This window comes from Mustela nigripes, chromosome 17, assembly GCF_022355385.1.
Source record: "Mustela nigripes isolate SB6536 chromosome 17, MUSNIG.SB6536, whole genome shotgun sequence".
Lineage (NCBI taxonomy): Eukaryota > Metazoa > Chordata > Mammalia > Carnivora > Mustelidae > Mustela > Mustela nigripes.
Window position 1 is genome coordinate 13,671,392 of NC_081573.1, and position 66,304 is coordinate 13,737,695.

A 66,304-nucleotide genomic window follows, 5' to 3' on the forward strand; every position below is an offset into this window, starting at 1 on the left:
AGTAGCTTCCTGTGCCACCTGGGTGGCTCAGTCGTTCAGCAGCTGCTTTCAGCTCAGGTCATGATCTCTGCGTCCGAGCCCCGCATCAGGCTCCATGATCAGTGGGGAGCCTGCTTTTCCCTTCCCTCTACTGCTCCTCCTGCTAGTGGTCTCTTTTTCTCTCTCTGTCAAATAAATAAAATATTTTTAAGAAGTAAAATAATAATAATAATAATAAAGTAGCTTCTTTAGGGAGCACGTGGCTGGCTCCATCAGTAGAGTGTGCAACTCTGATCTCAGGATGGTAAGTTGGGCCCAGAACCTACTTCAAATAAATCAATAAAAATTTGGGGCGCCTAGGTGGTTCAGTGGGGTAAAGCCTCTGCCTTCAGTTAACGTCATGATCCCAGGGTCCTGGGATGGAGCCCCACATCAAGCTCTCTGCTTGGCAGGAAGCCTGCTTCCTCCTCTTTCTCTGCCTGCCTCTCTGCCTACTTGAGATCTCTATCTGTCAAATAAACAAATAAAATCTTTTAAAAATTTTTTTAAGAATTTAAAGTCATTTCCTTTGGCTGAGGGGAGTTAAAGGTAGGAGGATAGGCTGGCACAAGCCAATTTCACTATCAATTTACAGCTTTTGCATTTGGAAGCAAGTGAGTGTATTACTTGTTCAGAGTAAGTTAACAAACCTGGGCAGAGGTTTTGTATCTTTCCAAATGAAGGAAGGAGAAATGATTGGGCCAGCAGCCCAAGAAAACCTGGGTTGGTTGGGGGGACAGTAGGGGGGCCCCTTAGTGGAGTTCACATAGTCACAAGCAATGGTCATAGGGTTCCGATCGTCTTTAGGTTCTGTTTGAAGGGCTTCACATTCAGTGACTCACTTAATCCTCTCAACAATCCTTTGAAGCAGATACAACTATTATATCCCTCTTACAGATAATTAAACAACCTCCCAGCTAACCCGAGTCATTTGCCCAAGAGAGAATAGAGAGCAAGAGGCAGACCTGGGATTTGAGCCCAGACAGCTTGATCTCAGAGCTATGCCCTTAACTACGTTGTTAGGCCTTCTCTCTTGACAGGCAACATAAATATACAATCCCAAAAATGAGCTTCTAGGGTTATGGCTCTTCTGCTTCGTGTCACATGTTCAGAGGTGGTTCCAAAGTCCTGATGAGTGAAGATGAAGGCTCTTCTGCTTCTGTCTGGCACTCTGCCTGGACCAGTTCTTTTTCCATCAACATGGATGCAAGGTGACCTACTACAGGTCCTCCTGCCCTTAAAGAGTCCCGCTGGGGTCCTTGGAGTCTTTTTATGGCATCAGACTTAAACCAGACACATCCTGATCTATAAGAGGGGTTCTAAGAAAAATGAGCTTCAGGACACGTGGATGGCTCAGTCGGTTAAGCGTCTGTCTTTGGCTCAAGTCATGATCCTGGGGGTCCTGGGATGGAGCGCTGTGTCAGTCTTGCTCAGCAGGGAGCCTGCTTCTCCCCCTGCTTGTGTGCACTTGCGCTCTCTCTCTCTCTGACAAATGAATAAAATCTTTTCTAAAAAGATAGAAAGAAAGAAAATGAGCTTCAAAAGGGGAAAGGTTAGAATGTCCTTGCAGATCCCTTGATCCCTGGGCAAATTTATCTCATCCTAACCCACAGACCAGCTCTCCACCGAAGAAGAGATCTGCAGAGACACATTTTTATCCCTTATCAACATCCCTTCCTTTGAGAACTATGCCTATCCAATTGCACTGGAAACTTGCTCAAGTTCCTGTGTGGTCAGGGTTGGAGAACAGGGGGGTGGGATCATGGTGCAGGTGTGACTAATCACAGTCTTCCACTCCCTGCCACCACCAAGATTTCCTAAGAGATGGTCACCTGACCACTCGGATTTCTTCCTGAAACTTTTGCTTGAGCTTCTGGGAAAAGAGTTGCCCCTTCTCTAAAAACTAGAGCCATAAATACAACATATTTAGTCAGCTTAGACTAAGTTAGACAACACCGATAATTCAACAAGGGTACAGCACTCACACAAAGTCATGCTTGGTGCTAATTAGCTATAGATTTCCTTCATGTCCTCTTTGTTCGCTGGACCAACTGAAGAGGGAACATCTACCCCGGACAGGCCAGTACCATGTGAGGGAAGAAAAGTAGCAAAGCAATGAGATGATCCTTAACATTTACGCTTACCAACTCATTTTCACTCACAATTTACTCCCCAAAGCAAGTTAAGTGGGCAAACCTGAAGTAGAAGGGCGAGAAATAGAATTTGCCCATTGGGTAAGGGCCAGTAGGGAAGGAATATAATCTGACAAAGACAAGGTAGGCCCAAGACTGTATAAGACCATCCTACAAGTTCTTGGGGAAGCCCTAAAAGAGAACGAAGTCACACATAGATCAGTAGATTCAAAAGATTCAGTCATGGGAGCGTCCAGAAAACTCATCTCTCAGAGCACCTGAATCCAGACTCGGGGTGAGTTAACAAATCACCATTTTTGCTAAGGTTGGTCTGAAGGGAGTCTCTACCACTTGCAGCCAAAGAGTCCGGACCCAGGGCTTCTGGGGAGGTTTTTGTTTATCCCTGTCCTACACCTCTCCCGGAGATGAGGGATAATTCAACTCCAACTGAAATCTGTTCTAACATGAACAGGTATGACCACGAAGACACCTAGATACAAACAACTTCTCTTCCTCCCTAACGAGCCACAACTTGATACACAGAACCAGAGCTATGGAGTAAGAACCTGCAAATCACCAGCTCTTTAAACCTTAGCATCACTCATATCTAGAGACACCATCAGAAGTTCCCCTAGAATGGCAGATCTCTCTCTGAAGAAGTTGGTATTTCTTCACAACGCCCGTCAAAAATCCTTCCCACCACTTCTTATGATGAAGGAGGTGGCTATCTTCAGCCTGATTCTGTAAACGCCGGGGCTTATTCCAAGAGAAGGACATGTGATTGGCTGATTAGTTGGCAGGCAGGAGAGGATGGATGGGAAGAGGGAGGAACAATTAATCCTATAATATCAGAGCTAACAGAGAAAGCAGTTGTGACCAGATTTCAGCAGAGGTGCTGGGCTGAATCATCTCAGAGACAGCTATGCCCCCTGCTCATCTTTGACCTAACTGTCACCGTGCCCAGCTCCAGAAAGTTGAACGGTGACTCCCCTTTTAGTGAAAATCTCAATTCACGACATTAGCTGGAAGGTTCAGAGCTACCTCAAGGTGGGGGAGGAAGAAGTGCTGGCTTCTAGCCCAGGACTGGTCACCACACCCTATACTCTCCTAACTGCCACAGTTGGCCACTGTTTCCCCTTCTGTGAAATGGGGATGAACCTCTGCCTCCTCACTCAGATGTCTCGCTTTTAGGTCAAAATGGAAACCAGATGGTTAAGGGCTTGGAAAACTGCCCATGACTACATGGTTAAGAGCAATTAACACATACTGAGTGCCTCCCATCAAGAGCTGCCTTTTCAGTGTGTTTAATCCTTATGATGTCAAAACGGAGATGTGGTGATTACCTTCATTGTACAATAACATGAATAACATGAAGCAGGAGGCATCTGGGTGTCTCAGTCGGCTTGAGCATCTGCCTTCAGCTCAGGTCATGATCCCAGGATCCTGAGATCGAGTCTCGCATTGGCCTCTCTGCTCAGCGGGGAGCCTGCTTCTTCCCCTCTTCCCCTAATTCCTGCCCATGCACTCTCTCTCTCTGCCTTAAATAAATAAAATCTTAAAAAAAAGAAAATCTTGAAAACATTAAGAAAATAATAACATGAAGCAAAAAAGGGCTTGAGTCACACAGGGCAGTCTGGCTTCAGGCTCCTTGCCCTTGTACATTGCACTATCTCAGGGATTCAGGCTCAACACCAGTTATCTGTTGGGTCAAACATGTCTCAGCATCCCAGGTTCCTTCCTCCAGAGCCCTTTGACCTGAGACTCAAATATCATCTATACATGTGCTAAAAAATAGCAATCAGATAATAATAATCCCCAATTGTTGTGTGACTGTTTTGTCTTACCCATATAATACTAAAGATAAGGGTTAACGTTTATTGAGCATGTCAGCAGACATGATAACCATTTTTCTTGCATGGTGTCCCACAGTTCATCTTTACAACAAGTTCGGAAGGAAGGGACAGTATCAGCGGGCTTTCCGCAGGTGGGGTGGGGCGGGATGTTCTGACTTCTAGCTGATTTCAAGCTATCAACTCAATATCAAGTCACCAGCCAGTGGAATTGTGAAGAGAGGCACAGTGGCTCCCATGAGCTGGTACTGGCCCATTCCAGCACACCATGAGTTCACGTTCATTCTATAAAGAGAAAAGATAAGACTTCAGCAAGTGAAATGATTTGCTTAAACTTGCAGAACAAGTAAATAGTGAATTGTGTATTTGAACCAAAGCCATCTAGATGCAAAGCCAAGACTCTTTATCACTGCCCTGTACTGTCTCTCTAGACTGGGTTCTTCCTTGGACCAGAGATAATCCATAAAGATTATCCACCAGGAGGAATAAGCAGATTTATTCCCTGGAGAAACAATTGCTCACTTGCTAGTGACCCCTAGCAGAGACTGAAGACCTGATGATGGAGTGTTAGCAGAAAATTATAACAACTGCAAAAACCAATCAAGCTATTGAAGATTTAGATAATCCAGATACAAAGTTTTGGGTCCCATCACCCGTAAATGACCTAAACCAGCTAAGGTCCTCGTTGAGAGAAAAAGCACCATGAAATCTGGTCATGGTAGAAAGAAATATATATATGAGGGCTGGGAGGAAATTGTGGCAAGGTTTCCATGCAGGGAGGAAGGGTTGAATTTTACCAAATTTGGGTGGGATGTTTCTGAGATCGCAGGAGTGCCATACTGGGGAGACCTAGTTGGGATAGCAAAATATATGATGGTGGGACAGGAAATTGATGACTTTAGAGCCCTTGATTCCTAATAACTATTATTCTCATTTCGCTGGTGAGGAAATGGAGTCTGAAGGCATTGAACGACATAGCCACAATGACACAGCTAAAAAGTAACCATACCCAGACTTGAATCAGATCTTTCTGATGCTTTCTTGCCCTTTCTCATTCTACACACAGGCAAAAGAAAAGTCAAGTATGATGTAACCTAACCTCCAGAGCCCATGTGTTTCACAATACACCCTAGTTATCCAGTTCCAAACATTTTCAGATTTGTGTGAACAGCTTAGGTTCCATTTTCAGATGCTTTCCATGGGGGAGGGATGGGCGGGTAATGAGGAAACCCCAGATGCATGGTGTCTTGTTTCATAACAAGCACACTAATAACAATGCCTCTTCAGACTATAACCATCCACGTGCACCGTCTCTTGGGAAGAAGCTGGGAAACCTGTGACTCACACAATCTTCGAGGTACAGCACAAAGATCCATGAGACCTGGGAACCACGATCTCAGTACCAGAGACTTGAAAAACTATAATCACTGTACACAGAATCATAGTCCCTTAAACATAAAAACGTTCTAAGACGAACTTTCAGTAATTTCTCTTCGGGCACCTGAGTGGCTCAGTGGGTTAAGCCTCTGCCTTTGGCTCAGCTCATGATCTCAGTGTCCTGGGATCGATTCCCAAATTGGGCTCTCCACTCAGCGTGTAGCCTGCTTCCCCCTCTCTCTCTGCCTTCCTCTCTGCCTGCTTGTGATCTCTGTCAAATAAATAAAATCTTTAAAAAAAATAATTTCTCTTAACTACTGTGATCAGAGATTCCAAGATGGGAAACAAATACATTCACACACACCCTTTATTCAATTTTTTATTCAATTTATTATTCCAGATACCTGCCTATTATTAACTAGAATTTTGGTATCCTTATCTGGAGAATCCTTAATAGCCTCCAAGACAGGCATCCAAACATTACAGATTAGGAATTTGTCTAAAAAGCAACCCTCATTCTCATCCTCTGCTAATGGAGCCGTGGATTGGTTCAACCATTCAGCATGATTTAACAGTATCATCCAAAATTATAAATATGCATTATCTGACTCAGCAATTCCTCATCTAATATTTATCCTACAAATAGGATAAATGTGTGCAAAATGACCTATAGGCAAGTTTATGTGTTGCCGCTTTGGGTCACAGTGAAAGATTGGAAATAACTGTGGCCTGATGACGGACCACACAAACTATGGAGCAACCATGCAATGGAGAGCTGTGTTGGGACCCCAGCAGGAAAGGTGAGTCACACACAAATGGGATCATTTCGAGTTTAATGAAAGGACTATTTCCAAAACTGAGGGAGAGCCAGCCCAGCGATAGAATACCTGTAAACTAGCTTCAGCGAGGCTGACCTTTCATCCTTGCAGGTACAAAGGGAGGGGGCGGTTGCTGGAGCCCAACAAGACCTGTAGGAGCAAAGAGGGTCAAAAGAGGGGTGCCTGGGTGGCTCAGTGGGTTAAAGCCTCTGCCTTCAGCTCAGGTCATGATCTCAAGATCCTGGAATCGAGTCCCGAGTTGGGCTCTCTGCTCAGCAGGGATCCTGCTTCCCCCTCTCCCTCTGTCTGCCTCTCTGCCTACGTGTGATCTCTGCCTGTCAAATAAATAAATAAAACATTAAAAAAAAAAAAAAGAGGGCCAACAGGAGGCATGGCCAAAGCGAGTTACATGACCAAGCGTGCCAGTGGGGACAGGAATGTATAATCTCCTAAGGAAAGAACCAGTGGGAGGGAAGAAGTCATTTCAAAAATAGAGCAATCCACAAAGTAAGCCTCAGACTTCCAGTAGCTCTCCTCCCATCACTGGGATAATGCCTGTCAGACAGTAAAGTCAGAGAGAGGAAGGGTACCTGGGTGATGAGTTCAAGCCCCACACTGGGCTCCCTGCTGGGTGTGGAGCCTACTTAATAAAAGTAATTTGATAGATAGACAGATGGACAGGGAGACCAAGGAGTGCAAAGAGATTAAGAAAATCAGAGTCCTTCGAGACATCACATAAAGCCTGAATCCAGCCTATCTGCCTCTTCTTGGCTTGCCCCATAGCTCCCCAAAATAGATGCCCATTTTTGTTTAAACTAGTTTGAGTTAGATTTCTGCCACTTGTAACAGAAGCCCGAATCCCGGATCTTTGGGGGGAAAGATTTTGTCAAGCAGCTATATCCTTCCAGCAGTCTTGAGTGCCGACTCAACTACCCCTTGAAAATCTCAGTTGATGAGGGACACCTGGATAGTTCAGTCAGTTAAGTGTTTACCTTCAGCTCAGGTCCTCCCAGGGTCCCGGGATTGAGTCCCACATCTGTCTCCTTGCTCAGTAGGGAGTCTCCTTCTCTCTCTGCCTGCCGGCCCCCTGCTGTACATTCTCTGTCTCTCTCTCTCTGATAAATAAACAAAATCTTAAAAAGAGAGAGAGAGAGAGAAATCTCAACTCTTCCAAGGGAATCAGCTGTCTCCACTGAGAGACAGAAGTGAATGGCATCGTATTCTCCTAACATTTTCTTATGGTAGTTTGGAGATATACAGAAAGGTTGAAAGAATCATACAGTGAACCACTACCTAGATGCTATAGTCAGCATTATTCCACTTGCTTTATTACTCCACCTATCCGTCTGTACATTCTCTGATCTTTCCTCCGATTCATCTGGCTTTTGATACATTTCAAAATAGGTGGCGGACATCAATGCACTTCCACTCATGAACTGTCATCATTTTGTAATTCTTCAAGATGAGACTTCCTTTGACACTTAGAAACAAATTTTAGTACTAGAATAAGCACCTGAGAATCGGACTCCCCAAATCTTAGCATCAGAGACACCCAAAATTCTAGATTCCAAGATTCTTCTTCATTCATCTTTACAGAGGACACCCATAGCTTCTCCTTGGTAGCAAGTCTCTTTTAAGAAAACGAGATTTCTTGGGTGCCTGGGTGGCTCAGTGGTTTAAAGCCTCTGCCTTCGGCTCAGGTCATGATCTCAGGGTCCTGGGATCAAGCCCCGCATCGGGCTCTCTGCTCAGCGGGGAGCCTGCTTCCTCCTCTCTCTCTGCCTGCCTCTCTGCCTACTTGTGATCTCTGACTGTCAAATAAATAAATAAAATCTTTAAAAAAAAAAAAAAAAAAAAAAACGAGATTTCTTTCCAACAGTCATCAGAAATCCTTCCTACTCACCGCTTGTGAGGAAGGGGATGCTTGGAACCAGCTTGGTTTGCTAATGCAGAGCTCTTGCAGAAGGGTTTGAGGCTGGCTGACTGCCACACATAGGGAGAGACAACAGAGAAGAAGGAATGAAGTTTAATCCCCTAAATCCCAAAGCTAACAGAGAACATGGGTGTGACTACAAATAGTACCAGAGCAATGACCTCCATCCACCAACTTTCCAGACCTTTCTTGTCTGAACCCAGCCCATCCCTGCTGCACACTTTGGAAGGGCCACTCCCCACATAGCAGCTAAACCCAGCTTAGCTCTCCACTGAAATCCCAGGCATCTCTGGGGTTTAGGGGAGGGAAGAGTCAGGGAAGGTGGAAATTGTAGGGCTCTTTCCTAGGCTTTGCCATAAGTCCCTGTGTAATCTTGGTATGATGATGGCCATCGTTCCCTCCTTTGAAAGTCTTCCATAAAAACCAAAGCGTAACCAGATGGCCAAGAGCTTGGAAACCGTCAATGGCTCCAGTAATCCTTAAGCATGTGCTCAGTGTTCCCTACATGGTAAGCACTGTTCTAACTTCTTTTAAATTTTCAGTTGATTGAATCCTTACAACAACCCCAAGTTAGCTGCTGCTATTTTCATTGTACAGATGAGTAAACAGAGGCACAGAAAAATTCAATAACTCCCCCAAGGCAGCCTGGCTCTAGAGCCCACACTCTCATTCACCACACTGTCCTGGGATAATACTGAGCCAAAGAAATCAGGTATAAGATACATTCTGCACGAACCTCTTTATAGAAAGAGTAAAAGTGGTGCCTGGGAGGCTCAGTTGGTTAAGCATCTGACACTTGATTTGAGATCAGGTCGTGATCTCAGGATCCTGAGGTTGAACCCCAGGGCAGGCTCCGTGCTCAGCAGGGAGTAAACTTGAGAGTATCTCTCTCCTTCTGCCCCTCCCCCTGCTTACATTCTAAATAAATAAATAAATAAAATCTTTAAAATAAATAAAAGCTAGTGTCTTTTAAAAAATAAAAAAATAAGGGGCGCCTGGGTGGCTCAGTGGGTTAAGCTGCTGCCTTCGGCTCAGGTCATGATCTCAGGGTCCTGGGATCGAGTCCCACATCAGGCTCTCTGCTCAGCAGGGAGCCTGCTTCCCTTCCTCTCTCTCTGCCTGCCTCTCCGTCTACTTGTGATTTCTCTCTGTCAAATAAATAAATAAAAATCTTTAAAAAAAAAAAAAAAAAGAATGGGAAAAGACAGACCAGCTTAACATCCCCTGAAAGAAAGAAACGAGGCTATGCTTCCACAGTCTAAAGTTGACATTATGGCAAAAGGAAATGTCAGAAGTGCAGAGATAAAAGAAGTAAAACCAATGAATTGTTTAAGTAGCAGTTAGTAGAAATTTATTGTGCACACACCATAAAGAGTTTGCAAACCAAGAGCATCCAAGCCAGAACATAGAATGAGGCTCAGGGGTGTTATTGCTTCTATAAACCAGCTTATATAGTAAGAAAGCAGTGACTGTTTATTCTTCATGGTGATTGGTTATAATATTGGAGATTTCTTAGATGACTGAAAATTTTCTCTTTTTTTAAGATTTTACTTATTTAGGGGCACCTGGGGGGCTCAGTGGGTTAAGCCTCTGCCTTCGGCTCAGGTCATGATCTCAGGGCCCGGATCAAGCCCCAAGTTGGGCTCTCTGTTCAGTGGGGAGCCTGCTTCCCTTCTTCTATCTCTGCCTGCCTCTGTGCCTACTTGTGATCACTGTCAAATTAGTAAATAAAATCTTTTTTAAAAAATATTTTATTTATTTATTTGAGTGAGAAAGAGCACAAGTTGGGGGAGGGACAGAGGGGGAGAGAAAAGCAGAAACCACATCTCCCACCCTGACTCCCCGAGCAGGGAGCCCGATGTAGGGCTCGATCCCAGGATACTGAGCTGAAGTCAGATGCTCAACTGACCGAACCACCCAGATGCCCATAAAGATTTTCTTACCTTATATCAACCTCAGGAAACAGGTCAAGTTTTGCACATCATTTCTAGAAGCATAAGCAAGAAATGACCCAGGTCAAGTTACTCTTCCAAAATAAGCTACATGATGCTTAGTTTTTAATAACTGCATTGGTTTTGTCTGGTCAGGGTGTTTTCAAGGCTGGTCTCTGTTTGTTTTTTATTTTAACAAAATTATTAGGAAAAACAGGAACATTGTGATAAAGGGAACAAGTCACCAAGAAAATACACAAATCCTGACACGTGACAATATAGCTCTAAATTACAAGATTTTAACTTACCCCAGCAGTAAGTTTGATAAGTCAAACAGATTAAAAATTAATAAAGATATAGAATATTTGAAAAAGATGATTATGTTGATCGAATTAACAACTGAGGATCCCTAAACTCCTCTTCATTTGTGAATCCTCATTCCTTTCAATCCCACATGAGGTTTTATAAATATTAGCCACAAACCAGGCCAAGACATAAATGTTGATAAATGTTGAGGAAATAATATCATAGACAATACAGCCATTCACAATGCAGAAAGAAAGAGAATGAGAGAGAGAAAGAAATCATCAACAATAAAGAGAAGATCAGGGGTGCCTGGGTGGCTCAGTGGGTTAAAGCCTCTGCCTCAGCTCAGGTCATGATCCCAGGGTCCTGGGATCGAGCCCTGAATCGGGCTCTCTGCTCAGAAGGGATCCTGCTTCCCACCCTTCTCTCTCTGCCTACTTGTCTGTCAAATAAATAAATAAAATATTTTTTAAAAAATCAACAGCTCTAATACTGACAATCACCCACTAGGTTCTGGCACAGTTGTACTTACTATCAAAGGCTGCTCATCAGTGCCCATGCCAAGCAAAACTTGGCAAAAACTTTTCCTACTGAAACTTTTGGTCCTGTTTTTTACCCCTCCTCTTTATGCCCTTCAGTTTCCTTTCTCTCCAGTTCATGACTTTGCAGAGTTCACAAGTAGGCAGAAAGGCAGGCAGAGAGAGAGGAGGAGCCCGCTGAGCAGGGCTCCATCCCAGGACCCTGAGATCAAGACCTGAGCCGAAGGCAGAGGCTAAACCCACTGAGCCACCCAGACGCCCCCAGAACAATGTGTTCTAAAAGGGAAAGGGAAAGAAATAATAAACATAATAATAGCAATGAATGAAGCATTGAAACAACAAGAACTGTAGAGAGAATCTGTGAAATCAAACGCTACCCCTTTAAGAAGAAAAAAATGGTTTAACTTCTTGGAATAAGTATGGTAAGCAGAATTCTAAAAATTCTGGACCAACACCTTCATATAATCTCCTTCCCTTGAGTGTGGGTGGGACGTGTGAATAGGATAGAATGTCACTCCCATGACTATGTTACATTATATGACAAAAGGGATTTTCCAGATGTAATTAGAGTACCAAATCCATTGATCTTGAGGTTAATCATAAAGTAAGATCATCCCAGGAGGGCCTAACACAGCCAGGGGCTGAGACCTCCAAAGGGGCTGGGGCCTTGCAACCAAGAATTAGGGATCAGACTAAACAAACTCTTATAAACCAATTAAAAAAAAAAAAATCAGAGACTGTCCTCAGTGCAGGAAACTGAATGGCCAACACACGCTCAACTCAGCATCCAGCTAATTAGAGAAAAGTAAATGAAAGCGAGATAGAATTTCATACTCATTGGATTAGCAAAATGTTGTAACTCACGGGATCGAGGATTGAATGACAACACAGGGATCTTTCTTTATATACTGTCGGTGAGAGTATAGCTAGTTCAATTTCGCAGTGCCAAGTCCAAGCCAACAACCCCAGCTCTAGCCATCGACCCTAGAGAAAGACAGTAGTGCGCGGGAGGTAACCCAACCAAAATGCTAACTCCGTGAGAGTAGGGCGTGTTCATCTGCTTTATTCTTTGCTCTATCTTCAGTGCCTAAGCTTGTTGGTGTTCAATTAATATTTGTTGATTCAGTTAATGAATGAACTAAAGACCTGGTGATACTGAGAAAGCTCGCTCTGGCTCCACAGAGAAGGCGAGGACAGATTAGAGGCAGGATGTACAGTAATACAGGTGGAAAGTGACACTGTAATCTATCATGGAGACCAGTTCAGGAGGAGTGAGTCCCAGTGGTACCACTCAGTTCTTACCTGGTAAGCTCATCTCCTTCCTCCTCTGATCACGGACAGTCTGAGGGCCTCTGCCTCAGCCCTCACCTAGGAGATCCTTAAGCTCCTCTTTAGTAAACCGAGTGAACCACTGTGTGCAGTGGGACTCATCACTCAGCAACCGTGTTCCAGGACTTAGGAAACAAAGCCCAAGCTCCTCAGCCTGGCATTCAATGCCCTTTAATATGTACCGTCCCCTACACTCAAATACCGACCACCCCCAGGCACCAGCAAGAGATTTGGGCTGGGGGGGGCTGGGGGCTGAGAGCAGGTGCCCCATCCCAGCTGGTTGACAGCCACCAACAGCCCAGCAGACAATAGGACAGTCCTCCCGACCTGCTCTGACTCTCTGTGACTCTCTCCTCTGAGATTTCCACCCCTGGGTGTACGTGTTCACCTGCCCCCCGCACCCCATGCCATGTGAGAACTCCCCTCCCGGTGCCTTCCAGCTGTGCCTCTCTGACTCTTGCCCCTTGTTCCCAGCCAGCTCGTCTCCAGAATTCTGGGGCTTGCAGCTTCTCGGTGTCTTCTCCTTATAAAGCCAGGCCCCTCCTCGAAGTCCTTCAAGTGTTTCCCCCGTGTTAGCTATCCCCTGAAATATCTGTGGTGGTTTGATTCTGCCCGTAACCTTCTTCCACATGCTTCTCCTTGGCTTTTTCTCCCCTAATTGCTCTTTCTAGGGGAACTGGTTAGTGCTGTGTTCTCGTCTGCATTGATGTGCTTTCGGGAGGACAGAGGGTTCACCCCCTTCTGCTCCACTCAAATCCGCAGTTCCCTAAGTCTGTCTTTACTTCCTCAGCTCCCCCATCTCTGCTTCAAACCCCAGGTCAATTCTCCAGGTCCAGGACTGAATAAGGAAGCCACGTTCCCACTGCCTTTTACCCTTTGCTTGCCAGAGGGATGCTGAAGGGATAATGAAGGGCAGTGTCTGTGAGTCCCCAGGGTTGGAATGCAGAAGGCTCTGGATGGATGTGACGGTTCTTTTCTGCAGGGAACTCCTTGTGCCCAGGAACAGAGGAGGGGGAGAGGGTACCACCAAGCATTCCACCATGCAGATGGATAGGAAATAGTCAAATGAAGGATTTGGGGGAAGTAGGAGCAATTTCCTCTTTTTCTGCAGGAATCCAGATACTCATGTTAATAGAGAGGGCTTGGGATTCTCAGGTTCTAGAATGCAAAGATGCAAACCCCTTCTTAACCTCTCCTGGGATGGCAGTGGGCTCTCAGAGCTGGATTGACCCTTGGTAGAACAGGAGGTTGCATTTTGCTCCATTGTTGCCCCTGCCCTGCCCTGCCACAAACTCAGGGAAGGGTCAGGACCGGGGCACAACCCAGATGTAAGCTGACACTGCTGCAAACCACCCCAACCTCTTGTTTGGGATTCTCCCCCCACTTCCTTCCATCAGCGCCCCACCTGGGAAGAAGATACCTGTGCACCTTTACCTGGGCTTTGGGAGGTCCAGGAGGGACATTAAGAACAGTTCTCAGATACCAGGTTTTTATACCGTCAGGGGCTCTGCCAAGTATGTGACAAGCTTGAGTTCACAGAGCTCTCTCAACACCCCAATGGTGCAGAGAGACCCATACCCTCACTTGTTAGAGGAGGTCACTGGGGCTCACGGACCCAGGATACACAAAAGGGACAAGGCAGAGCCGGGATTCATGCCCAGGTCTGTCTGATTCCAGAGTCCATGCCTCTATAACGTCTGTTGGTTCACTAAACATTCCTTGAGCACCTACAATGAGCCAAGCTCCATGGACCCAGCAGCAAGCTGACAGCTCAGGTCCTGCCCTCTTGTTACTTTCCAAGAGGGCAGAGGCTGTATACAAGTAAACACACATATATCCTGACATCAGGGAGCAGTGGGCACCTCAAGAAGATATAGCAATTCATGGCCGCAGAGGGATGGAGGTGCCTGTTTTCCATAAGGTGATCAGAAAGGCTTCTGTGAGGAGGAGAATTTGATGAGCGATCTGAACGAAGGAGTGAGCCATGCAGATGAGTTTGAAGAAGGGAGATGACAGTCTGTGGAGCTAAACCCAGCATGCAGATTATTGGGTTTTGGTTTTTTTCAGATTATTGTTTTTAATGGAAATATAGTTGGCACACAATGTGACATTAGTTCAGGGGTACCACAGAGTGGTGAACACAGCATGTTTTTATGCTATTGTGACTCTACTGCCCCTGCTGTACCTTTCATCCTCATGACTTATACCTGGAAGGCTGTACCTCCAACTCCCCTTCACCCATTAACCCTTCCCCCTCCCTGCTCTGGGAACAATCCCTTCCCTGTGTTTATGGGTCTGTTTTTGCTTTTGTTTTGTTTCGTGTTTTATTTATTTAAGTAATCTCTACACCCAACATGGGGCTCGAACTCAAGACCTTGAGAGGAAGAGTCACATGTTCTTCCAAACGAGCCAGTCTGGCCCTCCTCGTTGTGGTTTTGATTTGCATTTCCCTGATGATAAGTGATGTTGAGCCATCTTCTTTTCATGGGTCTGTTGGCCACCTGGATGTCTCCCTTGGAGATATGTCTGTTCTGGTCCTCTGTCCATTTTTTATCAGATTATTGGCTTTTTTGGTGTTCAGTTGTAAAAGTACTTTATATGCTTTGGATATTAACCCCTTATCAGATATATAATTTGCAAATATCTTTTTCTATACAGTAGGTTGCCTTTTTGCTTTGTTGATTTTCTTTGTTGTTTTGTTGGTTTTCTTCACTGTGCAAAAGCTTTTTATTTTGGTATAATCTCAATAGTTTATTTTAGCTTTTGTTGTCTTTGTCTTAGGAGATATACCTAGAAAAATATTGCTAAAGCAGATATCAAAGAGATTACTGCCTATGTTTCCTTCTAGGAGTTTTATGAGGAGTCTCAAGTTGGGGTCCTATCCATTTTGAGTTTATTTTTGTGTATGGTTTTGGAAAGTGGCCCAGTTTCATTCTTTTGCATGTAGCTGTCCAGTATTCCCAACACCACTTATGGAAAGAGACTGTCTTTTCACCATTGTATATTCTTAGAATGTAAGTTTTTAAAAATCTTGTTTCACCTGATATTAGACAAGTCTTATCTCATAACCATATCCTCCCACCTTCTGATTCCTGTGAAAATCCAGAGCTGTGTCCTTTGGTGTCCCCCATCCTCACTCCCCCCAAAATGGCATGCAGTATGGCTTCTGTGCAGAGCAGCCCACCGGATTTCCAACACTGTCCAGGTAAGAGGTTCTGGAAAAAAGTCTCATTGACCATCCAGAGGAGCTTGGGGCCTGTAAGGAGTTCCTTTCCACCATAGGATGATGAAGCCTGTGCCAGGACATCTCTCCCCAAACTCTCTCTATTCCTTAACCTCCAAGCTAAAGATACTTAGAAAGCATTTCATTCGTTTAACCAATCAGCAGCTCTAGGGATGCCTGGGTGGCTCAGTCTGTTAAGTGTCTGCCTTCAATTCCGGTCATGATCCCAGGATCCTGGGATCAAGCCCCACATTGGGCTCCCTGCTCAGCAGGGAATCTGCTTCTCCCTCTCCCTCTGCCGTTCCCCCGCTTGTTCTCTCTCTCTCTCTCTCTCTCTCTCTCTCTAAAATAAATAAATAAATAAAACCTGTTTTTAAAAATCAGAAGCTCTGGGACACCTAGGTGACTCAGTGGATTAAAACCTCTGCCTTCAGCTCAGGTCATGATCCCGGGATCCTGGGATCAAGCCCCCCATCGGGCTCTCTGCTCAGCAGGAAGCCTGCTTCCTCCTCTCTCTCTCTCTCTCTTTCTGCCTGCCTGTCTTCCTACTTGTCTGTCAAATAAATAAATAAAATCTTTTTTTTTTTTTAAATCAGCAGCTCTAACACTTAGCAATCACCCACTAGGTTCTGGCACAGTTGTACTTACTATCAAAGGCTGCTGATCAGCGCCCATGCCAAGCAGTTGCAAAAACTTTTCCTACTGAAACTTTTAGTCCTGTTTTTAACCCCTCCTCTGTCTGCCCTTCAGTCTCCTTTTCCTCCAGTTCATGACTTTGTAGATTTGAGGCTGCCCAACATCTCCCCCAGCTCTTCCTGAAAGAACAGGTGGCACGTTCAGCAAATTAATTGACTGGCACATTTTTAAAGTTTCAGGGTTCATGAAAAGTTGAGGAATTGACATGAATACCATCCAATATGTCATCCATACTGAAGGCTGTGTGTTACGGAGTGGGGTTGGAGGACCCCCAAAGGACACAGTTCTGGATTTTCAAAGGAAGTTGGGAGGATTTGGTTATAAGATAAACACTTGGTTGACTCAAATTTCTCTTCTAAAACCATGCAAAACAAAAATTTCAACAGGGGCTTGAACCCACAACCTTGAGATCAAGACCTGGGCTGAGATCAAGAGTTGGACGATTAACGGAAGGAGCCACCCAGGCACCCCAGAATAAAAATTTTTTTAATCTGCATTCTAAAACTTTTCTGTCTGGCTCAGTCAGGGGAGGGGAGTTGTAGCCTGTGACTCTTGATCTCTGGGTCATAAGTACAAGAGACCCACATGGGGTATAGAGATTACTTAAATAAATAGATTTTTTTTAATCCATTCTCGGGGTGCCTGGGTGGCTCAGTGGGTTAAGCCTCTGCCTTTGGCTCAGGTCATGATCTCAGGGTCCTGGGATGGAGCCCTGCATTGGGCTTTCTGCTCGCAGGGAGCCTGCTTCCCCCTCTCTCTCTGCCTGCCTCTCTGCCTGCTTGTGATCTCTGCCTGTCAAATAAATAAATAAAATCTTTTAAAAATTAAAATATCCATTCTAGGGACGCCTGGGTGGCTCAGTGGGTTAAAGCCTCTGCCTTCGGCTTGGGTCATAATCTCAGGGTCCTGGGATTGAGCCAAGCCCCATATCGGGCTCTCTGCACTGTGGGAGCCTGCTTCCCCATCCCCTTTCTGCCTGCCTCTGCCTACTTGTGATCTCTGTGTAAATAAATAAATAAAATCTTTTAAAAATATATCCATTCTAAGAATACACAGTGGGGAATTTATAAATAATCATAATTTGAAGGAGCCTCAGAAGACACAAATACTAAACACAACTGAGATTCTAGATGGCATCTTGGAATAGAAAAAGGACATTCATGGAAGAACGGATATACCTAAATGAAGTCTCCAGCCCATAGTGTTGTACCAATGCTGATTTCTTAGTTGGGCTCATTGTCCCATGATTTTGCAAGATGTTCTCATGTGAGAAACTAGGTGAAGGGTAAGCAACTTCTCTGAACTTCAGAACGTATTTCAAAATCTGTAATTTTTTAAAAGACTCTTCAGCTAACCTGCCATTTTTAATCTTCCTTGGTATCTTTCCACCACAGGAGAGCTTTTAGTCAGATAATAAAAGGGGCTTCTGAAACTCTTTAACATCATTTCCCTCATTAATTATCCTAAACCACAGCTCTTTGATGTTGTAATTATGGACCACTCCTTTGTAACCTTGCCCTGAGACCCCTTCATGGTAGAATGGCTTATAGGCAAAAAGCGAGGCCACTCCTGGATCCTCTAAGAACCATCTAGCTTGCATCTAGGTCAACCTCTAATTTCAGTTTAGGCATCAGAAAGAGGGGTAGAGACCAGACATATGACTAAACATCCTACCATGCACAGGATAGCCCCCCACACACACACAAAGAATTACCCAGCCCAAACGTCAATAGTACCAAAGTTGAGAAACCCTACAACACAGCCCTCTCTACCCCATATTTTCTCTCTAGCAAGAGAGCAAGTCGGACTACAAGAAAAACTCAAAGCCCCTTAAAACCACTTCTCATGCGACGCCTGGGTGGCTTAGGGGGTTAAAGCCTCTGCCTTGGCTCAGATCATGATCTCAGGGTCCTGGAATGGAGCCCCACATTGGGCTCTCTCTCTGCCTGCCTCTCTGCCTACCTGTGGTCTCTGTCTGTCAAATAAATAAATAAAATATTTTTTTAAAAATCAAAAAAACAGCTTCTCATGAATGCCAGTTTCCCAGTGAGGCAGTCCCCTCAGGACCCTCTCAACCCAGTTCTATGGTCAGGGAAAAGTAACTTACAGGCTTCAGATGGGTTCAGTCCTACCCCTCCCCCAGAAGTAGGAGTAGACGCCAAGGGAAACTGGAGCTATCTAATCCCATAATCAAGCTTTCACCCCTCTTCCAGGTCCCACCCTAACCAGTCTCTCTGGGACTTAAACAAGAGCTTGGGCCCCACCTCCATCCTACCACGTGCCTGGGACCTGGAGTGTCAAGTTCCCCTGGACCTTCAAGCACTTCCTCCCTCACCTCCATGGGAAAGATGGACACGATGTATACCCACGGACCTGTGGGGGCACCCACGCTTCCACCTAGCCTCCCAGACCCTTTTGACCTCAGGGGCTCGCTCCCCTACCCTAACTCCTAGGACTGACGTCCTAGCCTATATCCAGACTTTTTCAACCTATCCTTCTGACCTGGCCAGTGTCTGGGGCAGGAACTCAGAGCAGATACAGCTGGTGGGTGTGAGCAAAGCAGAGGTAAGTCTGTGTAGGCAGAAGGCAGCAGGGGAGTCATTCATATCTGAGGTCCAGGGGTGCTGGCTGGTTTGATCAGGAAAGCATGAGACTCTTGACTTCGGGGTTATGAGCTCAAGTCCCACATTGAGCATAGAGATTACTTAAAAATAAAGTCTTTTGGGGCATCTGGGTGGCTCAGTCACAAAAGCATCGGACTCTTGATTTTGGCTCAGATCATGATCTCAGGGTCGTGAGATCGAGCCCCACATCAGGCTCCACAGTGAGTGTGGAGCCTGCTTGGGATTCTTTTTCTCCCTTTCCCTCTGCCCCTCCCTGCCCCACTCACATTCTCTCTGCTCTCTCTCTCTAAAGTAAAATAAAATCTTAAAAAAAAAAATCTAATCTGAGGTCCGTTCTCCACTTCCCCCAAATCCTCCCTCAACCTCCGCCCCCTTCAGTCCTGCCCACTGTAGTATGACTTATGGAGGCATGCGACAAAGAAAGAGAGAGAGTCCCAGAGAGCCAGGAAGAGACAGTGTCTGAGAAAGACTCACAGGGAGAGGGAACCAGAAAGAAAGAGAAAAAGCACAGTGAGAATTGGAGACAGAACAGAAGTTAGAGACCCAGAAAGGCAGAGGGTGAGAGACCAAGAGAGACAGAGACATAGAGACCAAAAGATCCAGAGGCAGAAGCAAAGTGAGACACACAGAATTTCAGAGACAGACCACAAGAGACAGAGAATGGGAGAACTCCAGCCCAGAACAGAAAGGACCTTGCCTGGGGTCACACGACCCGTCAGGGTCAGAAATGAACTTGAACCCAGAGAAATAGAGCGAGTATCCCAAACACCGAAAAGACCCTGCCCCAATCCCTGGCTCATTTTGCCAAGCCCCCAAACCCCAGATCAGACCCCAAACCAGACCCAAATGGAAAAAAAAAAAGGAAAAAATTTGGGGTGCCTGGATGGCTCAGTCAGGCAAGCCTCTAACTCTTGATTTCGGCTCAGGTCATGATCTCAGGGTCATGAGATGGAGGCTAGCATCAAGGTCACGCTGGGGGTGGGACCTGCTCAGAGACTCCCTCTCTCTCTCCCTTTCTCCGCGCTCCCACACCACCCCACCCCCGTGAATAAATAAATACAATCTTTAAAGAAAAGAATGGAAAAGATTTTGTCCTACTCCAGGGCAAATGGCCACCATCAATCACAGTAAGGAGAACTGGGGTCAGCCTCAAAGAGGCCACGGGGGGGGGGGGGGCCTCCCAAGTGGTGGTAACCACTGGAGGCATTGCTCCAGCTGGCTGCGAGCCCTGAGCCACCACCCTCAAGTAAAGCAAGCAAATGGAAGGGATTAAAAGTCATTGGGAAAACTCGAGACGGGGGGCAAGGGGTGTGGGCAGAGATGATTTAAGGGCAGCTCCCACCCCCCAGACATCCGCAGAGCTGCAGGGCACTGACCTGGAGCAGATCACACTTCTGCTGCCGGAAGCTCAGCAGGTAAAGGGCCAGGTACAGGTCACAGAGGAGGATGGCTTTCAAGACAGGGCTCACCAGCTTCATCTCTCTTCAGTCGATAGACTGCCTGGGATCTCCCTTGTCTTCTCCTCCGACGGTCCTCGAGGTTCCTGGGCTTGTCTTTCTGGGGTTTTCTCTGGCTCTGTGTTCGTTCATTCGCCCAGGTTTTAGAGCCCAGAGCGGGGCTGGGCACCGGCTAGTACCAGCGTTTACCCAGCAGGGGGCACCTCTCTCTGCACTGAGCCCCTGGGTTCAGAACCCCTGATTATTTTCCCTCTGCTTCTGCTTCTGCTCCCCTCTCTCTCTCTGTGTCTGTCTTGGTCCCTGTCTCTGCACATCTCTGTGTAATTTCCACGTGTGTGCCTGTGTGTCTGTCTCTGTGCATCTCTCCTTTGTGTCTGTCACTCTCTCTTTCCCTCAGTCTCTGTTTAGCTCTTTATTTCCTGCCCTTTCTCTTTCAGCGTCCATCTGTATGTCTCTCAGGAAGCATGTGTCTCTCTGTCTCTCCAACTCTCTCTTCTGCCTTTCTCTAGTTCTCTGTCTTCATTTGTCTGTCTCTGGCCCTGTGTGTCTCTATCTCTGATCACTGTCCCTGTGTGAGATTTGGTCTATGATGACTGACAGACAGACAGATAGATAGGTGATAGGCGGACATTTATAGATACTTAGATAGCTCACTTGGTTTTTCCGTATCCCTCATTATCTCCACGTGTCTCTCTCTCTCTGTCTCTGTTCTGTTGCTGTCTCTCTTACTGTCGATCTCTGTATTTTGACTGTCTCTGCCTCTGCTGTCTGCCTCTCTCCATGTGTGTCCTCTCTCTCTCCCTCCCCTCCTCCTCCTTTCTCTTCCCTCATTCCCTGGCCTTTCCCTAGCCCTGTGTCCTCTCTTTTCTTCACCTGCCCTCACTTCTAAGGTCTGGGGAAGGCAAATCCCAGAAGATGCAGAGTGATTGGATCCCGCTCCCTTCCCAGTCCTGCCCTTTCCCACTCTGCCCCCCAGATACCTGCGGCTGCTTTCACCATGGACAGTCTGAGCATAGCCATCTTGCTTGGACTCCTGGCTCTCACCAGTCTGTTCCTGACCCTCAGTTCAAGGGGCAAGGGCCGGTTGCCTCCGGGCCCCAGGCCCCTCCCATTCCTGGGAAACCTGCTGCAGCTTCGCTCCCAAGACATGCTGACCTCTCTCACCAAGGTGCAGGGACCTAGGCTTGGAGGAGGGGGGAGGAGGTCTCAGGGCCCCAGATGCCCCTGTGACATCTGTCTTCTTACCCCCAGCTGAGCAAGGAGTATGGCTGTGTGTACACGGTGCACCTGGGGCCCAGGCGCGTGGTGGTCCTCAGCGGGTACCAAGCTGTGAAGGAGGCCCTTGTGGACCAAGGGGAGGACTTTAGTGGTCGTGGCGACTACCCTGTCTTTTTCAACTTCACTAAGGGCAATGGTAAGCCTGTCCGCCATCTTCTCCACCCCAACACATTCCACACTGAGGGAGGGGATAAAGGTAGGAGTCTGTCCTCCCAGTTTTAGTGACACTCAGGGCTGCTGATCTCACCAATGACACTGGGTAGGATGGAGCCAGTGTTAGTCTAGGTAGAGTCTGGTCCACCTCCCCCATTCCCACATCCCACCACCATCTTGAATTGCATTTCCACACCAATACCCACTTCCATCCAATTCCAACCCCATTCTCATCCCAATCCCGACCTCTAGCCTAACCACATCATCAAATTTCCATCTCTGTCAAGTGGCCAAATTATCTGGCCCAGCCCATGTTACCCACCTCAACCTAGTCCTCGTCAACCCTACCTCCATGTTCCCCATTCCAACCTCAACTTCATCTTTATCTGCAACACTGATTCCTCTCCCTCCCTCCATTCCCATTATGAACCCCCTCCGATCCCATGTTAAAATCTGTTATCAACTTCACCCTAACCCTTCGGTCAATCTGAACTCCACCATCATTCCCCTCCCCTGCCCCCATCTTCTACCACAATCACCTATCGAGGTCTTCAGTCCCTGGTTCCATTTTCAACCCTAATCAGACTACCATCAACAAAACCAACCTTGACACATATCTACCCAAGCCCAAGCCCAATCTCAACCCCAATCTACCAGTTCTGCCCATTCTATACAATTCCATTCCCATCAGCGACCTCAAACCCAATTTATCATGAGTCCCATAATCCCCCCTCATCCTCCGTCATCATCCCCTTCCCAACCCAAACCCAGATCCACCCATCCAGCAACTCACACCAACTCCAAACCTCTTCTGTCTCAATATCCTGTCCTCCTTACAGTTGGGAATCACCTAGCCTTGTGGGTTTTCTTTTTTTTAACATTAATCTTTTATTCAAAGGAAGCCATATGACAGGTCCCAGTAAATGACAAAGGAGAGAGAGAAAGAGTAAGTTAGCAGAAAGTTGCAGAGGTCCTGAAGGCTTGCTCCTTGGACTACTCTTCTCCCCCTAAAAAAGCCCTAGGGTTCTCCCCTGTCCCCTTTATTAGATGGGTCCCAGCTGCTCCAGAATTTGGAAGTAAAGAGCTTTGGCTAAAAGCAAAAACCCACCTATTGTGTATTAAATATACTTCCCACATTCATGTCCCCTTCCTGGGCTTGATCTTATGACCTCACCTGTCCAGGTACAGGTGGCTTGGATAAGTGGCTTCCTCTCTCCGACACTGAGTTGACTAGCATGAGAAAGTTGTTACAAGTCAATGAGATAATGCAGACAATAAAGGGCAATCACTGAGATTTTTTTTTCTTCTTTAGCATCTAGTTCTCTGCTAGAGAACTAGCTTCAGGGGAATCAGAGATAAACACACCAGAGACCTTAGCCTACTGTAGTCCCATCAACAGACTATGACCACCTACAGTAGTCAGGGCTGGGTGGGGGATGCTAGGGAAACTGTGGGAGACCAGAGGAAACACCTGAGGTAGGCAGGGAGGGAGAGCCAGCAAGGGCTTCCTGGAGGAAAGGAGCTCTAAGTTGAGACCTAAAAGATGAAGGTCACCAGTCAGGAGCAGACAGAAGGTGGAGAGTGTTCTGGAAGAAGGACCAGCCTATGCAAAGACACTGAGAACAGGGAAAGAAGAGAACAGGGTCTTGTTCCTGTATGAAGTCCCAATGTCTCAGTGTTTATTTCTCATGCTTTTCTTCCTTATTTGAGTTTTCATTAATTAATAAGGAATCATCAGCACCTCCCATGGGGTAAGCTCTGCCCTGGGCAATGCTAGGAACACAATGATGACCAAGACAGCCCCTCCCTCCTTCCCTCCACTCCCACTCCCACCTTCACAGCCTAGCCATCGAGCTGTGATAATCCAGAGTGATCAGATCTGTGAGAGGGAAACAGGCAGAGTGATCAGGACTATGGTGACAAAGCCCGGGCCCTGTGGAAGCTCAGGGGTGGCATCTGACCCAGCCTGGAGGGTTGGATAGAACTTCCCAGGAAGGGGATAAATTCCAAATTCTCAGTCTCTCTTCCAGCAGACACCAGGAAAGGGGCCTCGAATGGCAGCAGTCTTGGGGACAAGTCGTCATTTGAGCTGTCCCCTTCCCTCTATCCAGGCATCGCCTTCTCCAACGGGGACCGGTGGAAGGTCCTGAGGAGGTTCTCTGTCCAGATTCTGCGGAACTTCGGGATGGGGAAGAGGAGCATTGAGGAGCGGATCCTGGAGGAAGGCAGCTTCCTGCTGGCAGAGCTAAGGAAAACTGAAGGTTGGGGTCCCGGAACGTTAACTGATACCCCTAACTCACATCCATCCTACTTAGTGGTCAGGACTGCCTGAGTATAGACACGAACTCAAAACCCTCGGAGGCTCCCCACTTAGCCCGAAGTGAGAGTGGCGCCCCCTGGAGGTGGATCGGCTTCCCGTGGGCGTTCCTGGAGGTCCGGACTACTGGATAGGGTGCATGGTGGCCGCTCTCTTGCGCTGTCTCTGCGTGGTATTTTTATTTTGCTTTATTTTATTTTAAATTTATTTGTCAGAGAGAGAGGGGGAGAACACAAGCAGGCAGAGCCAGAGAGAGAAGCAGGCCTCCCGCTGAGCAAAGAGCCCGATGCGGGACTCGATTCCAGGACCCCGGGATCATGACCCGAGCGGAAGGCAGCGGCTTAACCAACTGAGCCACCCAGGCGTCCCTCTGTGGGGTATTTTTTAAAAGGATTTATTTATCAGAGAGAGAGAGAGAGTGGGCAGGAAGGGGCAGAAGGAGAAACTCTTCAAGCCTACTCCCTGCTGAGTGCGGGGACCCACATGGGGCTCGATCTCCCGACCCTGAGATCAGTGGAAACCCAAATTATGTCCATCTAACGCCAGACTCAGTTTCCTGGGCCATGCTGTTGTGGCGGTGGCTAATGTGCTATTTTCTGCCATCTGTTCAGTCATCGGATCATTGGGTATCAGGTGTTGTGCTGCGTGCCATTGTTGGGTGAGGTCCTAGTGTTGTCAGGAACCGATGCGGTATCATACTGGGCTGCATATCGTATATATGTTGTTTTGTGTGGTGTGTGCTGTGTGTTGTATCATGAAGAATAGCCTGTTCCGTTGTTGGGTGGGGTTGTCATTGTGCGGAAGGATGTTGTGGGCTCTGTCCTGCCTGGTGTGTTGCCAAGGACTCGCGGGGTGCTACGCTCACTGCAGGTCAGGTGGCCAAGGACATTTCTTCTGTGCTGCGAGTCACCCTGGCATGGATGGTTGGATGTTGTAGGCTCCAGCGCCTCGCAGGGTCTGGGGTGTTGCACGATGCACCCCTGACCCACTCCGCCCCTCACTCTCAGGCAAGCCCTTCGACCCCACGTTTGTGCTCAGCCGCTCCGTGTCCAACATTATCTGCTCTGTGATCTTCGGCAGCCGCTTTGACTACGACGATGAGCGTCTGCTTACCATTATTCGCCTCATCAATGACAACTTCCAAATCATGAGCGGCCCCTGGGGAGAGGTCAGGACGCCGAGATCGGGCGGGACAGCGTGGGGGTTCTTCCAGTCCTCGGAAAGGGGAAACCGCGGGTGGGGAGAGAAAGTATGTGATGGACTCTGTGTGGGCCCGCCCCTTTCCTCTGGCTCCGCCCCCGCGTCGCACGACGCGGTCCAGCCAAGGTCGATCTCCCCACCCAGTTGCCAGAGACACCCAGAGCCCCCGCCCCACCTAGGTCTCTCTAGAACCCAGCTGACCCACAAGACCCCAGCCTACCAGCTCCACCCCGACCTCACTGGCAAACCACCCCACACACACCCAGACACACATTCCACCTGATCCTCCAAACCCCTCCCGCTCTCCCTCATCCCCAGTTGTACAACATCTTTCCGAGCCTCCTGGACTGGGTACCCGGGCCGCACCGACGCCTTTTCCAGAACTACGGGTGCATGAAGGACCTCATCGCCCGCAGCGTCCGCGACCACCAGGACTCCCTCGACCCAAACTCTCCCCGGGACTTCATTGATTGCTTCCTCAACAAGATGGCACAAGTAAGCCTGGGCTGGAAGTCTCATCTCTGGTCTGACTTGCCGCCCCCGCCGGAAACCAACAAGGATCCCGGGTGCAGCGGGTTTGAGAATGATCTTCCTACAACTGGCAGGTGAAGTTGGAACACCTGGCTCCACTCGGAGCCCAGAGCCACTTGGGACCCACCGCCAATTAACAGCTCGTTAAGAAGTCCTTAAGGATCTGTTAATTGTGGGCGCTGCGGCAGAGATTTCCTCTACCCAGTCCTTCCACGCTCCCCACCTTTCCCGGGGAAAGAAAGTAAAACAGAGGAGAGACTGAACGGACACACCCAGCAGGAGTCGCGCCCATCTGCGGGTAGCGGGTCGCACAGACTCCGAGCCTGTGGTCAGTGTCCGGGCGGGATCTCCCTGCCCCGGGCTCATCTCCCCACCCCTCAACCCCCGCAGGAAAAGCAGGACCCGCATAGCCACTTCCACATGGATACCCTGCTGATGACCACACATAACCTGCTCTTTGGCGGCACCGAGACTGTGGGCACAACGCTGCGCCACGCCTTTCTTGTGCTCATGAAGTACCCAAAAGTGCAAGGTGCGCGCGCCCCAAGCCTGGCCCGGGGATCCTGGACACAGGGCCGCGGGGCACAACCGCTGCGCACTCGTGCCCCACCAGCCTCAACTCGCCTATGTCTTAGCCCCGCCCACAACCATGGGCACGGCCCCGCCCAGCATGCCAGATAGCCCAGGCCTCCAGTTTACGCCCGAGACCCCCCCACCCTCTAGCCAAGTCCACAAATCCACACGGAGGTCGACTCCATCCCCATGGCTCCCGCGGTCCACCAAGTCCGCCGGAACCTGGACCTTGCCCTCGTGGTCTTGCTTTGCGATCCACCCCGACCCTGACCACACAGCGAGTCCCGATCTCACAGTCGACTAGAGCCTGGCCCCGAGGCTCACCCGCAGGGCCGGCCAGGAACCATCCGTCTGACCCTCACAGTCTGACCGCCCGCCCACACAGCATGGTCTGGGACCCCACCTCTTCAAATCCCGCCTCTGGGCGGATCCCGGAACCCTGGACTTAAAGCACTGCTCCATCCCCGATCTCTCGGGGCTTTCGCACTACCCACCCACTCGACCTAAACTCCATCGGGCCTGGTCCTCGAACGCCGATCGCAGTCCCATCCCGGGCCTGGATTCCAGACAGCCCTTAAGCCCCGCCCGCATAACCCCGCACGACCCCAAAATTTGGTTGCCCCTTACACCAACCAAATTTTTGTCCTCAGCTACGTCTCCCAAACCAACCTTTCCCTTCGAGGCTCCTGCTAACCATCACAGTCATCTCTGTAACCGCGTCCCTACTGGGAAAGGTTGGCTGGACCCCGCCCACACAGGCACACGCCTCTGCCCAGCCCAGGTGAGGCCACCGGTACCCTTGACTAACGCTTCCGGCCTCACCTCCAGCCCGCGTACAGGAGGAGATCGACCGCGTAGTGGGTCGCGCGCGGCTGCCGGCGCTGGAGGACCGCGCGGCCATGCCTTATACAGATGCGGTGATCCACGAGGTGCAGCGCTTCGCAGACGTCATCCCCATGAATTTGCCGCACCGCGTCACTCGGGACACAGCCTTTCGCGGCTTCCTGATACCCAAGGTGTGCTGGGCAGGTCTGGCACACTAGGAAGAGGCATCCCCGACTTGCCAATGGCATCCGGGTCTCTAGCGAGGAGGATCCCAGTACCTGGGGCCTTAGTGACTGGCATCCCAAGCCCTAGCAAGACGTCTGAAGTTCTTAAATCCAGAACCTCAGAACCCTTCCCAGGACCCATTCAGTACTATAATGGACTGAACCTCAGAACCTTCCCCATGACAGTTCCCCTTCCTAGGACCCCTCTCCAGCATCCCCAGGGTCTAAGACTTCATCCTAGGGACGCCCTGTGCCTAAGCACGGTTCTGAAAGAACTAAATCCCAAATCTGCTCTGACAAGGGGCGATATCCCCCATCCCTGTCAACACAGCTTCCAGCACCCATCACTTGGAACCTCAAATAGTGACATACATTTCCTGAATCCCTGTTGGAGTCCTAGGCTCCATGCCCCTTTGTCAAGTCCCTGGGACCTCCAGTCCTGTGGAGTGGAAATTTCAGCTTAAGAATCTCCCAGATCTTCTCCCACCACTGATTCTGCCTCCCCACCCACACAGGACACAGATATCATCACCCTCCTTAACACAGTTCACTATGACCCCAGCCAGTTCCTGACGCCCCAGGAATTCAACCCTGAGCATTTTCTGGATGCCAATCAGTCCTTCAAGAAGAACCCTGCCTTCATGCCTTTCTCAGCTGGTGAGAGCCATGCGGACAGGAGTCAGGGTCTTTGGGGTCCCATATTCCTACCTACGTTCCTCATTCCACTCTTTAAACCCTCTCGTTTCTTCATCCTACCACATCCTCAACTTTGGGTGTGCAGAGACATTTGCTCTCCCTCCCAACTCTGTTCCTATAGGCAGATAATGGCTAAAAATCCTTGCGGAGGGTGGTGGGGAGGCAGGATATTAATTCAACTTGGAAGTAGTCACCGTCAGTATCTCCACTGGGTGGCGCAGGCGAGCAGTTCTCCTTTCCTTGGCTTTGGTCTTTCCCCTGATTGAAAAAAAAATCTTTCCTGTTTAACCCAGTAGCAGAAATAAAAAGGGGGAGGGAGGAATAATAATAAGTCATTTACCATATTGCCTACAGCGTACCAAGCTCTACTCTTAAGAAGACTTATTCGAGGGTGGCTAAGAGTTCGGTTTTCCAGCCAGATCCCAGATCTATCATTTCCTAGTTATAACGGTCTTGGATACGTTACTTCACCTCTCTGTGCCTCCACTTCCACATCTATAAAATGGAGAATGATAGAATTCCAAGGCGCGTCTCTTGGATTTGTTAGGATTAAATTATATTATCAGTATAGGGCTTAGAGTAACATTTGACAGGCAATATGACCTACATGGCATTATATTCATATTTTTTAAAGATTTTATTTATTTGACAGACAGAGATCACAAGTAGGCAGAGAAGCAGGCAGAGAGAGGAGGAAGCAGGCTCCCCGCTGAGCAGAGAGTCCGATGTGGGGCTCGATCCCAGGACCCTGGGATCATGACCTGAACTGAAGGGAGAGGCTTTAACACCCTGAGCCACCCAGGCGCCCCATATTCTCATTTTTTTACCTGCACTTAACATTCACAACAATCTAATGAGGGACTACTATAATCCCTACTCTTATTTTATTTTTATTTTATTTTAATCACCCCCATTTTATTTTATTTTTTAAAGATTTTATTTATTTATTTGACAAAGAGAGATCACAAATAGGCAGAGAGGGAGGCCGAGAAGGGGAGGGAAGCAGGCTCCCCGCCGAGCAGAGAGCCCGATGCAGGGCTCCGTCCCAAGACGCTGGAATCATGACCTGAGCCGAAGGCAGAGGCTTAACCCACTGAGCCACCCAGGCGCCCCAATCATCCCCATTTTAAAAACCCAGAAACTGACTTGCCCAAGATCGCAGAATTAGTAACAGCAAAGCGGAATTCGAATCCATGAACTTGTCCTTGTATCACCTGATCCTTTTTGGCCTCGGATTTACTTAAAACATTTTTCCCAGACCTTCTGACAGGCAGGCTCTGTGACGTTTCCAATCATTAGCTTTGTATGCTTTTATCCGAGAATTTGCGACTGGACCCCCTCACCCCATCTTACCTCAACGCTGCTCCGCACCCTTCCCCCCACCCCACCACCCCACCCCGCAGGTCGCCGACTGTGCCTGGGCGAGTCGCTGGCGCGCATGGAGCTCTTCCTCTACCTCACCGCCATCCTGCAGAGCTTCTCGCTGCAGCCGCTGGGGGCGCCCGAGGACATCGACCTGACGCCGCTCAGCTCGGGGCTCGGCAACTTACCGCGGCCTTTCCAGCTGTGCCTGCGCCCGCGCTGACGCCGCACCCTTGCGGATTTCGCCCGTGAGCGGAGAGGCCTACTTTGGGCCTGGCTCTGTCCCCCTGGTCGTCCCGCTGTGCCGCCCATCCCTCTCGCTCTCACGCTTGCTTCCCCGCACTTGTGCCTGCCGCCTGCCCATCCTCCGGTCCCCATCTTGACCTGATCTGCGCCCTCAGAGGCAGAGAAACGCAAGGGAGAAGGGGAAGAACTTGCCTCTTCTATTGTGCACCCTTTCGGGGGCTGTTTTTACCTTTTTCTAATAAAGTATCTTTATAAAAGATTCAAACCTGTCTGGACTGAATTACAGGGAGGAGGGCAGCCCCCTAGGACGGGGAGAAGGAATGTCGGGCTGTACAGGAGAGACCGAATTGACTAGTTCTACCCTCGCCCTTAGAGTGGCTAGAAACTGGAAGAAATTATTTCCTGGGGTAAGAGCTGGACAGCTTGACGACAGAGAGGCAGAGAAACCAAGGTAGAGAAAAAGACAGAAAGCCCAGAGATACACAGAACGAGTCTGCTAGAGATGCGGGTGCTGTACAGAGACGGAGATGGAAGCAGGGAGAACGGGACAGATGAAAGACTGAAAAATGACACTTAACACACACTGCTTCCTATTCACTCTAAATGCCCCCATTTAAACTCCCTATAGGACAAAGAAGCATTATATACTTTAAAAAATATATTTTATTTATTTGGCAGACAAAGATCACAAGTAGGCAAAGAGGCAGGTGGGGGGGGGGTCGGGAAGCAGGCTCCCCACTGAGCGGGGAGCCCAATGCAGGAATCGATCCTGGACCCGGAGATCATGACCTGAGCTGGACGCAGAGGCTTAACCCACTTAGCCACCCAGGTGCCCCATTATATACTTTTTATTTTTTATTTTATTTTATTTTTTTAAAAGAATTTATTTATTTATTTCACAGACAGAGATCACAAGTAGTCAGAGAGGCAGGCAGAGAGAGGCGGGGAGCAGGCTCCCTGCGAAGCAGAGAGCCCGATGCGGGGCTCCATCCCAGGACCCTGGGATCATGACCTCAGCTGAAGGCAGAGGCTTTAACCCACTGAGCCACCCAGGTGCCCCCATTATATATTTTTAAAAAATGTTATCTATTTATTTAAGAGAGAGAGAGACAGCAAGAGAAAACATGACTGGGTAGAAAAGGGAAAAGCAGACTCCCCACTTAGCAGGGAGCCCAGCGGGAGGCTCTATTCCAGAACTCTGGGATCATGACCTGAGCAGAAGGCAGATGGTCAACAGACTGAGCCACCCAAGCGTCCCACATTATACACTTTTAGAGACTTGAAGAGCTGAAATGACTTGGCCAAGATCACACAGTCGGAAGTGGGCAGGGCTGGGAACAGAATTCAGACTCCAACACTGCTCCCTTCCATGTCACAAGTCAGAGACACTGAGGAAAGCAGAGGGTGCAGGGATGGAGAAATGGGGAGACAGCGAGAAGAGGAGAGACAAAGAAGGCAACAGAAATGGCCAGAGAAGGCCAGAGAGGAAGAGCAATGAAGAATATCCCTTTGTCTTGCAATTCTTCCCTTTGGGGTGGGGACAGCACTCTGGGGCATGGGACCTCCCAACCTGGGGTTGGTTTTGTCAGCCTGACATCCTGCTGACAGAAGCTTTTCTCAATGAACTGGGTGTCTTCAGCTCCATGGAGCCAGGGCCAGAGGCAGGCAGAGCGGTGGTGGCCCCCCAGCCATGGGTGGAGGTGGCCCTGGTGAGCCTACCCTACCCTAAACAGGGTCTCCCCAAGGCCATCCAGAAGCTGGGACATGCTCTACTGAAAATTATAGGCAGTCCCCACACAAGACGTCAGCTCCTTAATCCCTAAACTGTTGCCAGCACAAGCCAACCACAGAGTCTGCCCCAAGGGCCCAGGCAGGGACAAGGAGGTAGAGAGAGAGAGAGGGAGAGACTCCAAGGTCCTAAGGAAGAAATAGCAAAGAGCAAAGAGACATAGTAAAGAAATAACAAAGAGAAACACACGGAAGTACTAAAAAAAGAGATGGAGAGAGATAGGAGAGATGGAGAGATGCAGAGAAACAGACGGGAGAGATCCTGAAAACCAAGACTGGGAGTGAGACAGAGAGACAGGGACACACTGACAGGAAGGCAGAGACAGCTGCCCGGAGAGAAGGAAGACAAGGAAATTCTAAAGCAGAGCTAGAAGTTGAGAGGAACAGAGATGAAAAGAGATAGAGATCTGAGAATAGAAGGAAAAGGGAGCTAGAGAGACAGGCACCTTAAAAAATAAGACACAAAGACAGACAAGGAGAGAGACAGTCACAAGGATTCAGCAAAAGAGAGCCGGAGGAAAACAGAGTCTAAGATAAAGACAGAAACAGAAATCAGGATAAAGAGAGCATGCATTTGCTCTACAAATGTTTGCTGAGCACCCATTGTGTGCCGAGCACTGTTTTTGTGCTGGGGATACTGAAACGAGCAGGACAAATGCCAGCTCTTGAAGAGACACAGAGAGAGTGGCTCATCAGAGAGTCTGACAAAATGGGCTGGGTGGGACCCAGGGAGGGCACCCCACACCAACCCCCCACTGTTTGTGGAGTCAGCGCCCTGGAGCAGGGGTCCTGCCCTGAACCCACTGCCTGTCACCTGGGTTCCCAGACAAAGAAAGCCTGACAGATCCGGAGACCCAGGGTAGAGACAGAGGGCAGGGAGACAGGAAAGTGGGAGATGAAGGGAAAGAGAAACTCCAAGGGATACAGAAAAGAACAAAAGCAGGCAGAGTAAAACAGAGGTGGAAAGAGAGAGATGAACAAAGAAACACAGAGGAAGAGATGAAATAAAAAACAGAGACAGAGACCTTGAGAGACACTCCCAGAAACAAGGCCAGTCCCAAAAGCTGTGCTGCCCCCACAATCTCGCCAGGTCTGGGCCCTGTGCCAGGTACCTGGCGGAAGGCTGGATCCGGTCAGGCAAAGGTCCGTGGGAGGGTGAGCCGCCTTCCTGAACAGTGTACGGGTGCAGCATACACCATTTTAAGAGCCAGGGCATGGAAGTGACAAGGGGTCAGGGGCCTGTCCCTGGGAATCGCAAGCACAGGGCCCAGGAGGGCCAGGCTAATGGGTATATCACCAGGGGTGTTTTTAGAAGTGTATTTGGAAGTCAGGAATGTATTTAGGAATCCAAAGTTATAGGGTATGGCTTTTAGGGGGTCATAGGCCCCAAGGCGGCCAGAAGATTCAGTAATGCACACTTCTGGGCCAAGGAAGATGGACCCCAAGGACCCAAGGACTCAGTAGAGTATATTGACATGGAAATGCGAGTGCAACAAAGCTGCCAAATGGGGCCGGCTGTGCCTGGCACGACAATGACAGAGCTGGGGGGCTGGGTGGAGACCTTGGGTGGGGGAATCTGCAAAATGAGCAGCCATACCCACTCCTGGTATCCGCCCAGCTCCACCCAAGACCCAAAGGGAATCAAATAAAGGCAAAGGGGGGCAGGCACGATAGAGGGCACGATGGTCATGGGAGTCACAGCGTTGCTGCTGCTGCTGCTGGTCCTGCTGCTGGCCCTAGCCAGGCGGGGTTGGGGTGCCCAGGGCACTCAGACTCGGGGGTCCCTACCCCCGGGGCCAACGCCACTCCCACTGCTGGGGAACCTGCTGCAGCTGGAGCCTGGACGCCTGGACCAAGCGCTCATGGAGGTAGATAGAGCCCGACAGTGGGCTCCGGGGCTGGAAGTCCTGGTGCTCTGATTGAAGACAGCTGAGGGCTCCAACCCCTGAGTTCTGAGGAGGGTTGAGGGACCTGGAGCCCTGTGTTCCAGGAAAGGAGGAGACTACGGGTGGAAGCTGGGAGCCTGGATATCTGTTTGAGAGAGGAGAGGGCCAGTGGGGCTGACTTCCTGGCAGAGTCGACCCGGATCCCTCCCTCCCCACCCCACCCCTACTCCCCCCACTCTGGGGTCCTCAGGGAGGAGCCTAGAGTGAGAAGTTAGGTCGCGGGCTGTGGGGAAGGGGTGCCGAGAGGTCTGCTCTCCTGGTTCAAGGTGGGGAGGAGACCACCGACAGTCCAGACGCCTACTTCGGTGGGTGCAGAGGGCTCGGGCCCTGGTCTTGCAGATCCCGAGGGAAGAGGAAGCTGGGGCGTTGGACTCCTGCGGAGGAGGAAGGAAGGAGGTGGGGATCTGACCTCCTCCGTCAGTAATGAGGGGATGACATGGGGACTCTGGGTCGGAAAGAAGAGGGAGCTGGTGGCGGGGGCTCTAGGGTGGAGGACGGGGTCAGGAGCCCCGACCAGGACCCGCTGAGCACCCGCTCCGCGTAGCTCTCTGGCCGCTGGGGCCCAGTGTTCACAGTGCGGCTGGGCCCGCGCCCTGCAGTGGTGCTGTGCGGCTACTCTGCGCTGCGGGACGCATTAGTGCTGCAGGCGGATGCCTTCTCCGGCCGCGGGGCCATGGCTGTTTTCCAGCACTTCACTCGCGGAAACGGTGAGTCCCAGGCGGCGGAAGAGCTGGCGGGACCACCCAGTTTGAGCGATAAGGGGCGGGGTCAGGAGATGGGGCGGGGCCGAACGAGAAGGCCAGTGAAGGCAAAGAGCGAGAAGGTGGGGCGGAGCTAAAATGTAGAAGCCGAATTGGAGGGGCTGGTTCCTGGTCCAGCCAATAGAAGGAAGAGAAGAGCCCAAGAGCTCAAGCAAAGCGAGCAAGCACTGGTCAGGGATGGAGACCAGCAGTGGTGGGGCGAACGCGTGGATAGGGCCGAGAAGGCTGGGGTTGCAACCGAGAGCAACAGAAAGCGCAGAATTGAAGGGTCGCGAGGAAGTCGGCTCCAAAACCCAACAGAGCCGGGATGGGGCGTGGCCAGCTCCCCGACCCGCCCTTTCTCTGCTTTCCCTAGGCATCTTGTTTTCCAACGGGCCGCGCTGGTGGACGCTGCGCAATTTTGCACTGGGAGCACTGAAGGAGTTCGGGCTGGGAACGCGGACCATAGAGGAGCGCATCCTGGAGGAGGCAGCTTGTCTGCTTGGCAAATTTCAAGCCACCATTGGTGCGGCCTGGGAAAGGAGAGGGGTTTTTTGCGGCTGTGGCCAAAGATCAAGAAGGGGCACGGCAGGGCGCCTGGCTAGCTCAGTAAGCAGAGCCAGCGACTGTCCATCAGGGTTGTAGGATCCAGCCCCAGGTTTGGTGTAGAGATTACTTAAAAATAAAATCTTTAAAAAGCAGGGGCGGTGGGTGGGCAGGCATTTGTAGTGGAAAGAAGTCAGTAGGCCTAGCCACCACAAAAAGACCCCGTCCCGTTCCCCCTCCCAGGAGCGACGTTCAACCCCCGACGGCTCCTGGATAATGCTGTATCTAACGTTATTTGTTCGGTGGTCTTCGGGAACCGCTATGGCTATGAGGACCCAGAGTTCCTGAGGCTCCTGGACCTCTTCCATGACAACTTCCGCATCATGAGTTCCAGATGGGGCGAGGTGAGAGGGCCAGATTCAGTTCCTCCCTCCTATGCCAAACCTAGGGTACACAGACCTACCAACCTTGGATCAGTCTTGGAAGAGAAGAGTTCTAGAACTTAGAACATCAAAGTCTTGGCGCAGTCTCCCTGCTCGGGAACTAGTGCACTTGCTCAAGGTCCTGCTGCGGTCTTGTCCCCCTAGATGTACAACATTTTCCCCTCCCTCCTTGAGTGGCTCCCAGGCCCACACCACCGAATCTTTCGAAACTTCACGAAGCTTCGGGTTTTCATCTCTGAGCAAATCAAGTGGCACCAGCAGACACGGCAGCCTGGGGAGCCCCGCGATTTCATCGATTGCTTCCTGGATCAGATGAGTAAGGTGCGGGTCTGCTACCCTAAAACCACCCCCCATGCCACCCACTAGGAGGTGCCAGACAGCCAAAACACCCATCTCTGTCCGCAGGAACAGGAAGACCCAGAAAGCCATTTCCAGGAGGAGACGTTGGTGATGACAACACACAATCTCTTCTTCGGTGGCACTGAGACCACAAGCACCACTCTGCGCTATGGGCTCCTCATTCTGCTTAAGTACCCAGAGGTGGCAGGTCCGGGAGCTGGAAAGCCTGGAATGAGGTGGCATGGGTGTGGGGATGGCTAGGGGCCTGAGAATGCATAGCTCACAGCCTCTGACCACCCCCAGCCAAAGTGCAGGCCGAGCTGGATGCAGTGGTAGGGCGGACACGCACCCCAAGGCTAGAGGACCGCGAGCACCTGCCCTACACCAATGCCGTGCTACACGAGATCCAGCGCTTCATCAGTGTGCTGCCACTGGGGCTGCCCCGTGCCCTCACCAGGGACACCCACCTGCGCGGCTACTTTCTGCCCAAGGTGCCCACGCATGGGGATTCTTTGCAGGCCTGGGAGACCTTCAGCCAAAATCATCAGCCCTGAGCACGTGCAATGCTGAGTCACACGGCCCTAGGAGTAGGGAAAATAGGCCCACCTTCCCACTGGCTTTTAAATGGGGTCTTGGATGACTATAACCAAGTCCACGGGTAACCCCTGTGCACCCCTGCCCCCAGGGTACCTTTGTGATTCCTGTGCTCAAGTCTTCACACCAGGACCCCACCCAGTTCAAAGACCCAGAATGCTTCAACCCCACCAACTTCCTGGACGACAAGGGCAAGTTCCAGAGCAACGATGCCTTCATGCCCTTTGCCCCAGGTCTGGGCCAGGAAGGGAGGGGACAAGGCTGGGCAGGCCTGGGAGGGGCGTGGTTCCCACCCTGCATCCCCGTGTCCTCAGGAAAGCGGATGTGCCTGGGCGCGGGCCTGGCACGATCGGAGATCTTCCTCTTCTTCACCGCCATCCTCCAGCGGTTCTGCCTGCTCCCTGTGGGCAGCCGCACCGACATCAACCTCACCCCGCAGTGCACAGGCCTGGGCAACATCCCCCCAGCCTTCCAGCTCCGGCTGGTGGCCCGCTGAGTTGGGCTCAGCAGCCCTCTGCTCACTGGCTCCCAGACCTCCCTACCTGCTTTGGTCAATAAAGGCCCCAAACCGCAGACAGACAGGTCTCCTTACCAGTAAGAGGGAGCGGGAGAATCACGTTTTGCAGCTCTGAGGTAAACTTTTATTTCTTTCTTGGCTGACAGGACTCTTCACGCCCATGCTCCCCCGTGCACCTTTTCTCCTGCCCACGCAGTGGCGGCCTAGTCCACAAGGTGCCATGGCCATAGGGGCTGGGGAGTCACTTCACATTCCAGGCTGGGGGAGTGGGGGGCTTGGGGATATTGTCCCCCCAACAAACCTTTGCCAGTAAGAGGCCGTGACATCCCCAACCCTCGATCCTGCATCCTGGTGGGATCCTGGTGGGAGGTGGCAATGCCTCCTTCCAACTCTCCACGTCCAAGAGGAGCACAGCCAGACAGGGTTAGCCACAGGGCCCCAGCTCCAGCAATGGCCGCTCCCAATACTGGCTCCAGCCCAGGTCACAAGCCCAGCCCCCGTCCCAGGGCAGCAGACGTCTCTCCTCCTCCTTGGTCCTCAGCATCAGAGGGAGCCCTCCACACCAGGCAGGACAGAGGCAAAGCTGGAAGCAGCAGCGCTGGCGTAAAGGGCGCAGGCACCAAGGGTGGTGGGCTGTTGGGCCGGCAGCACGGGGCCGAAGGCTCTCCCAAAGTCAGGGCAAGCTGTCTGTCCATGCAGCTCTGGGGCTGGCCACTAGGTGGGCGTGGTTGGCTGTGACACAGGTACTTGGACACCTTTCTGTCCAGATGCTAGGGGTGAGATGAGAGGAGACAGGAGTCATCAGGGAAGGGACCCAGAAGCCAAGAAAAACGCGGGAAGATGGAGGAGAGGACCACATGCTGGGGGTGCCAAGAGAGGGCTGTCTAGGGAAGAGGACAGAGGAGAGAAAAAAGGAGTTGCAAAATTTAGGAAGAGACTGAAGTGGGTAAGGGACTTGACGTGTGACGTACATGGAATAGGAAGGGCTCGAGAGAGGGGATGCCATTTGGGAAGCAGGTACCTAGCTGATACTTGTCTTTGGCTGCTGCCCGCTCCTTAGCATCAAAATACCAGACAGTGATGGCGTACCTGGGGACCAGAGCAGCCCCGAAGGGCAGTTAGCGACACTTGTCTTCAATTCCAGCCACCACATCCACAGTGACACCACAGTTCACCCTTCTGAGCCTGGTTCTGTCCCACCTCAGCCCCTCTCAGCGCTTCACTTCCTAGCCACTCCTGGGGTCGGACAAGACTTTGCTGTCACAGAGCAGACCTGAGCTTGTCCCCCCAAATACCAGTCATACCTGGTGGCATAGGCTGGTTTCACCTCGTGGGGGTTCCGCCGATCAGACCAGAAAATGAGCAACCGATCGAAGAGGGGCTCGATGTTGGCAACCACAGGCCGGCCCTCAGGGAAGATCTGCAGCAGGCCGCCATGCACCTGAGGGCAGGCCAGAGGATGAGGCAAGAGATGGTGGATGCAAGGCCTGTAGCCCCTGCCTTGCACCCCCTGCCCCCTGTGCTCCGATGGCTGCACACATCCCTCCCTCCCACCACTCAGGCTCCCAGAGTGATGACAGCCAGAGTCTGCACCACCATGGAGGCAGGCAGGAAACTCCTGGAGACAAGAAATGGGATGAGAGTGCTGCCACCACCAGGTCAGCTGGAGACAAGATGGTGCCATTGCCCAGGAAGAGGGAGCCAGCCAGCAGGCGGCACTGCACTGCCCCGCTCTGGGCCCATATGAGGAAAGGGAGAATGCCAGAAGCACAAAATGGAGGGGATGCAGCCACCTTATCCTCCCTCCCACCCCAACCCTCACTCTCCCACCCCCTACCTTGACGTCCCAGTTCTGATTCAGGTAATAGATACAGGTGATGCAGCGCCCGTCGCCGTGGGGATTGTCAACATGCCTCACGTACCCCAGTCCGTTGCCTGGGTAGCACGCCACCATGGCCTGACGGACAGACAGGAGGGGGCTTAGAGGGCGAGGCAGGGATATTTGGGGAGGCAGCCATTACCTCCTCTTTCTCACCCCTCATAGCCCCTCATCTCTCCCCAGACTCCTCCAAGGACTCTCGCCCAGACTTTCTTCTTTGTCAGCCAAGGAACCTTAGCTCTTGGGGCGCGACAGCCCCCTCCCCACACACGGCCAGAGCCTGGCACCCAGACAGCGCTTGATGAGTAACTGAGGGTTTGACTTTTTAAAGATAACCTGACTCCCTGCTCCAACCAGACCTTTCAGAATAAAACCAATTTACATGGAGGGATGGAGGGATGTGGCCTCACAGCCCTGCACCTGGGCTTCTTGACCTTGGCTTCAGCATGGAATCACTTAGGATGCTGATGCCCAGGCCCACCTCAGCGGTTCAGAAATACTTGGTCTAAGGTGGAGCCTGGAATTTTTCAAGTTTCCCCAAATAACCGTAATGTTGAGAACAGCAATGTTGAGAACTGCTGCCCCTGACTACCAAAAAACCCCACTAGATAAAGTGTTTCCTACACATATAAACAAGTATCAAAACCCCCACTGTGACTAGAATCTGAGCTCAAGGACAACCTGCTGGGTAGCCCCTGACAGTCCCATGACCTGAACGAGCCTCAATGGCCTCACCCGTTCAACAAACTAATGAACGCCTCCTCTGCTTACAGACCTGGCGATTCCTGACCCCCCCGCAGACCGTGGCTTGTGTGTACAGGTCTAGCCACAGGTTCTGACCTCCTCTCCCTGGTGGCTGTCGTCCCCCTTGACCACGTGGAGTCCTCGGCTGTTTCTTAGCAGGGAGCCACCAGAAAAGTGCATGTGGAGGGAGGGAAAGGGCCCACAAGTTCCTTCAGACCCAACTCGCAGCTTCAAGGCCCAGTGATGCCTGCCACACCAGCAGTAACATCAGGTGGGAGACTACGCTTCCTGCCTCAGGTTCCTCATCCGTGAAATGGAGCTGACAAACTACTTCACAGGCAGTTGTGGGAATTCAGTAAGACAAATGTTTGGGAGGGCACCAAGCACAGTGCCTGTCACATGATGGAAAGACAAAGGACAGGCTGAAATGACATTTTAAAAAAGAGTCCCCGTCCTACCCTCAACTACTCAGGAGGGCTGTATAAGGCAAACAGGGGAGTACTGGCGTGCAGACTCTCCAGCTTGTGGACCATTCTGTCTTGACACCTTGCCCGCACTTATTCCAGCTGCCACCTGCTGCTCCCCACTAACGTTCAGCTATACCTGTGGGCCGCAGCCCCGAAAAACAGCCCTAAGATAAACATTCCTGATCAAAAAGATGGGCATCTGCTGCCCAAACAGGAGGCTGGCTTAGCACTCCCGGGCAGGCCAGGCTGACTCAATCCTCAGCCTTTTTCCAACATGGTACTCCCAAGGCTCTCCCCAGCATGAGCAGTCCACAGCTCTGCATTAAACGTGTGTGGACTCGAAGTACCCCAGCACCCGCCCTGGGAAAGAGGCCAGGAGGCCTGCAGCTGAGTAAGGCCACCCAGCAGTGGAGAGTCTTGGAGGCACTTGGGCAAGACCTTGGCCCCCACAATCCCCAGGTTCAGGAGAACCTTCTCTATACTGTTCACTCCCTACAAATGGGTCAGTGCTCTGAGCAACCACCTCACTGGGAGAGAAAAAAGTGGCCATGCCCAGGGAGCCTGCAGTGACTCACTGCCCTCCCCAGAGAGAATCCAAGCAGAGACTGCTGGGTCTGCACAAGGGTGGCGACCGGGTCCAGGGCTGCAGCCTCTTGCTCACAGTCCACCTCCACACAGTAGCCAGAGACACTTTCCTCCAGCTCTTCACTGCTCAATCCCTTCAAGAACCCCCACCACATCCCACAGACTCAGCCTCCAAGGCCACCAATCTCTGCTACCACTGCCTTTACTCCGCTATAGCCTCTCAGGCCTCCTAACTGATCTCTGACCAGGCCACGCTCATCCATAAGGCCTCTGCCCCTGCCTGGGTCACACATCCCCTGGTGCTCCTTGTTATTCACATCTCAGATCAAAGGGTACCTTGAGTACTTCAGCTGAAGGCATCTCTGCTCATTTTTCCAGATCCACCGCCCCCCCCAAGATGTGAGATCAGTCGGGACGCTTGTTTACCTAGTACTGGCCCAACAGGCAGTCCCGTGGAAGCCCTTGGGGCCAGGAGTGTCTCCCTAGTGCCCAGGCAGTAGCTGCTTACAGAAAGCACTCTGGGTCTCCGGGCCTCCACGGCATCCTGCCCTGCACACCCTCACACAGGGTTTCCCACCGTGCAGGCAGGGACAGTGTCTGTATTCTGGTGTGGAAGGGGGGTCATGCATGAAGCCTAGACAGAGAAACAGGCCCTTTAAACTCCCACCAATCCCTCCACATATACACCTTGGTAGGGAAGGCGGGGGTATCCTCTGGCCACAGAGAAGCACCTACTTCCTGCCCCCACAAGGGAAAAGGACAACAAGCAGAATAACATAAAAGGCTGCTCCTCACCCTCCCATCTCAGAGAAGGGGCAGCTAGCATCACAGCCAGGAAACTAAAGAATTAAAAGGCTATTAGTGACAATATGCCAAAAGCCCCAACACCCACACCCACACCCCCAGAGTCCAGTAGAAACTGGGGACTGAGCCAATGACAGCAGGCCCCACCTCCAAGCTGCTCTTAAAAGGGCAACCAAGCCAGCCAGGCTCTCCCTGTGGTCCCCTATGGTTGTCCCTGATGCCAGCGGAGCCAACTCTCTCCCACCTGCAGGTCAGCAGAGCAGAGAGACTAGAGACAGCTGGGAGAACAGAACATAGGAGCTCCATTCCAGAGTGACCAACAGGCAGGTTGGGGCTGGCTCCAGCCACACCGGTGATGTGGGCCCTGACCACCTCTGTGACCACCCACCTCGGTACACCACACTCTTATTTCAGAGCCTGGGGAGGGAGTCCAGAGGTTGCCTGTTGAAGGTGGGGAAGCCTGGAACAGGTGTCTTATGGGTTTGGTGGGGGTGTCTAAGAGGAACTCCAGTGACCGGGTTGGCTCCCTTGCCCATCTCAGTCTAGCCAGGTTTGTTCTTACCTCCCAGGACAACAGAAGTCACCCAGAGCTAAAATAGTCCCAACCACCCTCCCAAGCCCACAATCCTAGCCGGGGCCCTGGCCCAAACCACATCCAAGGCACCAAGGGGGAAACATCTGCTCAATCTACTTCGCCCTCCCCTCCTAAAACTACCAAAGACTAGCTGGGGACTTAACTGTATTTTCCTATCCTGTGGATAAGCAAACTGAGGCTGAGGAAAGCGTGCCGCCATGGGCCATTCAGCTCTCCCACTCTCCCCTCACACTCCCTTCTGTGAGGATGCATGATCTGGGGTGAAGATGCTGAGCCCCTTGAAGCCAGGGAGGCTCCCTCTTATCACTCCTGCCTGCACAGGAGCAGAGCCCAGGGAAGGCCTCCTCTGACTCTCCAGCTATCAAGTAACAGGAGGCAGGGAGAAGTAGGACAAGTCCTAGCTGGACAGGGAGGATGCTGGCCTTGGCCCGAGGGAGCCTGGGTCCCTGAGCCAGTTCCAGCCAGAGACAGAAGCTGTACAGAGGCAGAACCCAAGATGGGATCGGAGGGAGGAGGGAGACATGAGGAGCGCAGCCACATGCCCTGAGCAAAGCAAACAGCCCTGCCATCAGCCAGTAATCACTGGTGTGCAGCAGGCACTCCCTGCAGGGGCCTTGGCCAAAAGACACTTGTCCTGGACTCAAGGCCAGAGCCCTTTCACCCCTCTATGAAGAGAATTATTGTGTCAGAAGGCCAGAAAGCCCCAAAAGACCACTGTCTTGTGGAGAGCTCCTGACCTAGGTTCTCAAACGGGCAGCTAGAGGCTCAAGAGACACTGATGACTGCCCATAAACTGGACAAACGAGCATTTTTCTTTAAAAAGGATCTGTGGTTTCAGCGAATTCTCAAAAAAGCCCATGTCCACCCCCCCCCCCAAAAAAACTGGTTAACAACTACTGTAAAAAAAGAATAAAAGAAACCAAGAAGAGACACAAAACAGAGAAAGAAAAGGTCAGAATGGACAAAAACACAGTGATGGACAGACAGGAAGGATACAGGACAAGCATCAGAATGGGGAAGCATACGAAAGATGAAGGACAGAACACCCCCACCCCCAGGGCAGCACACAGGCACCCAGGAAACTGTCCAGGCCACAGATGTCACAGGGCACAAAGTGGTCCAGCCCCAAGCCCGTGGGCAGCACCTCCTCCCTCAGCCTGGCACGGGTCTCACCACTGCCACCCTCCCCACTATGTCTCCTGCTTCTCCTGCCTGGGAGACCAAACGGACAGAACAGAGACAGGCCCCTGAAAGGACAAGACAGATAGATGAAAAGAAAGGCAAATGGGGAAAGAGAAAGCGCACAGACCCCCAAAGTGCCCACCGTAAGGGAGAGTCCAAACCCAACTCTAGTACCGACACTTACTCCACTGGTGCTGCCTGCATCTTTCTGTGACCCCACAAGCCTACCTCCAAGGGCACTGATACTCAGAGCACCAGGTACCCTCGAAGGCAAGTGCTAAGGGGCCCCTCCACTCAAGGCCCTTGCGGCCTTACCTTGGTGCGCCCGTTGATGACGTAGCCACCCAGGCGCCCAGCACAATGGCGGATCACAGTGTCCACGTGGGCCATGAGGACCCCGATGCTTCGGCAGCCAGGCTCATGACCTTCCACCCAGGCAATCTGGTCCCCACGAATGCTGCGTGGCGGGATAGCCCGCTGGCTCACCAGCTGCCCGTCGCGCAGGCGCCCACTCCGCTTCAGGGCCTCCACCTCAGCCAGCACACAACCACCCAGTGCTGCCCCCAGGAAGCTGTCCTTGACACAGATGCCGTAATACCGCATGCAGGGCACGATATAGTCCAGGGCCAGGCGCTCGGGTGCAGTGGGAAGCACCTCCTCCCTCAGCCCTGCGCTGGCCTCGCCGTTGCCACTGCCGCAGCCCATGCTGCCCTCCCCTTCAGCCTCTGCCTCCTGGTTCTCCTGCCTGGCCCAGGACCGCTTGCTGGGTGCTGGGGCATCCCCACCATCCTCTGCCCACTTCCGTTTGGGTGCCTCGGGCCGGGCCCCCTGGGCCGCCAGTCGCTGGCACCCCTTGGTGACCAGTGCTGCTGCGCCCTCACTCTGCAGCGGGCGCAGTTCACCACCATCCTGCCCGCCGAAGCCCTCCCGCAGAGGGCTAGCTGTCGTGGAGGTGGCTGTGGCCCTGGGGGTCCCACTCCCCGCCGAGGCCTCACCAGGTGCTCCTGGACGGTGGTAGGAAGGTAGCAGGGGACAGGGCAGGTAACTCTCCACCCCCATCCTGGCCCGACCAGGCTCCAAGGGCTCTGACACGGAACCCGGCAACTGAGGGAGAGCCTGACTCAGGGGCTGCGACTGGCACGGGCTGTCCATGGCAGCAGCGTCTTCATCCCCCGGGCATGGAGGGCACGGCCCGGGCCCATGGTGCCACCCTCCTCCGCCTCTGCCTCCTCCACTTGATGCAGCCCGGGGCCGGGGTGGCTGAGCCTGGCGTAGGGCAGGGTGAGGCAGGGCAGGCAGCAGAGGCTCTTCTCGTGCCCTGGGGGTGCTCGCTGGTCCCCAAGTCCTCTGCTGCCCCTAGGGGCTTGGGAAAGGACCCGTCAGGGTGGCTGAAGGGGGAGAGAGGAAAAAAAGGGAATGTGAGAAGAACCAGAGGCACTCGAGTGAGGTGGGGTGAGGGGCAGCAGCGCAATAGGGCAGACTAGGCTACACAGTCCCCCAAAACCTGAGGCCACATTGGGGAGAAGATCATGGGAACTGTGGGGGGTGGTGCAATCAAGAAGAGAAGAGGCAGCGAGGGAAGCAGCCGTAGGAGTAAAGCTGGGGAGATGACCCAAAGACACAGAAGCGCGGTGGGGGCTGGGGGAGGGCATCCTCAGACAGACACACAGCAAACAGAAAGGACGCAGGAGAACTGAAGTAGGAAAGGAATGCCGGAGCAGTGGGGAGCGGGAGATCTGCTTGGGGATTCCAGAGACACACGGCGGGAACGGGGTGCTCCACAGATAGAGCAAACAGGGGAGCCCAGAGACAAAGAGAATGGGGGGCCCAGAGACGGAAACGCCGACCGGGGAGAAGCTGGGAGGGCGGTCCTGAGACAGCCGGACAGAACGGGGCGGAAGGGTCAACCTAAGCCCAACGGGAGGAAGCCTGCCGGCGGCTGACACACACCCAGACGGAAGGGAGGGCCTAAGACAGACAGACAGACGGAAGGCAGCCGCGGGAGGAGGGTCCACGGCGACGGGGGGGAAGGGCGGGGGAGGGTTCACGCACTCGGGGACGGACAGGAGAAGGCGGCCCCTCCCAAGCCGCTTTGGCGCGGGCCTCCCCGCTCGGGGCGCTGTAAGCGACGGAGACCGGGCCTACAGACCGCTCGCACCCAGCGCCCCCTTCCTCCCCTCCCCCTCCGCCGGCGCGCGCTCTCCGCCCCCACCCCACCCCCCAAACGGCCGGCACTCAACGTGCCCGGCGCGTTCCCTCCCCCACGCCCTACCCCCACCCTTCCCTTCCCGGGGTCGCCGCGTTCGGCCACGCCGGCCGGCGCGCGCCCCCATACTACGCCCGGCTCGCGTCGGCGCCCCGGCTCGAGCGCCTTCTTCGCCCCTTTCCTCCCAGAGCTCTCCTCACCGAGCTTTTTCCTCCGGCCTCGCCGCCGTCGTTTGTGCCAGCCGCCCAGCGCCGCACAGCGCGCCATACCCCGCCCCCACCTCCCGCGACGCTCCGCCCCCGCCTCGCCCGGTGGGCACGTGACTGCGCCCGCGGAGAAGAACGTGCGTCCGCAGGCGCGAGCCGCGCGGGGCGGAGCGAAGAAGTTCAGAACACACCCCCTATCTCGAGATAGGGGAAATGGGTCGGTCATTTGCATACTGCACTCCTCCCCTTATGGGCGAGGGGAAGAAGTCTGTTAGAAAGGGCTAGATCCGGCAAGAGTTGGGGGTAGGGTAGTTCAGGGGTTAGGCCAAGCGACGTGGGAGGGATATACAAATATGGTTATTTGCATAGGCCAGCCCACTCTATCAGAGTCCTGAGCGCCGGAGAATGACGTGTAGCCGGGCTGGACAGTGGCATGCAAATCATGTTATTTACATGGCCAGCCCCTCCTCGCAGCCCCAGAATAGAGCTCTGATAGGCCAATGTCTGCGCAGTTAGTTTAAAAATGTACGTAAATACACATATTAGTAAGTAATTTACGTAAGCACTTTCTATAACAGAGGAAAAAAAGTGCGGAACATCCCTGATAGAGGAAGAGACTGAAAGGGATGCCACAGTATGACCCATTCCACCCTGTCCTTTCGGGAAAAATTGTGGGAATCTGAAAAAAGCAATTTAGGAAAGCCACGCCCCGCAAGCAGATAAGACTTTTGTCTAACAGCCTCGGGTCTAAGAACATTTTGGGCGACCCAGCCTGGAAGGACTATGCAGATGAGGTTATTTAAATGCCGCGCTCCCTCTACCAAGGCCAGGTTGGGGGGCCGGGTGGTCAGGGGCTCAGGCCTACCCTGTGGGTGGGCTAGTGCGGACTTGGGGATGGCAGAGAAGTTGGGGATGTTCTGATGGGGTTGCACCTGTCCCTGGCAGGGTACTTGCGACTATCAGTTCACCAGGACACAAAGAGATAGACACTAGTCTGAAGTATGCACAAGTCAGGGTTGCACAAAGGCCTACCCTACTCAGGGTTCATGGTCACACACAGTTGTATCAAGGGTGCCAAATTCACACAAGACAAACACAGACTTCAGGGCATAAACGCACAGTCAAACGCAACAGTCAGACAGAGTCTGGGAACTTCCAGCATCAAACATGCATGGAGATCACCTAGAGGCCTGAATTTCCGTTTCCTGGCCTTGGTCCCAAACAACCCCAGCCTCATGGATACAGTCACCAAGGGCACAGAATAGTCATGAGCAATGGTGTCACACACACAATCAGCACATATGCCTACAGACGCTGTCACACACGTGTCACAGGACACCAGTGCTACACAGGTGGGCCTCCAGTATGCCTTGCACAACATGGGCAGTTACAGATTCCCTCCACAGCACCACCTGAGTCACAGTGTCCCCCCAACGCTACATCCAATCCAGGAACATGACCCCCACACACCATGACATGTGGTTCTTCCATCGGGTACTTCTACTGTCTCCCTTCCCTCCCCATCACCCCAAAATAAGAGAGGCCAAGACACAGGTGTAAACAATGCTTTATGGGGGTGGTGGGGACTGGACAGGCCTCCAGGCAATAAATAACACGTACTCGCAATGGCGGGGAGCTGGGGCCAAATGCCCTGGTCTCAGGCTTTGGGAACTCTTCGAGTATGGTTAGGGGTTCTGGGGGGATGGGGATTAGCCAAGACAGAGGAAGCAGCAGCAGGTACGGATTCCCCCTTCCCCCGTGGCTCAGTCTTGCCCCTCAGCCAGGCCCCACCAGGCCAGGGAAGGGGGACAGGTGGCGGGGCAGCTTCTCTGGGGCCAGGACAGGTGAGGGGCTCGGCCTCCCAGGGCCTGGGTCTGGGCCCCGGCCCGAAGGGCAGGGCTGGTCCTGGAGAACGGATGAGCTGAAAAAAAAGTGTGTGGTGAACTAAAGGGACCCTGGGTCTACCTGGCTAGTGTCTACGTCTCATTTCTGGGTATCTTCCTGCCTATCTGTGTCCGTCTGTCCATACCTTTCTCTTCCAGAGTTTCTGCACTGTCCGATTTTGTGTTTCTCATCTGCCGGTAATTTGGGGCTGTCACTCTGAGGGTACCTGCATCTCCCTGTTTGTCTCAGAGGGCTGACCCCTGGAGTCTACACAGGTATCTACACAGGTATCTCAGTATCTAAATTTCACGCCCCCCCCCCTTTGTATCTCTGTGTCCCTCTGTGTTCCTGGACTGCTCTGGCTCATTCCAGTGTTTTCCAAACTGAGCGGGACATCTTCAGTTAGTGCTTGTTGCTTTAGCTACAAATAGCATTACCTGGGAGCTTCTAGAAATCCGGAAAGCACTTCAGAATCTCTGGGGTGAGGCCCAGGCATCAGACTTTTTTTAAGCTCTCCAGGTAATTTCAATGTGCAGCACCGCATTAGTGGGCTGGGAAATCAGTGTGACGGGCCTTGGCCAATGTTTCAATGAAACAGAATAAGATAGAAGATATCAGAGGGGCATCGTATATAATACTATTTGGTCCCTAGAGACACCAAGCAGTTGGGTGTCAGAGTTTGGGGGGAATGGGGCGTGACTGCTTAATGAGTACGGGGTTTCCTTAGGGCAACGAAAATGTTTTGGAACATTTTCTTGGAACGTTTTGGCTAACATATGCCATGTGAATTTCACCTCGACTGAAAGCAAAAACAAAAACAAAGAATATTAATACTAGAAAAACATGTTTCAGCTTTGATGTGTGTGGAACTGTATCAGATCAAGACGTCTAAAATGTATCTTCTCTTGCAGAGTGCAGTCAACAACATTTGAAAAAGCACGGTCTTATTACATTTGATTCATTGAGAGCAAACCCTGAAAAGGACGCCATTCTGAGCCCTCGGGTAAAGACACAACCATCCATTCCTACAAAGCCCCAGCTCTTTCAAATAAACAGCCCTCATTTCTCAAGTCTTTAGTAAGCATCAGGCCCTGTGCTAAGGACTTTACATGAATTGATGTAATTAATCTTCTCAACACCCAAAGGAGGTAGGTACTATTATTAGCACCATTTTACAAGTGAGAAAATGGAGAACCCAGAGTGTCTAAATAATTTGCCCAGGGCACATGAGTGGCTCAGTGGGTTACGTGGCTGCCTTCGGCTCAGGTCATGGTCCCTGGGTCCTGGGATTGAACCTCGCATCAGGCTCCCTGCTCAGTGGGGAGCCTGCTTCTCCCTCTCCCTCTGCCTGCTGCTCTGCTTACTTGTGCTATCTCTCTGTCAAATAAGTAAATAAAAATCTTTAAATTAAAAAAAAAAAAATACATAAAGAATTTGCCCAGAGTCATGCAGGTAGGAAGCAACAGAGTCAGAGTTGAAACCCAGGCACCCTGGTCTGTGATCTCTCACCTGTCACCTCCTTCCCTTCTCAGATGGGGAAGACAAACACAATAATGACTGAATGTTCAGAGCTGAATGTTTTAAAAAGTAGAGGGCACCTGTGAGACCAGCCAGCTAGAGGTAGTGGCCACGAGTGGGAAGGTGACAAGGGTCTGGCAACGACCAGATGACAAGGGGTAGTTGGTGCAAGAAAGGAGGTTGGAGGGGCACCTGGGTGGCTCAGTGGGTTAAAGCCTCTGCCTATGGCTCAGGTCATGGTCTCAGGGTCCTGGGATGGAGTCCTGCATCGGACTCTCTGCTCAGCGGGGAGCCTTCTTCCTCCTCTCTCCCTGCCTGCCTCTCTGACTACTTGTAATCTCTATCAAATAAATAAATAAAATCTTTTAAAAAAAAAAAAGAAAGAAAAAAGAGAGGAGGTTGGAGGACAGATACGCCCCAGCGGAGCCACAGCAGATGCAGGGGTGTGGAAGGAAACAGGACTGCCCAAAACACTCACCCTTGACTCCTCTCTCTCAAATGCCACATCCATTCATCAGGAATTCATGTTGGCTCTGCCTTCAAAGTATATCCAAGGTCTGAGCACTTTTCCCCATAGCCACCCTGGAGCCGCCAATGGCTGGAAGCAGGGGAGGCGGGGAGGGAGGGGAGTGTGGGGGGAGTTGTGAAGCACAGGGCGAATTGGCAGGACATACACACTCTCAAAGAGGTGGGGATGGGACCTTATCCTGTAGGACCCTGCAAGCCCAGCAAGGAGTGTGGACCAAGCATAGGGGAAGCATGGCTTCCTGGAGGAGGAAAAGGAGGGGGAGGAGGGAAGAGAGGGAAGGAACAGTGTTTCTGACAGAGGGAACAGCATGAATGAAGACCCAGAGAAACGGGAAGAACTTCAGGGTGTCTGCAGCAGCCTGAGCGGTGGGGAGAGGTGTGAGTTGAGGCAGGTGAGGCTGGCGGGGCAAACACCAGGCTATGAGCTTCGGCTCTGTCCCATGGACCCTGGGAGCCATGGGTGGTTTTAAACGGGGGAGGGACAGGATCAGATTTGTGCTTTAGAAAGACCCAGTGGCTACATCAAGAGGGGGCAAGACTACAGAGACCAGGGAGGAAACAAACCTAGCCATGTCTCAGTCCCTCCTCTGCCTGTCCCCCCATCCTGTCCACCACTGTCTCTCAGCTTGACTCTGCAGTAGTCTCTCACTGGTCTCTCAGGAACCACTCCTGCCCACCCCCTCCTCTCCTCTATATGTGGCCAGAGGGATCCTGGGAACACCTGAATCAGGTCCTGTCCCTTCTCCGCTCAGAGCCCTCCCATGGCTCCCATCCAACCCAGGGTACAACCCAGAACCTCCTCATAGACAACAAGGCCCTATCCAATCTGTTTCCCCCCATACCTAACCTCATCTTCTCCCCCCACCCCCAAACACACACACATACTCTGCTCCAGCCACACTGGCCTCCATGGACTTCCTGATCCAGGCCAGGCATGCCCCTACCTCAGGCCCTTTGCACTGGCTTTTCTCTCGGCCTAGAACACTCATCCTCCAGAGACCCATATGAACCCCCCAGCTCCATTCCCCTCCTTAAGGTCTTTGGTCAAATGTCACCTTTTCAGTAAGGGTTTCCCTCATCACGGAATATCTCCACTGCTCACCTTTTACCCACCCTGACTTTCCCTTTATTTTTCTGCACAGCTCTTATCTTCTTAACTACCACGTCATTTTCTCATGTGTCTTGCTTATTGCCTGTCTCCTCCCAAGAGCATGTTGGCTCCACAGGGGCAGGGACTGTCTGTTTGGCCTACTGCTTGAACAGGACCTAGCACACAGCGGACACTCAATAAATATTTGCTGAATTAGGCATGGGTGGGTCAGAGATCCCAGGCAGAGAGCTGGTAGCAAGATGGAAAGGACATCCCCAAGGCCAGGATAATGGCTCCTTTCACTCGACTGTTTTTGCCTCTTTCTCACTTTCTCTCATGGCCTCTTCTTTTCTGTGTCTCTGTCTCTGTTCAGTATTCCCCGGGACCCTACCCCTGCCGTCCCAGGGCCCCAGGCTCCCACCTGGCTCCGTGCACATCTCAGCAGCCACATGGCTGAGGGGCGACGGCCTGGGCGCTCCGAGGCTGCCGCAGCTGACGAAGGGAGGCATCCCCGTATTGAATGCCCGAGCCCATCCTCTCGGGGTCGAGCTCGCCTGGGAGGTGGGGGTGCAGGGGAGAGGTCAGGAATGGTCCCCTGGAGACCTTTGGGCCCTGCCTTCCGCTCCCACTCCCACTCTGGGCAGTCAGGGGCCTCACCTGAGTCGATCTTGTTCAGGATGGTGCGGGCACACTTCAGGAAAGCCTCTTCCACGTTCTCACCCGTGAGGGCGCTAGTCTCCAGGAACATTAGCTCTGAGGGGCAGGGCCTCAGTCAGTCCCCACCCTCCCCTTGACTTTGACTGACCACCTCTCATTCTGCTCCTCAAGCATTCCACCTCTGCCCTCACTCCAGGACCTTGTTCAGGCTGCTGCCCGGCCATGGAAGGCCCCCCTCCCCAGGTGGTTCCGGCTTACAAACCGCCTCCTCCAGAAAGTCCTCCCTGACCTCCCAGCATGATCAGCTGCCCTCCTAGCCCCATGGGCTCCCACAGCCCCCTGTGCCTCCTCTATCCCAGCCCTGACCTCTCTGGAAAGGGTCCTGACTATCTTCCCGCAAGTGCTGGGCCCAGGGTGTCTTTACAGCTATGTTCCCAGCTCTGCTAGGACAGGCCCAGGCCCACCATGGTCCACCCTTGAGCCACATGACAAGGCCTCACAGAAAGTAAGAGCCAGGACTCCAGCCCACGTCTTTTCAGATGGCAAAAAACCATCCTCCAAACCTGGAGGGACACGGACAGACCCTGAGCTTAGTAGATGTCTGGCCAACACAGAAGTTTTCAAATGAGTTTACACTCACATACCTTTCGATGTGGCTGTCAGTCCTGTCCATGCCCCTAAGGCTACTGCCTGCTAACTTGGAGTCTACCCTGTCCTCTCTCCCTTACTCACAAAACAGGCCAGTCTCCCTGGGTCGTCGGAGTTTGCAACCTCCACGTCACGCCAACAGCCTGCACTTATTGACGGCGGTTAACGCAGGGCCCGCTGCCTTGTCCAGGCAGTGCTGAGGGCTCCCCAGGGACCGATCCCCTAAACCAGCCTGCGCTATGCGGGCAGAAACACTGTGATTCCCACTCCCCAGGTAAAGAAAGACAGCTGACGTGTGGCAACACTCGAATCTGAACCCAGACCTCTCAGTGTCCACACTGCCCTGCTAGGCACAGCCACAGACAGCCGGGAGGCCCACGGGCCCCAGTGGACAGCTCCTGCTTCTCTGCTGAGGCCCCCTTCCCCACTGGTCCACCACAGGGTCCTCACCGTTCTCTTGGGCAAAGCGAGAGGCCTCCAGGAAAGTGACCTCGCGCTCCGGGTCCAGGTCTTTCTTGTTGCCACAGAGGATGACCACGATGTTGGGGCTGGCCAGCGTGCGGGCATCTGTTAGCCAAGCGGCCAGCGAGTTGTATGTCTCCCGGCTAAGGAGAAGGGAAAGAGGAGGAAGGGAGGCAGGCATAGTCTGGGGGTCCCGCCCGGCCCCGCCCCACCCTCTCCGTGCACCCACCTGGTAATGTCATACACCAACAGGGCTCCAGCCGCCCCTCGGTAGTAACTCCGCGTCACCGACCTGTGGGGCCAGGGGGACCCAGTCACCCCCGAGGCTGGGGTCTGCCCTGAGATTGCCCCCCTCTGCGGAGAGAGACTAGTGGTTCGGAGACCCCTCTTTACTGCTGGCCCATCCCCCCAAAGCTGGCGATGGTCTGGTCTCAGCACAATTCCCTTCTCTGCTGCTCTCTTTATCTCCCTCAATCTCTGCCTCTCTTAGTGGTCTGTCTGTCTGCCTCTTGTCGGAGTGTCTGCCCGTCTTCGACTCTCTGTGTCTCTGTCTTTCTGTAACTCTTCACTGGTCTGTGTCTTTCCATCTCTCTCTTACATGTGTGTCTCTCTCATTCCCGAGGGCTCTCTATCTCTGTCTGTCACTCTGGCTCTGGTCCTCTCAACCTCACTCATGATTTCTCATGCATTCGCTCATTCCTCATTTCCTGCCATCTCTCCTTTGCCCAGTCCTGACCAAGTGCTCTGCAAGGACATCTGCTTGTCCCTCTTCTGCCCCATCTCTTGGAGGCCCTGTTCCTAGGGCCCGAATCTCTGTCTGGGTCCCCCTCGAACCTGGGCAATCATTCCATAAGCATTAAGCCAAGCACAAGCCATATATCCTTGGCCCTCTTTCTGTCTCTTTTGCTCAGTGGATCAACACACCAATATTAACTTAGCAGCTACTTGGTGCTGGCCTGGGGCCACACCTCTCCATGGACTCGACTCCCTCATGTCCCTCCTCTCTCCGTCTCTGTTTCTCCAACTCCGGGTTTCCAGGCATCGACCACCTTGTCTGCAGACCTTTCCTGAAGACATACTGTGTGCTGAGCCCTACACAGTTCTCTCCCCTCTGCCACACACATCCATATCTCCATCTCTGTGCCTTCGCCTGTCCCACCCTCCCTGTCTCTGGCTCTGACCTGTTTCTCTCTGTGTCTCTTTATCACCCTTACCTTGCTCTTCTTCTGGGTATCAGTCTTTCTCTGTCCCTTTCTGAGTGTACCTCTTTTCCAGTCTCCCTCTCTTTAGTCTCTCCTTTTCCACCTCACCCCATCGCCCCCACCCTGGGCGCCTCTCCCTGGGCACAAGTCTCCATCCCTCCAGCCATATGGGTCGATCAACTGCAGTCTCTCTAGGGTCTGTGAGTCTGTCCCTTCATTATGCTTCTTTCTCAACATCATTTTCCCTCGCTATCCCTGCTCCCTCTCCAAGACCCTTGCTCTCTCTGGCTATAGGTACCTGTACTCAGTCTCCGTCTCTCTTTCCCCTTTGCCTGCCCCTCAGTGGCTCTGTGTCAGATCTCCAAGTGACTGCACACACCTCTCTCTCTCTCTGTCTTGCTTTCTCATTTTCTCTCCTCTATCCCACTCCCTTGGGAGCCCAGCCCACCTACCGAAACCGCTCCTGGCCGGCTGTGTCCCAAATCTGGAGCTTCACAGTCTTTCCACCCACGTTGACCACCCGAGATCCAAACTCCACGCCGATTGTGTGGTTGGAGTCCTGTTTGACTGGGAGTGGGAGGGAGAAAAGAGGCAGTGCAGGGGCTCAAAAGATTCCCTGTCCTCCCTGGCCTCCTCAGCCTGTACCAAACCATTCTCGTTGCTGGGGTGACTGAGGTTCAAGGAGGATCTAGCAAAGGCAAGGGCCAGGCAGCCAGCACTGGAATTGTACCTACGGTCAGCCCTGCCCCTGCCCCCGCCATGCCCACGCCCACAGTTCAGTGCTCCCAGGACCACTCCCAGAAACTCACACTTATTCTCAATGAACTGATGAAGGAGACATGATTTGCCAGTTCCTGCACTGCCAATCACCAGGAATTTGAAGAGGAAGTCTGAGCAGATGGAGCCAAGATCAGGGAAACCCATATGGAGAGAATGATACAGGGCAAAAAAATGGAAGCCAAGAGACCATCACAGTTACAAGGGGACAAAGAGACACATGCAGCAACAGAGCAACAGTAACAACGGTCACAGACAATTCTTACACAGTGCTTACCACATAACAGGCACGGTTCTAAAGTTCTTCACTACTGCAAGCTCACTTATTCCTCAGAAAAACTCTATGAGGGAGGATACTAAAGAGTATCCCCATCTTCCAGATGAGGAAATTGAGGCCAGAAAGGTTAACTGGCTTCGCCAAGATGCCATAGCTGGGCAGAGCTGGGATTCGAATCCAGGTCTACTGGCTCCAGAGTTCAAAAGTTTGGCTATTACCTAGTTAAAGCCTCTTGAAAGCCATCTTATCGAGGACTACAGGCTTGCCCTTGCCCCTCACGACTTCACCTCCCACCATGCTGACCTTCAGTCTATTCCCTGAAAATGACAAACTGGTTCCCACCTCAGGATCTTTGCACTTGTTCCCTCGACTTTTCCCTGCTCGTTGAAGGATCGCAGCTCCTTCTTACTCGTACTAGTGCTGTTTCTACCACACCCTGTCCTCCCTCCTCCTCTTCATCCATCCATCCATCCATCCATCTTTCCAGATCTTTCAATTCTTGGTTCCTCCACCCCTCCCTCTGCCCCCACACTCAAGTGTAAGCCTCGGCCCTTGCCAAGAGTCCCTCCCACCACTTAATTCAAGGACAACTCATCCCCAACCCCACTGCAGACCTCTCAAGCCAGAGCAGTCCCAGCGTCCACAGCATCCCCTCGGGGTTCTCCCAGCCCACCATCCTCCAGCCCTGCCATTCATAAAGTCAGCCCCACCCCATCCACTCAGGCTCCGCCCCGACACATTAAGACCTACCCTTTCCCTCAAGGCCTGCGCAGGTCCATCAAGACTGGTTCCCTCAAATCCCGCCCCAGACCCGTTTAACCCACACACCAGACCCTCAGGCTCCGCCCAAATCGATGGAGCTCAGCCTCGGACCCATTAAACCCCTCCCAGCATCCACTAGGCCCTGCCCAATGCCAGACCCCGCCCCCTGGCACATAAGGCCCCGCCCCACTCCCCAAAGGCCGCATCCTCCCTGGGCCCAGACCCCAGACCCCGACTTCGGCCCACCACCCTCACCGTAGGTCTCGGCCATGACTCGGTCGCGGCCGCTTGGGGCCGCAATATGGCGCCGCGGCCGCGCCTGCTCCTCGGCTGGCAGCCGCTCCACTCCGGCTGCAGCCCCGGCTCCTTCCTACTCCCGGGGCCGGCGCCGCCACTTCCGCCTCCACCTCCCTACGGCGCGACCCGCTAGGGCTGCGGGATACCAGGCCACGCTTCCCAGAGGCAGGGATTGGTGAGCTCGACGGCCGGCAGGCGGGACAAAAGGCGAGGATTGGCGGCGCGAGAAGGGAGGGGCCAAAGGGGGAGGGACCAAGACGAGCGATTGGCAGAGCTAGTGGGAAGGGACCGTACAGAGATGCCTTGCCGACCTGAGAAACGGATTTGGTCAGGAGTACGGGTGCACAGTCGAGACTCCGGATTGGGTAGGAGTGGGCTTGGGGGCGGGGACATGGCTGCAAAGAACGGGGCATGGACAGCATCGACAGAAAGACCCTGAAGAACAGGGGATATTGAGCTGGCGAGCGCTCTTTCTGACCCCAAAGGCAAGAAGGAGGAAAACTCGGGGGTGGGGGAGATACACGCAGGCTAACCTCCCATCTCCCTTTGCAGATGCCTCTATTCTGTGATTTGTGTCTTCCTCATGGTCCGATTGGTTCATTCCCAATAGTCCAACTCCCTCTCGTTGGTCTAGAGAGGACACTATGAACCGCAACCGAGCTTTTCAGGTTATTCTGCCTTCTCATTTGCTTGTGTGTGATATTTAAGTTTAGGAACCCACCTCCAGTACCCAGCATGGAGCGAAGAGCTTTTAGTCAGTGGAATTCTGCCTAGCAACCACTGACGTTACCACAGTCAGGGGGCTGACTGGCTAAATTCAGGAGGCTGGGGAAACATTTTCTTTGTTACACCCCCCCCCCCCCCCCCCGCCATTAAGACCACAGAGACCCTCATTTTGCACTTGGCTGGTATATTTGCATAAAGCTGGGAAGAAAAAAAAAAACAGCAGGGACAGTGGTAGACTGAGCTCACTGGCAGTAGAAATCCCATTTCTGAAAAAGAGAAAGGAAAACAGTGGGGAGAAAATCAGCGGTCACACACACCACAAAGGATCTAGTGGTTTTAGCAAAGGCTGTGGCGGCAGGGGCCAGGTTTGGCCAAACACATGCTATGCAAATTAGCCCAGAGTCCCTTAATTTTTGCGCCGCTCAATCTGACAGGGACTTAACAATCCCCATTTTACAGAGGAGAAAACTGAGGCAGGGACTTTGTCCCAGCACACACAGCTACGCTGCCGGGGAGCCAAAGGCAGGAGAATCTTTGCTCATTATCACAACCCCAGGATCCTCCCTCTGGATCCCCGCCAGCCCCCAAGACACTCACATCTGTCTTCACATCGATTTTGCCAGGTTTCAGGGTCTGGTCCTCACGTACAACACTACTGGGGAAATAGCCCAGGCGAGCAGCTAAATCTCCATAGTAATCTCCCTGAACCTGGAGAGGAAAAATTCAAAGCCAGGGTCTGGGAAGATGGCAAACTCATTCCTATTGAAGACCATAGCACTTTTCTTCTTCCTGATCTCCAGATGGTTGGCTCCATCCCTGTCGCTCAGACCTCAGTTTACATGGCGGCCATCCCCGACCACCCGAAGTAGTCTCCCAGTCAATGTGTATTAATTCTCAGAGGAGCACATATTTGCTGATATTTTTGGATGGCCTGTCTCCTTCTATTAGAATAAAAGGTCATTCACTGTTGTATCTTCAGGGTCGGGAACAGAGCCTGGCACTATAGTGGGTGCCCCATGATTGCTCAAGGTAAAAACCAAGTTGATCACAATAGCCCCTCTTCCCTCACCCCTGCCAAACTACTTCAGTCCTCAAATTTTCCCTTTGGGTGGAAAATTAGGTCATACTCCCACCCCACCCCCATATCCTTTCCTCTTCTGTTCTCTGAAGACTCACACTGCCTCCCCAGAAGAGCCGCCCTCGGCCCTTCAGCTTGGAGAAGACATACACGACTTGGCCCCTGTGTATGGTCAGGAAACGGCAGTCAGGAGCCACGTAGTCCTGAACGGCCACAGCCATGGAGATAGGGTCTGGGGAAGGAAGAGAAGGGAATGACAGCACCCTCCACACGGGCTAGCCACCCCAGCCCCCCATCCCCAGCTCTTACAGCTGCATTCCTCATCAGCACACAGCTTGCGGTCAGCCAGCTTGGGCATGGCGCGGCCCCCGACACTGGGCCCCAAGAAGGCAGACAGCAGAATGATGACACCGAGGAACGCTGGGGACCCAGCCATCATGGACTCCGAGCAAGAAAGTGATCGAGGGGGAAATAGGGTCTCTAATTTCCTTATGCCCTCCCTCTCTCCAGCAATACAAGGAAACCTGTGTTCTCCATGCTGTCTCCGCCCTTAATCAGTCCCAAATTTCACCCACAACATGGAGAGGCTGTTACCCAGCCAGAACCATTTCAAGGATAGGGTGAGGGCTGCCTGCCCAGGGAAATGCCCAGATAGGCCCAAAGCAGCCCAGGCCACTCCAAGTGCCAGCCACCCCCCACCCCCTCAACCATACAGGTTGAGATATTCAATTCCATCTTCTCTTGAGGCTGCTTGGGTACCTGGGCCCCTTCCACGAACAGAAACAGGGAGCTAGTACAGAAAACTACCTTGGAATTTCCTGTGCTTGAGGACAGAACAAGGCAGCCTTTTGATCACCAGAGAAAGACCCACCCTCAAGGACCAAGTATTTTATGCTGGATCTTAAGGCTAGATATGCCCTCCCATAATCACTATTTATCTTCCCAAGGCACTTCCTGACTGGGTGACCCGGGCTAAGCAATTTTTCTGAGAACCTCACCTACTCCTCTGTAAAATGGTGATTAGGAAAGCAAAGTCATTCAGAGTATTCAGCACGTAATTTTTATCTTATTAACTCACATGGACACTGCATCACCTTAAGAGGGCTGTTATAACCCCTTGCCATGGAAATGGCAGGGAGAGCCTTCAGAAACTTGCTCAAGGTTAGAGCCAGAAGCAGAAAGGCCAGATCTGGCTCTAGGCCCATACCCGTCAGAGTGTGGAGCTGTGGAGCTGTCCGTTGCCCAAGGTCAGGAGAAAGTCGGGGAGGGTGATCCGAACTCAAGTCTCAACCTCTAAAACTGTTTCCAGTAGATCTCCGTGCCCAGGTCATTCTCCTGGGTGGCATCTCCCGTTCTCGAGCATTCTTACCTTTGGCCACAAGTCCAAACTTTTGTGAGGGGGAAGTAAATTGGGCTTGGGGTAGGGCAGAATTCAAGGTCAAAGCCTGGACCTCAGCCATCTCTGTGCCCTCCAATACCCAGCACCGCCACCATGGACAGGAGAAACTGCTCTGTTCCAAAGTCACGTCCAATGACTGGCCTTCCTTGATCACCTGGGACTGTTCCCAGACCTACCACCCCAGCTGTCTTATCAGAACATAGTATTTACAGTTGGCTTGTGTATTTCATTCACCACTGTGTCCTGTGCCAAGAACGGTAGGTACTCAGCAAGTCTTTGCTGAGTTTATAGTGTTTCCTGAGTGCCTGGCAGCAGTGGGTGTGTGTTTGGGATAGCGGCGTGTACCAACAATAAGTACCAAAGTACTAACATACAGGAATTCTTCCCTTACATGAGAAGAAAATGAAGCTTGGAGTGAGGACATCCATTGCTCCTGGGGAACAGCTAGGGAGTGCACCGGGAAGACAATAAAAACCAGGATCTACTGACCACAGAACCCGTGGTTGCCAGTGTGGTGGGTGAGATGTTTCCACTTGCCATCGGCAATAAAGACTTGCCTCTTAGTGGAGACAACAATTCCTTTCTCCCTTCAGTCTTTCAGATCCTGAAGGAGAGAGACTGTATTTGGTGCTGTAAGCCTTTATCACTGCAAATGCTGATGTTTCTCTTTAATAGAAAAGAGCAGACAGAACAGGAGCAAGCTTGGGATTAGAGCCTCCACAGATGAAGACCAGACAGTACTGAACACTGGCTTCAGAAACTCATTTCTGTGGTCAATTTTCTACTTCTGGCAAATGATCTCGTTTTTCTATGTGCATGGAGTGAGAGTCTTAAACAATACATATATGTATTTTTTAGTCCATTAAAAAAATTGCCAGGGGTGCCTTGTTAAGTGTCTGATTTCATTCAGCTCCTGATCTCAGGACCCTGAGATCAAGCTCCAACTCAGGCTCCCTGCTCAGCTGGGAGTCTGCTTGTCCCTCTCCCTCTGTGCCCTCTCCCCATTCTTTCTCGCAAAAAAAATTAAAAAAAAAAAAAATCTTAAAAAAAATTTTTTTTCCAGATCAGGTGTGTAACAGACTGTTGAAGAAGGTCCCTCCTTTGATCTCCCGTCTTACCCATAGCTTCAGCTGGGTTACATAACTGTCCAATCAGAAATTCCTTTTCCGGGACTCCTGGGTGGCTCAGTTGGCTAAGCAGCTGCCTTAGGCTCAGGTCATGATCCCAGTCCTTGCTCAGCGGGGAGCCTGCTTCTCCCTCTGCCTCTGCCTGCCATTCTGTCTGCCTGTGCTCTCTCTCCCCCCCCTCTCTCTCTCTGATAAATAAAATCTTAAAAAAAAAAAAAAAAAGAAAGAAATTCCTTTTCCTAGACTCCCCTGCAGCCAGGGGACTGGAGGGCGTGGTTCAGCCACCTGACCAAGGCTCCTAGGTGGCGGATTGCCAGCAGGGAAGATTAGCGCTGTTTGAAGTGGCCACACCCTTTGTGCCTGGTCAGTGGCTTCCCATGTGGGAACGGCACTTCCACTCCTTCCTGAAGGCGAGGCTGCAGCTCAATCAGAGACCACAAACCTCAACTCAAGTGTCTCAAACCCAGGTTACCCCTCCTTCTATCCTTCCAATGAGTACCTGAGCATCCAGTTCCCTTCCTTTTTTTCCTGAAGTATCCAGCATTGTTTCTGGGGCCTGTCACTATCACAGAGGCATTCTTTCTGAAGATTCAAAAAAGGCATAGAAAAACCTCTTTCTTGACACTCTTATCATGTTAGAAAAAAAATACAAATCTACAAAATGAATAGTGTGCCCTTAAATTTAGGTGGCATCCTTGCATAGTACACGACCTGCCCAACTGTACATGGCAGTCGGGGTTTCCATTTCCTGCTCTGAATGCTCAAAGGAGACAAAAGAGGAGTTTTTCCAAACTGGTAAAGATGCCTAAAGCTTAGACAAAGTTACTACACTATTCTGTGTTTCCCCAGGGTTGCAAACCCCAACATGCTAAGAGGTCCAAACACCCAGAATATTCTGATGTGTAAGAAAAGAAGGCACAGAGCATAAGAAAATAAAAACGACAAATGGTTGTGAAAAACCGAACCTCAAAAAAACCACTTTAATTCCGGCCTAACAGCGCCAGGTGCAATGTCTGGGGACAGACTCTGGGTACAATGCTGTGTGGCGACCACTCACTCACACACGGCTCTGAGAAGGCCCCCAAGGGGGACTTACCTTCAGGGGGCTGAGCCAAGGGGGGGAAGGGGTGGCCCCAGAACAGGGGGCAGGGGCAGGCAGGGGGAAAAGGTGCTACTTCTTGGCAAAGGAGATCTTCATGGCATTGTTCTGGGTGATCTTGAAACCCTGCAGTGCGTCCCGAGCGGCCCCTGCCTGGACCTCATTGTCAAACTCCACAAAGGCAATGTCGTGCCGCCCAGGGACCAGTCGGACCTCCTTGAAGCCAGGGAACCTGAAAGAAGGGAACAGATCTCAGGGAACCAGACTCAGCATCCCGAATGTTCTGGCATTGGGAGCGTAGAGGCCAGGGATGCCGCTGAACATCCCACAATGCACCATAGGTGATGATAATCCAAGCCCCAGATGCACACAGTGCGAAGTGGAGGAACCTCAACAGAAACAAGTACAGGCAAGACAAATGTGTCATTTAAGGAAATATTTTAACGTGAACACCTATACCTTTGTAACTTACAACTTAGATCAAGAAACAGGACACGTGGGGCACCTGGGGGGCTTAGTCAGTTAAGCATCTGCCTTCAGCTCAGCTCATAATTCCGTGGTCCTGGGATGGAGCCCCAGATTGGTCTCCCTGTTCAGTGGGGTGCCTACTTCTCCCTCTGCCCCTCCCCCTGCTTGGGCTCTCTCTCTCTCTCTGCCTCAAAGTCTTTTAAAAATAAAAGCAAATTCTTAAATAATTAAGAAAAAGAAACAGGAGGGGTGCCTGGGTGGCTCAGTGGGTTAAGCCTCTGCCTTCGGCTCAGGTCATGATCCCAGGGTCCTGGGATAGAGCCCTGCATCGGGCTCTATGCTCAGCAGGGAGCCTGCTTCCCTTCTTCTGTCTCTGCCTGCCTCTCTGCCTACTTGTGATTTCTTTCAAATAAATAAAATCTTAAAAAAAAAAAAAAAAGAAAAGAAAAGAAAGAAAGAAAAAAGAAAAAGAAACAGGACACTGCCCCCCATGTCCTTCCCCAATCATAACCTACCCACCCTGTTCCAGGAATAAACACTACCCTTTTTACGATCCTCTGTTTCTCTCATTTCCCCGTTTTCTTCCCTAACTTCCTTCCCCATTGGGCAACCATGCTCACGGTTGCTGGGTACACTTTCTTCTGCCGCTGTTCTTACAAAGTACGTATTGTTTTACAGAAGGATATACGTGTGATACTGTTTTTTTCTGTCTTACGGAGTTTCGCGAAATTCCCTGTGGGCACTGTCACACAGAACCACCTGTGCTGCTCTGTTCCTCCGACTTGCCCCAGAGCAGACCACAGTCGAGGAGCGCGTCTGACCTCTCCCATCTCCCGGTGCTGCCTCCAACTCCCCAATTCCCCAGCAGCCGGAGGAATGAGGTCCATCCACACCCCTTAGCACTTGTCTTTTTTTTTTTTTTTTTTTTTTAAGATTCCATTTATCTATTTGACAGAGAGATTTATTTATTTGACAGGCAGAGAAGCAGGCAGGGGGGTGGGAAGCAGGCTCCCCTCCGAGCAGAAAGCCCAATGTGAGGCTCGATCCCAGGACCCCGAGACCACGACCTGAACCGAAGGCAGAGGCTCAACCCACTGAGCCACCCAGGCGCCCAGGACTTGTCTTAAAAGAGTTTAGGGGGCGTCTGGGGGGCTCAGTTGGTTAAGCGTCTGCCTTCAGCTCAGGTCATGATCCTGGAATCCCAGGATCCCGCTCCCTGCTCAGCAGGGAGTCTGCTTCTCCCTCTGACTCTCCCCTGCCTTGTGCTCTGGCTCTCTCTCTCTCTGTCTCTCTCTCTCTCTCAAATAAATAAAACCTTCCAACTGCTCGGTACCACCTCACCATTATTTTATATGCACCTAGCATTTTTCTGATTTAGAGACTGGAAAGAGGCAGCCCAGGGGCTCCCCCACCCCTCACGAAGTCAAAGAAGGTCCCGCACTGCTACGCCCTAGGCTTGCCACTATTGCACTTCCGTGGCCGTGGGCCTGGCCTCAGTTTCCACATTTTAAGCCTCCAGTCACTGTCCTGTCTGCAAATCCCAAGCAGGCTCAGGACGCCACCAGCCTGGACATGGTGCCATCTCCTGGCCATCGCCCTCTGGCCCCTGCCCAGCACCCGGCCCCACTTACTGGTTGAAAAGCATGGACAGCATGAGCTCGTTGGTCTCCTCGGGCAAGTTGGTGAGGAATAAGATGTGATTTGGTGGATTTTCTGAAAGCTGCAAGGGAGTGACAGAGCCATGAGTCTAGTGGAGGACCTATTGCCTTTCTGTTTCCCAGCACCGCCCTGCTTGAATTCTTTCTGGGCCCTTCACCCAACATCCCTGAGGTTGCCTATCTATACCGCCTTGCCCCCACCAGAAAGCAAGCCACAAAGAGCACTGCTGTAGCCATCGGCAGGTTCTCTGCAGTTCATCGAGTCTGACTAGATTCTGGTCGCCCCTCCAGCCTCACCCTGACCACCCGAAGCTCCGCCCCCATAACCAAGCCCCCACCCGTCCCTGTCTTTTCCCTTCGTCCCTGTCTTTTCCCTTCGCCCGTCCCAGCTATTTATGACACCCAGAAGGAGACACTTACAGGCTGGGCAGGCGGCATCTGGCCCGGCATAAGCTGCTGTGGGGGCAGGGCCCCTGGTGGGATCTGGCCGGGAGCCAGGCCTGGAGGCGGGATCATGCCCGGAGGCGGCATGTAGGGAGGCTGGCCGGGCATGTGGTGCATGATGCGGGGTGCCTGGGTCATCGGGGGCATGCCCTGCGGAGAGAGGACGGCAGGGCTGAGCGGGGCAGGTGTGATGTCAGCAGGAGGCAGAGAGGACCGGAGCTCGTCGGGAGACCCAGGGTGTGAAAGCCACAAAAGGAGAGAGCCCAAGGCACCCATGGAGACAAAGGTCGCCGGAAGGAAAATGGATGAAGCAAAACCTACATGAGCACAGGCTATATTTTTCCTTACAAAAACTCACCTGTGTGGGGGAAGACACCTGCAGAGAGGAACAGACAGTGGAAGGCAGAGTGGGAGGGGCTGGACAGGGCAGATGCCAATTGAGAAGGGAGGCGTGGTGGGGAGAAGGGAGCCAGCCGGAGGGAGCACAACTCCGACCCCCAGAGGAGATGGGGCGGCCGGAGCGGGAACCACAGCTGAGGACTCAAAGGCGGACAAAAAGCTGGGTGCAGAAGAGGGGAGTGGGTCAGAGCAGGGAAGCAGAGCCGTAACACCAACCCCACTGCTGATGCCAGACAGAAAGGGAGCCAGCATTGGCGAAAGCTGGACAAACAGTGTGTGACCCAAGCAGCAGAGCCAACGTGGAGACCCCAAAGTAAGGAGAAGACTCTCTGAAGTATCTTGTGCTTTTCTCCATTCTGTTTAGAAAACAGGATGTTTCTACTTCTCGGGCCCTCACGAAGGTCATGAAGAGATTTTCCTGTTTCCTTCTAGAAGCCTTATTGTTTTAGCTGTCACACTGAGGTCTATGATTCATCTCAAATTAACTTTCATAGCTGAGGTAGGACTAATACTTTGCCTCATAAATATGGACCAACTGGTCCAGCACTGTTTATTAGGGGGAAAAAAAAGTCCGTTTACCAATGGACCTTGTTGGAGCCTTTACTGGCTGAGAAAGCCTGTGTGGACCTTTTCAAGACTCTCTTCTGCAACCTGGTCCATCTTCCTCCCCAACATCACATTACCTTGATGACTACAGTGTCCCCCCACCGTTTTATCCTCCTCTCCCGCCTTGCCTTGCCTCTCCGCACACCTGTAGAAATGGACTGTCAATGCCCCCCAAATTCCTGCTGGCATTTTGACTGGATTTGTGTTGCGTGTTAGACCAATCTAGAGGACTGGCATCTCAAGTTTTGAGTCTCCCATCCATTTACTGAGTTCACCTCCCACTTCTCTCAGTGATGTTCTATACTTTTAGTGGGTGGTTTCTGCACACCTTTCGTTACATTTAATCCTGAGGTATTTTCAAATTTGGAGTCTACTTGTTTGTTGCTAGCACAGAGAAATAAAACTGATTTCTTCCACACTGATCTCTCTGGCGAGCCTGCTAAATTAAATTCACTAATTAATCCAAAAAAGTTGGTTTGTGGTTTCCTCTCGATTTTCTGTATAGACATTAAGACACAGACAAGATCAAAGTCAAGGGGAGAAAGAAACTAAGAGACAGACACACAAGAAAAAGAAAGCTTCTGCAAAACTGTCAGACAAGCATGGAGGCACTTCCAAGTGCAGACATCACCCAGCTGTGCTATCTCTCAATGAGAGGTGAACAAGTTCTAGAAGGAAATGGAAAGGGAGGGAGCCAGAACCCCAAGGGGAGCCCTCCCTGCCCCGACTGTGCCCACATGCCAGGCCTAAGGCTAAGGCAGGCCTGATGGAGAGAGGTCAGCATCTCTTGGCCCTGGCTTACCGGAACAGGGCCCTGGACAGCCCCCACCACAGGGGTGGCTGCCCCACCCTGCACGGCCTTCTTGGCTGCTGGGGTTTCCTGGCTCTTGGGCTTCCTCTTCTCCCGCTTGCGGTCCCGCTCCACAAAGGTGCCCTTCATCTTAGCAATGATATCCGAGTCAGTCTTTGCATACTGAATGCGCTGCCAAACAGAGTACAGAAGGGTGAAGAGCGTCGATCTCAAGGCCTAATTGCCTGGGTGCAAAAGCAGACCTTTACCAGCAGCTCAGTGAGTCCAGTTATGGAAATTGCATGGCCTCAACATCCTCATCTATAAAATGGGGACTGTGGAGATTTCCCACTTGAAAAGATGACCATAAGGCCTGAATGAGTTTCAGTGCTTGGAATAGTAGCTGACACACAGTAAGTGGGTTGCTGGGATTTTGAAGGGAAGATGGGACAGTCCTGAGCATTGGGTCAAAGGCAGAAATCCGAGGAAACAGGGCCAGGATAGGAACATTATGCAGGGAAGGGGTGGTTCCAATCACACAAGAGTTCAGACCTCCAGATGTGCTTGGGTGACTCAGTTGTTAAGCATCTGCCTTCAGCTTGGGTCATGATCCCACAGTCCTGGGATCGAGCCCCACATTGGGCTCCCTGCTCAGCGGGAAGCCTGCTTCGCCCTCTCTCACTCCCCCGCCTGTGTCCCCTCTCTCACTGTGTCTCTCTCTGTCAAATAAATAAAATCTTAAAAAAAAAAAAAAAAAAAAAGTTTACACCCGCAGGCTAAAGCTCATTCTCAGCAAATTATGGAGACCCTCTACTCTGGGGGTACAGCAATGAGCCCATCAGACAAAGGCCCCACCCTCATGCTATACTGAAAGAGAATGAAGAAAAAGATTAAAAAGTGTCTGGCTCAGAGCATGGAGCCTACTTTAAAAAAAAAAAAAGATACGAATCAAAAATTTCAGAGTGTGGCTAAGAGAGGCCTCAGTGAAATGACACTGGTGTAGAAAGGGAGGGAGGGAGGGAGGGAGATTCAAAGAGGGAGTGAGCAAATTTCACTGGTGTGCTGGAGGCAGCCCTGGGGCCACATGTGGAGAAGAGCCTGCGGGGAGCAGGGGTTCAAGCAGAGACCAGGAAAGCCTTGGGAGAGGAGGAAGAAGCAGGCTGCTGTGAAGATTCCAAAGGCCAGACCA

At 51.8% G+C, this 66,304-nt stretch overlaps 6 protein-coding genes and 3 long non-coding RNA genes across 18 annotated transcripts in view; 3 read left to right on the forward strand and 6 right to left on the reverse strand.

Moving 5' to 3' along the window:
- Nucleotides 1-936: 936 nt before the first annotated feature.
- LOC132005013 (uncharacterized) lies at nt 937-21,286 on the reverse strand. Of its 4 annotated transcripts, XR_009400702.1 has the most exons (6): nt 21,214-21,286; nt 20,153-20,351; nt 10,072-10,115; nt 8,099-8,178; nt 6,265-6,345; nt 3,510-4,285 (listed from the first exon to the last, which is right to left on the reverse strand). It is a non-coding gene; the product is annotated as an uncharacterized LOC132005013 (long non-coding RNA). The 4 variants fall into 4 exon arrangements; XR_009400705.1 differs by lacking the exons at nt 3,510-4,285; nt 6,265-6,345 and adding an exon at nt 937-1,526; XR_009400703.1 differs by lacking the exon at nt 8,099-8,178.
- On the forward strand, nt 20,098-29,897 carry LOC132005011 (cytochrome P450 2F5). 2 transcript variants are annotated; one of them, XM_059381705.1, is made up of 9 exons: nt 20,098-20,191; nt 21,485-21,647; nt 23,776-23,925; nt 24,989-25,149; nt 25,500-25,676; nt 26,103-26,244; nt 27,114-27,301; nt 27,850-27,991; nt 29,434-29,897. In XM_059381705.1, exons 3-9 carry the CDS (start codon nt 23,850-23,852, stop codon nt 29,613-29,615), a joined length of 1,068 nt encoding a protein of 355 aa, XP_059237688.1. In that variant the 5' UTR covers nt 20,098-20,191; nt 21,485-21,647; nt 23,776-23,849; the 3' UTR covers nt 29,616-29,897. The 2 variants fall into 2 exon arrangements, with proteins under 2 accessions (XP_059237688.1, XP_059237686.1); XM_059381703.1 differs by lacking the exon at nt 20,098-20,191 and adding an exon at nt 21,231-21,401.
- On the reverse strand, nt 22,572-27,062 carry LOC132005012 (uncharacterized). Its single transcript, XR_009400701.1, has 3 exons — nt 26,955-27,062; nt 25,095-25,196; nt 22,572-23,909 (listed from the first exon to the last, which is right to left on the reverse strand). It is a non-coding gene; the product is annotated as an uncharacterized LOC132005012 (long non-coding RNA).
- Nucleotides 29,898-33,101: 3,204 nt separating the features above from the next.
- On the forward strand, nt 33,102-36,597 carry LOC132006195 (cytochrome P450 2F2-like). 2 transcript variants are annotated; one of them, XM_059383968.1, is made up of 9 exons: nt 33,102-33,294; nt 33,917-34,079; nt 34,489-34,638; nt 34,902-35,062; nt 35,246-35,422; nt 35,507-35,648; nt 35,744-35,931; nt 36,126-36,267; nt 36,349-36,597. In XM_059383968.1, exons 1-9 carry the CDS (start codon nt 33,109-33,111, stop codon nt 36,528-36,530), a joined length of 1,491 nt encoding a protein of 496 aa, XP_059239951.1. In that variant the 5' UTR covers nt 33,102-33,108; the 3' UTR covers nt 36,531-36,597. The 2 variants fall into 2 exon arrangements, with proteins under 2 accessions (XP_059239951.1, XP_059239950.1); XM_059383967.1 differs by lacking the exon at nt 33,102-33,294 and having other exon boundaries at nt 33,589-34,079; nt 34,456-34,638.
- Nucleotides 36,598-36,673: 76 nt separating this feature from the next.
- Nucleotides 36,674-45,319, reverse strand: EGLN2 (egl-9 family hypoxia inducible factor 2). 3 transcript variants are annotated; one of them, XM_059383774.1, is made up of 6 exons: nt 45,214-45,319; nt 43,294-44,195; nt 38,389-38,508; nt 37,856-37,992; nt 37,573-37,640; nt 36,674-37,321 (listed from the first exon to the last, which is right to left on the reverse strand). In XM_059383774.1, the coding sequence occupies exons 2-6, from the start codon at nt 43,957-43,959 to the stop codon at nt 37,266-37,268; spliced, it is 1,047 nt and encodes a 348-aa protein (XP_059239757.1). In that variant the 5' UTR covers nt 43,960-44,195; nt 45,214-45,319; the 3' UTR covers nt 36,674-37,265. The 3 variants fall into 3 exon arrangements, with proteins under 3 accessions (XP_059239757.1, XP_059239755.1, XP_059239756.1); XM_059383772.1 differs by having other exon boundaries at nt 43,123-44,195; XM_059383773.1 differs by lacking the exon at nt 37,573-37,640 and having other exon boundaries at nt 43,123-44,195.
- A 1,451-nt stretch (nt 45,320-46,770) lies between these two features.
- On the reverse strand, nt 46,771-55,457 carry RAB4B (RAB4B, member RAS oncogene family). The gene is made up of 8 exons (XM_059383833.1): nt 55,280-55,457; nt 54,018-54,098; nt 53,661-53,775; nt 52,236-52,298; nt 51,995-52,149; nt 50,897-50,992; nt 50,661-50,793; nt 46,771-47,140 (listed from the first exon to the last, which is right to left on the reverse strand). Exons 1-7 carry the CDS (start codon nt 55,293-55,295, stop codon nt 50,678-50,680), a joined length of 642 nt encoding a protein of 213 aa, XP_059239816.1. The 5' UTR covers nt 55,296-55,457; the 3' UTR covers nt 46,771-47,140; nt 50,661-50,677.
- Nucleotides 55,458-55,532: 75 nt separating this feature from the next.
- On the forward strand, nt 55,533-59,404 carry LOC132006135 (uncharacterized). Its single transcript, XR_009400991.1, has 2 exons — nt 55,533-55,686; nt 58,924-59,404. It is a non-coding gene; the product is annotated as an uncharacterized LOC132006135 (long non-coding RNA).
- MIA (MIA SH3 domain containing) lies at nt 56,224-58,915 on the reverse strand. 2 transcript variants are annotated; one of them, XM_059383835.1, is made up of 4 exons: nt 58,495-58,915; nt 57,224-57,357; nt 56,645-56,755; nt 56,224-56,313 (listed from the first exon to the last, which is right to left on the reverse strand). In XM_059383835.1, the coding sequence occupies exons 1-4, from the start codon at nt 58,583-58,585 to the stop codon at nt 56,290-56,292; spliced, it is 360 nt and encodes a 119-aa protein (XP_059239818.1). In that variant the 5' UTR covers nt 58,586-58,915; the 3' UTR covers nt 56,224-56,289. The 2 variants fall into 2 exon arrangements, with proteins under 2 accessions (XP_059239818.1, XP_059239817.1); XM_059383834.1 differs by lacking the exon at nt 58,495-58,915 and adding an exon at nt 57,435-58,324.
- Nucleotides 59,405-60,600: 1,196 nt separating the features above from the next.
- The window catches only part of SNRPA (small nuclear ribonucleoprotein polypeptide A), a 10,490-nt gene continuing 4,786 nt past the window's right edge, over nt 60,601-66,304 (reverse strand). For both annotated transcript variants that reach the window (XM_059381391.1, XM_059381392.1), the window contains exons 4-7: nt 65,128-65,307; nt 63,297-63,470; nt 62,850-62,938; nt 60,601-60,982 (exon numbers count right to left, since the gene is read on the reverse strand). In XM_059381391.1, coding sequence (XP_059237374.1) covers nt 60,823-60,982; nt 62,850-62,938; nt 63,297-63,470; nt 65,128-65,307 — 603 coding nt within the window. In that variant the 3' untranslated portion in view covers nt 60,601-60,822. The remainder of the gene's footprint in view (nt 60,983-62,849; nt 62,939-63,296; nt 63,471-65,127; nt 65,308-66,304) is intronic.

Coding starts and splice junctions, on each gene's coding strand:
- LOC132005011 (XM_059381703.1), top strand. CDS start 21,231: ATGGACAGTCTGAGCATAGCCATCTTGCTTGGACTCCTGGCTCTCACC. Junction 25,150..25,499: donor TGAGCGGCCCCTGGGGAGAG/GTCAGGACGCCG, acceptor CCTCATCCCCAG/TTGTACAACATCTTTCCGAG. Junction 27,992..29,433: donor CTTCATGCCTTTCTCAGCTG/GTGAGAGCCATG, acceptor CCCACCCCGCAG/GTCGCCGACTGTGCCTGGGC.
- LOC132006195 (XM_059383968.1), top strand. CDS start 33,109: ATGGTCATGGGAGTCACAGCGTTGCTGCTGCTGCTGCTGGTCCTGCTG. Junction 34,080..34,488: donor GCACTTCACTCGCGGAAACG/GTGAGTCCCAGG, acceptor TGCTTTCCCTAG/GCATCTTGTTTTCCAACGGG. Junction 34,639..34,901: donor CAAATTTCAAGCCACCATTG/GTGCGGCCTGGG, acceptor TCCCCCTCCCAG/GAGCGACGTTCAACCCCCGA.
- EGLN2 (XM_059383772.1), bottom strand. CDS start 43,959: ATGGACAGCCCGTGCCAGTCGCAGCCCCTGAGTCAGGCTCTCCCTCAG. Junction 37,641..37,855: donor AAACCAGCCTATGCCACCAG/GTATGACTGGTA, acceptor TCTGGTCCCCAG/GTACGCCATCACTGTCTGGT. Junction 37,322..37,572: donor CAAAGACAAGTATCAGCTAG/GTACCTGCTTCC, acceptor TCTCACCCCTAG/CATCTGGACAGAAAGGTGTC.
- RAB4B (XM_059383833.1), bottom strand. Junction 52,299..53,660: donor GCCGGCCAGGAGCGGTTTCG/GTAGGTGGGCTG, acceptor CTGGCCCCACAG/GTCGGTGACGCGGAGTTACT. Junction 50,993..51,994: donor TCGCTTTGCCCAAGAGAACG/GTGAGGACCCTG, acceptor CCTGCCCCTCAG/AGCTAATGTTCCTGGAGACT.
- MIA (XM_059383834.1), bottom strand. CDS start 57,564: ATGATGGCTGGGTCCCCAGCGTTCCTCGGTGTCATCATTCTGCTGTCT. Junction 57,358..57,434: donor TGCTGATGAGGAATGCAGCT/GTAAGAGCTGGG, acceptor TTCCTTCCCCAG/ACCCTATCTCCATGGCTGTG. Junction 56,314..56,644: donor AAATCGATGTGAAGACAGAT/GTGAGTGTCTTG, acceptor TCTCTTTTTCAG/AAATGGGATTTCTACTGCCA.